Raw genomic sequence first — 71,562 nt, forward strand, 5'->3', positions numbered from 1 at the left:
TCACTCTATTTTATCATATAGTTTTATCATTTAGTGTCATGGAAGGATTAATAATGTACTGGGGGAAAAGCCGGTTACAAAGCACTACACTATCTTATTCCACGTTTATATTATATGTTATAAAATATATGCATTTAAAAAATGTGTGGAACTTAGATATAAACTAGGGCCTCTCTGTTTTTCAAGTCTAGTTATACTTGGTTCCATCCCTCCTGACCAATTCCATGGATTGTGCAAGTTCAAAGACTTTCTGGGGATCCCCATGATTTGCACGTGTGGGAATTGGAGAGAAGGACATGTTAATATGGCTGTAGTATGTTGACCGAGACATAAAACTCAGCCCTGTCTTTAAGTTATACAAATATATGATTCTATACAGACACACACACACACACACACAAGCACGAAGCATCTGGGTGGGTGGACAGGTGGAGAAAAGAAAGTTTATATTTCAACTTTGTAAACCACTTGAAATTGCACCTTACACTTGTTCCCTATGTGCCTTTGAATTTTGCCAACTTCTTCGGTTTATTCAACATGAAGTTCAGTTTGTTCAAATAAATAGACATGGAAATTCTAAAATGTAAAGGTCTTACAGTAGCACAGGAAAGCAAATGGGTGTCAGGAAAGTCATGGCTTGACACGTGTAAATTCAGCCTGTCAAAGTGCCCCAGGTAGCAGCATATGTGGCTACTGTTGTACAGACAGCTTCGTATTAATTATATTTACTGCTTTGCACATTTAGACCAAGAATTTTTAAAACTCCATTTAGCCCAGCTGACGAAGCTGTCACAGCCCATTTCCCACATAATGTCCCATCATTACAAATATAAAGATGGCCGGGTGTTGTAATCCCAGCACTTTGGGAGGCTGAGATGAGAGTATTGCTTAAGCCCAGAAGTTCAAGACTTGCCTGGGCAACACAGTGAGACCCTCCTCTCTGCAAAAATAATTTAAAAATTAACCAGGCATGGTGGTCAATGCCTATAGTCCCAGCTACTCGGGAGGCTGAGGTGGGAGGATCACCTGAGCCCAGGAGGTCAAGGCTGTAGTGAGCCATGATCATGCCATTGCACTCCAACTTGGCTGACAGAATGAGAACCTGTCTCCAAAAACAAACAAAGAATCAAAAAGAAAGAAAGATTACATTCAAAAATAGAAATAAAACTCTAATTCAAGCAAACTAATGAAGGAGATTTGCCACCAACACTTGCGATTGAAAGAGAATGGTAAGAGATTTGTTTTTTTTTTTGTTGTTTTGTTTTTGGTTGTTTTTTTTTTTTGAGACAGAGTCTCACTCTGCCGCCCAGGCTGGAGTGCTGCGGCACGATCTCAGCTCATTGCAAGCTCTGCCTCCTGGGTTCACGCCATTCTCCTGCCTCAGCCTCCCAAGTAGCTGGGACTACAGGCACCCGCCACCACACCTGGCTAATTTTTGTATTCTTAGTAGAGACGGGGTTTCACCCTGTTAGCCAGGATGGTCTCCATCTCCTGACCTCATGATCCACCTGCCTGAGCCTCCCAAAGTGCTGGGATTACAGGCGTGAGCCACCGCACCTGGCCGGTGGGAGTTTTTATTACACGTAAGACAGGTCTTCAAAATACCACATGTACTTTAAGAAAAAGAAAAATCAGAGGATCTGATGGGGGAATTGAAATCCTATTGCCTGTTCCCAACATACATTTCAGCATTTTCTCAACTAAATGGCAATTTCTCCGTGAACGGCGGGGCAGGGGGGCGGGGGCAGGGGGGAGCTGGAAAGGCACCCCCGGCAACCCCCAGCCCTTCCTCCCTGGGAGGTCCAGGATTGCAGTATCACATTCACATCTGCGGTCGCAGGGCCCTCACTCAGAGAAAGCATGTGTTGCCTTTTCTCTCTGAACAGAGGCTGTCTCTGCATTTAATGTACTTACTCTCTTATGTGGCCCATTAAATCATCCTTTACATTTCTTTCCTGTGTCATCCACAGCTGGTCAATATCACCAGTGAAACAGAATTCAAAGACGCCCCATCATCTTCAAAACAGCTTAGACACGAATCCAAACGGATAGAGTCCAATACAGCTTTGCTTGTTTAGGTCACCCCCATGTGTCTCTAGAGGGAACTACTATTGCAGGTCTTTGAAACATCACCATCACTTTGAATCCACACTGCATAAGCGATTTTTGTCTACTTACAAAGAAAACCTGATGCATCTGAAGCGCCGCGGTGGCAGACACAAAAGTGACTGGGGCATTGATCCTGCCCTCAAGAAACTTGTGGTTTAACAGGGAAGAAGAGACGTGCAGAAAGAAACTTAAAGACGGCAGAAAGCAACAAATGCCCTTCCTTGCCACAGCGAACATGTTAGGAACGGGGGAAGAAGGCAGAATTAATTCCAGCAGTGAGAGCATCTAAAGAGGCTCCCTGGATGTGGCATTTGATGTGGGCTGAAGACGGTGCCTGATTTAGGGCCATTCATTCACTCATGAAACAGTTTAAGCAGCAGTAAAATCATGTCATCAAGCCAGAAAAGTGCAGGACCTACAGATAAAATATAAGGAGGTTTGTATTTCTGAAGCATGGAATTGTGAAGGGTGATGATGTGAATTTGGATTTGAAAGAAAGGTCGGGGCCTTGTGTATCAAAGGAAACAAACTGTGCTTCTCCGGGTGACGTAGCAGGAGCCAGAGAGGGTGTTTGAGCACAGAAGTGAGCTCACAGATTCTTTTATGTATTCAACAGTGTCATTCAACACATAGGAGTGTGGCTATCTGTGCCAGGTGCAAGGCGTTGGGTACACAGTGGTGAGAAAAACACACACGGGTCCTGCTGCCACAGAACTTACAGCAGAGTCAGGAGAGAGATGATAAAGAAACATGCACACTTACAAAGCAATACCTGGCCGGGCGCGGTGGCTCACGCCTGTAATCTCAGCACTTTGGGAGGCCGAGATGGGTGGATCACCTGAGGTCAGGAGTTCGAGACCAGCCTAGCCAACATGGTGAAACCCCGTCTCTACTAAAAATACAAAAAATTAGCCTGGCATGGTGGCGGGTGTCTGTAGTTCCAGCTACTCGGGAAGCTGAGGCAGCAGAATGGCTTGAACCCGGGAGGCGGAGGTTGCAGTGAGCCGAGATTGAGCCACTGCACTCCAGCCTGGGCAACAAGAGTGAAACTCCATCTCAAAAAAAAGATAATAATACCTGATTTAAAATGATAATTAGGCAGAGGAAGAAAAAAAAGCAGAATCCTATTAGAGAATAATGAGGGGCTGGGAACTTAATTGAGATTGGGAGTTACAGAAGACCTCTCCAAGAAAATAACATTGGAACTGAGACCTGAAAGGTACATGAGTGATGTGGAGTAAAGTCTTGGGAGATGAACCTTCCATGCTTGTGTGAAGGCCCTGAAGAAGGAAGGAGTTTGCAGGGCTCAGGAGACTGGAAATTTTTGCCAGGAGGTAGGAACGAGGGGTTGGGAGACGTTGGTCAAAGGGTACAAAGTCCCAGTTATGCAGGATGAATAAGTTCTGAAGACCTAACATACAGCCCAGTGACCATAGTGACTAACACTGAATGAACAGTATACTCGAAATTTGCTAAGAGAAGAGATCTTAAGTGTTCTCATAACACACAAAACATAGCAACTGTACGAGGTGATGGGTATGTTAATTAGCCTGACTGTGGTTATACATTTATCAAAATGTCACACTGTGGCTGAGTGCAGAGGCTCATACCTATAATCCCAACATTTTGGGAAGCCGAGGCGGGTGGATTGCTTGAGGCCAGGAGTTTGAGACCAGCCTGGGCAACATAGCAAGACTCCATCTCTACAGAAAATACAAAAATTAGCTGGGTGTGGTGGCACATGCCTGTGGTCCCAGCTACTCTGGAGGCTGAGGTGGGAGGATTGTTTGAGCCCAGGAGGTAGAAGTTGCAGTGAGTTGAGATTGCAATCCCTGCACTCCAGCCTGGGTGACAGAGTGAGACCCTGCCTAAAACAACAACAACAACAACAACAAAAAACACTGTACTCCTTGAATCTGTGCCATTTTTGTTTGTCAGTTATATCTCAATAAAGCCAAAAAAAAAAAAAAAGGGACTAGAAGAAGGCTGGTGTGAGGGGAGGGTAGGAGCAAGGAAGAAGGTGGCAGGGGATGTTCAGAGACAAATGGGCCCCTGTCACGGTGCATGGCAAGGAGCCTGAGTGTTCAGTGTCGTAGGGGGCTATGAAGCAACTTGATCCCATCTGCAATTTAGAAACAACACTCTGGGCACAGCATGGAGGATGCCCTGGAGGGGACATGGACAGCTCTGGGACATCCGTTAGGAGGCTTCTGCAGCTGCCAGGTGGGACTGTGGTGGCTGCAGCAAGGCAGGCATCAATGGGGTGGAGAGAAATGCTCCCAGAAGGTGAATGTGGTCACGGCAGGGCTTAGAGGAGAGAGCCTGGAGGCAGAGAGGCCAAATTAGGAGGCCACGGCAATTGTCTTAGTGGGATACAGGAGCGAGACACGAGAGGGAAGGAGGGCCAGCATATTGTTTGGAAAACACCCCAGCCAACTCCTGGGGTGGTGAGGCCCCTGTTGAGGGGGAAGGCACAAGTCAGAAAGGCACTCAAGGGGACACAAAAGCTTTGAGCCTGCACGGTTTTAGCTGGCCACAGGATCAAAGTGTGACCAGGTGAGGGCAGAGGGTGGGTTTGCACTGGGACCTCTCAACATTGGGGAGTAAAGACATGACTCAGATGGAGAGATCCAGGAGCAAGATCTCAGTCCAGACGCAGGAGTTCATTAGACTGCGATTCTCCAACTCTTGACCAAGCTGCATTTCACTTGGGGAATGGAAATGTCCTCTCGTGTCCCTGCTGGGGTAGGGCTGCAGAGGAAGGACCGAGGGTATCACTGGGGGTGGGGAGGAGATTGAGGAGGGGAAATGCAACATAAAGTCACCCAGAGCCCAAGGAAGCTCCAACTAAGACACACAGAAATGCACATGGAGATTAACTTCCACCTATTTTGACATTGTATTAAATTATGTTATATAATCATCATAATAACAGCTAAACATTTGCTCAGTTTCTTCGATGTGCCAGCTCATATTATATATCCATGTATGTGCTAGGCTGTTCTTGCACCGCAATAAAGAAATACCCGAGGTAGGGTAATTTATAAAGAAAAGAGGTTTAATTGGCTCACAGTTCTGCAGGCTGTACAGGAAGCACAGTGCTGGCATCTGCTCAGCTTCTAGGGAGGCCTCAGGAAGCTTCCAGTCATGGCAGAAGCTAAAGGGAGAGTAGGCATGTCACCTTGTGAAGCAGAAGCAAGAGAGAGAGACTCGGGGAGGAGATGCCACACACTTTTAAACAACCCGATCTTGTGTGAACTCAGAGTGAGCGCTCACGCATCGCCAAGGGGATGGCCCAAGCCATTCATGAGGGACCCACACCCATGGTCCCACCTCCCACATTGGGTATTACATTTCAACATGAGATTTGGGTGGGGACAAATATCCAAACTATGTCAATGTACATGCATACATTATGTAACATTTAATATAACAATAGCATAACGGTGAAACAGCAAAAGAGCTAACATAACTAACTCCATTTGTTTAAGGGGACTTCACCCCTTCCTGCACATAGTCTAGGATGATTTTGAAGCACTGAGATAATACGTAAAAACAGCAATCATGTTGTTTTCGAAACTAACTCTGAAATTAAAGGGAAAGGTAACAACTAACTACGTTTTATTAAAAATTTATAGGAGCATTGTGACCTGACCAAGGACAAGGAAGTTCCCAACCTCCTGGGACCCTTGCTTGTACCCAGATGTCTGTGGTGGTCAGTCACACCTTGGTACCAACCCATTGCTCTTCCCTCTGCCCTTAACATAAAAAAAGCCTAAAATTTGTGCTGACTTAAGATGGTACTTTAGGATGCTAGTCCACTATCTTCTTGATTTTGCTGGCTCTCTGAATAAACCTGCCTTTCCCTCCACCAACCCTTGTCTCTCGAGTCTGGCTTTTGAGCAGTAAGCAGACCAACCTGGGTTAGGTTACAATAGCAAACATTTCTATCAAGCTCGCCCTGGCACAGTTCTAAGTTACTTACATTTATCAACGCACTCATGAGGTAGGTGGTGTTACTATCACCATCTTACAGGCAAAGGAACTGAGACAGAGAGGTTAGGTAAAATGCTCAAGGTCACACAGCAAGTAAGTGTTGAGGCCAGGATCTGAGCTTGGCTCATCAACACGATTCTATCTCACTGTACACATCATATAATAATCTTAACTCTTGGTGTAAAAATGATGGCAGCAGTGGCCCACCTGGAGCAGCTGCTGCTAAGATGCCAGCTACAGCAGGGGAGTTGCAGCTGGGGATGCATGCTCCACAGAGCCAGTGGGAGCTGGGAACAGGCAGGAGCCATGCCCCCTTCCAAGCTGCCTCCTGGGCACAGCTGCATCTGCCCAGCCACAGCTGTGGACCCAGGCATCCCTGTGCTTTCAGGAGCCTGGGAAGCCCCCCTGCCCCCACAGGCTCAAAAGTGTCTGCTGCTGCCACCTGGCTTTTCCCTGCTCCTGGTGCCCACTTCAATTCTGGAGCAAAGTTGAGACCGAGCCCAGGCAGTGTCATGACCTGGCCGGGTGTGTGCATGCTCAGGGCAGTGCTGACATGCCAGCCTCCTGCCACCTCAGCCTCCTCCAGACTTTGAGCACTGACAGGGTATGGGAGGGAGGCTAAGGAGAGCTGAAGGCAGCTCAGTGTGGGCTGGCAGGTGCCCCTTGGCACAAGCAGTCTGGGTGCTGTGGATGCCATGGATGGCAGGTTGATGGCAGCAGGAGACAGGTAGGTTCCTAGGTGGAAAGGAGTGGGTCCCTGGTGAAACCCCACTTTCAAGCCAGGGACGGCCTGAAGCCTGGGGCCTAGGCTATCAATTCTGTGGATAGGAGCAAGAACTTATGGTGCTTTTCCTGGGCCCACCCATGGCTGCCCATGCACCACTCAGCACACACTTCCTCCCCTCTGAAGTCCATAAAAACCCCAAACTCAGCCAGGCCCCAGCAGATGACAGGACAATCTGCCTGCAGTTAGGAGCTACACACTCCAGGTCTCCTCTCTGCTGAGGGCTTCACAGCCAACGGGTCAACCTGTCTGTGGAAAGGACCTACCCACTATGAGTCTCCTGAGAGCTATATTGATGCTCAATAAAGCACCTCTCTGCCTTGTTCACCCTCTAGTTGTCCATGTACCTCATTCTTCCTGGATGTGGGACAAGAACCCAGGACCCATCAAATGGTAGGACTGAAAGAGCTGTAACACAAACAAGGCTGAAACACACACCCCTGCTGCCTCCCTTACCCCGCTCACCACATTGCAGGCAACAAGAAGGAGAGAAGAAAGAACGAGAGACCATCTGCAGCCCTTCAGGGAGCTCAGACCTAGGAGCTCCCCAGGCCAGGGCTGTGATATCCTCTTTGGGGCTCTGCAGTTCCTGGTATCTCCAAGCTTCCAGATGCCACCATGTTTCCTGGTGCTCACAGTGGAAGCGACCTGTGGTACGCCTGGTCCAGCCACAGCCTCACAGGGAGCTGGCACTTGTGCTTGTTCCTGGAGCTGCCCACCGCACTGCAGTAGCCAGCATGCTTGGCTGTGCACAATGGCTGGACCCTGTGCTTGCTCGTTCATGCACCCCTTGCTGCTTCACACCTGGATTGCCCTTGGCAGGTGCGGGATCCAGGCCAGTAGCATGAGCTGAGCGCAGCCTGCCAGGCTGAGTGGGCAGAAAGAGCCCAGCAGGCCTAAGAAAAACTCAGGCAAAGGTGCCACTGGTCACAGAGGTTTCTGGATGGCAAAGCAACACCCCAAGGATCCTGTGGCAAAAATAAGTAGCTCAGGCCAAAATACTTAGAGTCCATCCTTGACTCCTCTCCTTCCACTCTAGACCCAATCCATCTACAAATCCTGTCCACTCCACCTTCAAAGTATATCTAGAATCAACTGCTCACTTGCACTCCACCAATGCCACTCTGTCCAAGACCATCCACTGTCATGTGGATGAGTGCCACTTCCGTGCAGCTCGTCTCTTGGTTTCAGCTCTTTGCCACCTACAGTTTATTTTTAACATGGCATTCAGGAGAATAATTTGAACACATAAGTTGGGTCATGTCCCACCCGTGCTAAAACTTCCTGTGGTTCTCTCTCTCTCTCAGAGTGAACAGGCCAAGCACCCATCCTCACTCCCTCTGCTCACCCACCCTGACCTCTCGCTGTTCCCTGACCTCACTGGGTCCTCCTGCTTCTCAGCATCTGTGCTCGTTCCCGCTGCTTGGGCGGCTGTGGCCCTAGATACTTGTGTGACTCACTCCCTCGCTTCCTCTGGTCTCTGCTCAGACATCAATTTGTCAATATTTCCCCAACTCCCCCACCTTGCAATAGGGTTGCATCCCTCTCCCTCTGCCCCGACCTCCTCCAAGGTTCTTCAGAGCATCCCTCACCATCTGACACATCATCTACTCTGTTTATTTTCTGCTTCCCTACACTAGAACTCAAGCCTTCTGAGAGCAAAGACTTGCTTTTGTTCCCTGTGATAACCCCAGTGCCTAGATCTGTACCTGGCACATAATGGGCTCAACAAATATTCTTTGAAATGAATGATAGTATTATTCTTCTCATTTGACAGACAAGGAAACAGGCTCAGAAGTAACATGCTAAGGTCATCAACATAGTAATATAGCAATTACCAGGAGCTGAGCCTGTCCCATCCCCTTCTCTCACTGACCTAAGTGTGAAGTCATTCCCCTCCTTCCAGTGAGGAAAAATGCCCTCCCATCTCCCCACCCCACCACCACTACAGGAACTCTTCTGCAGAGGCTGTCTGGAATGTTCAAGCAAGTATCACTCTTTATGGTAGAATGTTTCATTTGACTGAAGGTTAACCTGATCAGTGTCAGAATGGCAACTACTTTTCCTTTCTCCTTGAATTATTATTTTTTTTTAGAGACAGGGTCTTGCTCTGTCACCCAGGCTGGAGTGCAGTGGCACAACCACAGCTCACTATAACCTCAAACTCCTGGGCTCAAGCAATCCTCCTCACACAGCCTCCCGAGTAGCTGGTATTACAGGCACAGGCCACCATGCCCAGCTCATTTTTTTTTTTTTTTTGTATTTTGTAGAGTTGGGGTCTTGCTGGGTTGCCCAGGCTGGTCTCAAACTCCTGGCCTCAAGTGAGCCTCCCGCCTGACACTCCTGAAGCACTGGGATTACAGATGTGAGCCATCATGCGTGGCCTCTTCTTGAATTATTGAAATGTAACTGAACCTTCTCTTTGTGTTGCAGGATTAAAATTATTGTGAGATGCAGGTCATGTAGCTAAGATGCTGTATTAGTCCATTTTCATGCTCTTAATGAAGACAAACCCAAGAATGGGTAATTTATAAATAAAAAGAGGTTTAATGAACTCACAATTCCACGTGGCTGGGGAGGCCTTGCAATCATGGCAGAAGGCGAAAGGCACATCTTACATGGTGGCAGACAAGACAGAATGAGAACCAAGCAAAAGGGGTTTCCCCTTATAAAACCATCAGATCTTGTAAGACTTATTCATTACCATGAGAACAGTATGAGGGAACCACCCCCATGATTCAATTGTCTCCCACCAGATCCCTCCCACAACACATGGGAATTATGGGAGCTACAATTCAAGATGAGATTTGAATGGAGACATAGAGCCGAACCATATCAGATGCAGATGCAGGAGGTGTAGAAGATAGGGGTGAGTGGGTACCAGCCCCTGCTGTGGCTTTGGGACTTGGCTTGATCCTTGGTCTCCTGCTCCGTCCTCATTGAGGGACAATGAATGGTGATTAGCAGCCTGGGTTCTGCAGCTGCCCCACAGCTGTCCTTCTTTAACAGCAGTTAATGAATCCAACATTAAACATTCCTCTCCCAAGCGACTTCTTGCCCCCCTAGATGGTGTCTATCACTGTCACTATCACGATCCTTTAACTTTTCAAGCTCATTTGAAGTGTTATCTGTAACCAGGATGCCGTGAAACACATACCTCTTCATCAGTTTACACAGCTCTTCCAGACCTTACCTGAAGTTACTGAGTCTGTTTTGATTTTTTTTTTTTTTTTTTTTGAGACAGGGTCTTGCACTGTCACCTAGGCTGGAGTGCAGTGGCGCAATCTCTGCTCACTGCACCCTCTGCCTCCCAGGTTCAAGTAATTCTCCTGCCTCAGCCTTCCAAGTAGCTGAGATTACAGGCACGTGCCCCCATGCCCGGCTAATTTTTGTATTTTTATTACAAAATTAACACAGGGTTTCACCATGTTGGCCAGGCTGGTCTTGAACTCCTGACCTCAGGTGATCCACCCACCTCAGCCTCCCAAAGCACTGGGATTACAGGTGTGAGCCACCACGCCCAGCCGAGTCCGTTTTGTTTAAGGCATGTGAGCAACCTCAAAAATCCATGCCAAGTGGGGAGCAAAGGAAGCTCATTTCACCCCCACACCTCCATTTATCTTCTAAACTAATTTTCACCCAACTCAAGGTCTGGGTCCTTGTGAAGACACTTAAGTTTGCAAGAGGCACGTGGGTAATGACTGGTGGATTATTAATAAAATACAGAATAATAAAACCAGGACATGGCCAAGCATCTGCAGCTGTGTGGACCAATGAAAATCTGAAATCTTTCTGGTTTATGGGCGCTTGATCCTCCTTTGGCTTTGTGGGGCTGGGGGGGGGACAGATGTGGAGTGGAGGATGAGGGTGGGAAACTGGAATCTGATCATGTTACATGCCCAAGGGCTCTCACTGAAAGTAGGCCTCACCATCTTCCCCATTGCACCTCTGAACCATGTCATTACATGTCTACCTTAGAAAGGCCTGAAATTAAAAAATAATAATAAATAAAAAAATAAATAATAAATAAATTCAAAAACCACTCCATAAGAAGCTGAAAATCTGTACTTCACATTTCTTTCCCTGAGCCCTGAGGTGGTCTAAGTCTTCCTTCATTCATTCCCACGGCCTCCCAGGAACGTGTTTTCATCCTGCGTTATTTCTGCAGTGTTCCATCAGGCATCTGCAGGTCTTTAAAGGAAATGTGAAAAGGTAGCAAAGACACATCTGTGCAGCAGAGACATGTGGCACAGGAAAGAAGTGCAGAAATCAAAGCCAGGGAGAAGCCTGCTAGCCACCTAGAAATCAAATTGTGTCAGGGAGAAGGCCTGCGTGGAAAATAGATTAGAAAGGCACTGAACAAGAGAGAAGAAAGAAAGGCAGCCCCTGCAAAAGTTAATGAGAAGCAGAGGAGGCCAGAAGAAGCAGCCTGAATTTGAAAAGAGTCCTGCACTGCTTGAGGAAGGACTCAAGATTCAGTAAGTTCTATCGACTTCTGCCTGGGTAATGCGGTGGCCATCCACCTGCATGTCCCTCTTTGCTCACCACGCTCAAACTGGGGGCTGCAGGCTCTGAAAGAAAACCAGGGAGGAGGCAGACATGAAAGGAATGGGAACGCAGGCCTAGGACTTCAGATGAGAGGGGACCCTCCATCCACAGCGCCATCCTTCATCTGACCTCCAGCCCCGTCCTGACTCTGTAACTACTGGGCCTGGTGCCAACAGGGCTGGTGAAATTGGTGGGAACTGCGATAATGATACCTGCCTGGACGACCCCGAACGTTGAAAGAGACGGCATAGGTACAGGAACTGGCAGAGTGGGGCTCCACAAAGAGCGACCTGCTATTATTAAATCAAATGTAGAAGCAGGTGGAAGTGGCCTCTGAGCCTTTCCATTTTCTTCTGAGACAGAGTCTCACTCTGTCGCCCAGGCTGGAGTGCAGTGGCACAATCTCGGTTCACTGCAACCTCCACCTCCCGGGTTCAAGCGATTCTCGTGTCTCAGCCTCTCGAGTAGCTCGGTCTATAGGCGCGCGCCACCACGCCCAGCTAATTTTTTATATTTTTAGTAGAGACGGGGTTTCACCATGTTGGTCAGGCTGTTCTCGAACTCCTGACCTCAGGTGATCCACCTGCCTCGACCTCCCAAAGTGTTTGGATTACAGGCATGAGCCACCGCGCCCGGCCGCTTTTCCATTTTCATCTGCGCAGTCCAGGCTCGGAGTGCTCTCGTAGCTCCTTCGTCTTCCCGAAACGCCGTGTATCAGTTCCCTCTTGCACCAGCTCCCCTGTGGAGTGGGGCCTCCTCATCTCCTCCCAGCCAGCGAAAGTCATCTTAGTAAGAGACCAGCAGTGACCCTAAGCCCTGGGGGCGGTCACTTTTATCAGGCTCTGCGACCCCCGTGCTCCCCCGTGCTCCCCCGTGCTCGGCCTCGTCGGTGGCACTTGGCATGACTGCGAGGTCAAGCTCAGGTGTTCTAGAAATTTAACTTTATTTTGTTTATGAACTCACTTTCCATTTCCAGATACCTGGAGGCAGAAACTTAAAGTGTGGACCCCCAGCGTCTGGATGAGAGGACACAAAGCATTAAAAAGTCAACGTCCGCGCAGCCAGGCCCTCCACGTGCTCGCCCTCCAGGCTCGGGGCGTTTCCCAGGCAGGTAGGGGAGCGGTTGCTAACAGTGCAGCGCCAATCACCCGTGACGCTCGTTTTCCTAATGCAGGCAAACGCCACATTCCCAGTGTTCGTGCAAAAAGAAATCATTCTACTCCTCCCCTCGCTTAAACTTTCCCACAGGCCTTGTCAAACAACCCCTGGAGCCGGCCTGCAGGTTTTCAATGCGCGCCTTTCACCTTGCAGGGCGCGGCGGGGAGCGGCGAGCGGGGGGAGGGTCTCGTGGGGGCGGGGCGGGGCGGGGGCGTGCCGGGGCGGGGCGGGGCGTGCCGGGGCGGGGCGGGGCGCGCCGGGGCGGGGCGTAGTACGGACTGGGCCTGGCCTGGGGCCTGGGGCCGCGAAGCCTGGGCCTGTCAGGCGGTTCCGTCCGGGTCTCGGCCACCGTCGAGTTCCGTCCCGGCCCTGCTCACAGCAGCGCCCTCGGAGCGCCCAGCACCTGCGGCCGGCCAGGCAGCGCGATCCTGCGGCGTCTGGCCATCCCGAATGCTATGGCCGCCGTCGCCGTCTTGCGGGCCTTCGGGGCAAGGGGGCCCATGTGTCTCCGGGGCGGCCCCTGGGCCCAGCTCCCCGCCCGCTTCTGCAGCCGGGACCCGGCCGGGGCGGGGCGGCGGGAGTCGGAGCCGCGGCCCACCAGCGCGCGGCAGCTGGACGGCATAAGGTCAGCCCCGGGCCGCGCGGGCTCCTCGCGTTGGGGCCGAGTCGGGGTCAGGGCGCCGCCATTGACCCGGGGAGGACCCGGGGAACCGGAGCCCCGTTTACGCCCCTGGGGAGGGAACTCCCCGTGTCCCGGACCCGGGCCTGGCAGCGAGACGCGCAGGTGGGATTGTAGGGCCGTCGGTGGGACTGCCCGGGGCTCCAAAGCCCTCAGGGCAGCCTGCGGGGTCACTGGGCCTCCAGTCGCTGGGCCTGCGGAGAGGCCTGGAGAGGAGGGCTCTGGGCCCCAGACCCTGCTCTAGGGGAAGTGTGGGCTTGGTCGAGCTGCTCCTTGGCCCTCACACAGAGGCGCGGGGCTGGGGGCCAGAACAGTAAATAGGACAAAGCACACAGCTTCCTGAGCGCTGCCCTTGTGGCTACGGGCCCAAAACTCTTAAAAATGTGCTTGTACGCCAACTGGAATCTGGGCGATGGAGTCATGAAGGTGGAGGGCCCTACCCCCTCCAGGCCTGAGCCGGGTGCTTGCCTGGCCGGGGCAAGGGTGCAAAGGGAGGCCTGCGTACCGTGTTTCAGCATGTTTCAGTTCTAAATCAAGCTATTAAATAAAACGTCTTCTCCTACCCTGAGATGTTTACCTTCCGAAGAAGACCTAGAAGGCCGCGTGTGAACTGATAATCCTCAGATGACCAGGTGGTTCCCCGCAGGGTTAGAGAGCCAGCCCCTGGCTTCAGCGTTTTCCTTTTCTCCTCACCCTCCTCTCATCCTTTCCTACCTTTGCACCCGTCCTTTCTGCTGCTCTGCAAGAGGCTGGGTGCACAGATCTGCAGACACCGTTCCAGCCCTCATGCCCTACAGACAGCTGCTCTTGGCCACCTTTGGGCTTGGGGTGCCCACAGCAGGGGCAGGGAATTCCAGGGTCTCAGTAATGGCCCCAGGGTTTGGAAAGGGGATGGTTCCCTTCCCTGTGGACTCCTTGCTCATCAACTACAGGAGCACAGGCCAGAGCAGGGCCCAGGCCAGGGCCTTTCTTGCCCATTGCTAAGTTTCTGCTTCTGTAAATCTGGTCACATCTGGTTGGAAGCCTGACTTCTGGGCATGGCGGCCAGATGACAAAAAGGAGGCCAGTCGAGTTCTCCAGAATTAAATATGAATCAGCAAAGGTGGTGACTGAAACACTCTCACATGAATGCTAGGGTTTGTTTAGTAGGAAAGGAAACTTCTTAACCAAGCATTAAAGCAGCATTATGTTGGGCACTAAGCAGGTGAACTTGAGCAAGAACTTGAGCGACCCACCACTCTTCAAGTGTCCCTTTTCCATGCTCCTCCTCCCAGCAGCACTGCTGTCATGGACCTAGGGCCAGCTCTGTGCTGGGCTCCCTGCATCCATGATCCCTAATTCTTAACAGTGGCCTGCAAAATGGATAATTTTATGCCCACTTTACTGTGAGGAAGCAAGTTCAGAGAGGTGACAGCCTGTTCAGGGCCACACGGCCAGTAGGTCTCACCAGGGTTCAGAGAGGTCCCTCTGCCTCAAAGTGGTTTCTACTCTGTTTGTACTCACCACTTGGTTTGAAAAGAGATGGCAAAAAAACGGGATGTGATGTCATTCCACTGCATTTGGTGGAATTGGCTGTATGCTATTTTTTGTCATTAGGTCAACAGATATTGAGTGTCTTCTCTGTGTGAGAACATGACAGTCCCTCACTTCAGGGACCTTCTCGTGGTTTACAGTAATGATCTTCAGACAGCTCATGGGGGCATTTATAGGGACCATCTCTTACCTTGACACTTATCACATGCTCTGGTGGTGACCTCATTCTTAAAGAGGTTTTCTCTTCGGATAGGTGATATTGGTGGAGCTCTCGGTGCAAGGCATTGCATGTTTTGAACCAAGATGGCCACTGGGAGGGTTCAGTGAAGAGATTTTTTTAGGAGGTATTATTAACAGGCTTTGATGCCAGTTGAATCAGGAAGGGCTAGAAAACTAGAATGACTTTTTCTCTCATTCAGGCAACTGAGTGGCACTGCTCAGATAAGAAAGAGAGGAGAGGGGCAGGTTTGAGAATGGGGGAATGCCCAAGGACACCTAGATGGAGAAGGCCAGTAGACATCGGGATGAACGCGTGCACCTGGAGGTGCAGAGGCAGCTGTTGACATCAAAGTCATCGGTGAAGTTGCCTGGGAAGAGTGTGGAGGACAGAATTCAGGATGGCTGGCATTCGGGGGTTAACAGAGGGCTAGTAGCCCGCGAAAGAAGTCAAGAAGGACCAACCAGAGAAGTACAAAACAACCAGGAGAGAAGAAATCTGTCTCCAGAAGGAGGGAGTGATCGAGATGGCCAGTGGATTTGGATCTGGAAATTAGGAGATGGTTGGTGAGAAGAGCTTGGGTGGGGCAGGAGGAGCTGAGCCTGGTTCCTCTGGGTTGGAGAGTGGACTCTGCAGTTTAGAACACTCACAGTGTGGGAGCCAAACAGCTAACAGGACGCATGAACAGATTCCGCAGCGCACGATGGCCTCGGGGGCTGGAATCTTTTTATACAATTTTGCCTGAGACCTTAGCATTAAGATTAAGCATATGTCACTGATGGGATGGCAGCTTTTTATATTTGCTACAAGAAGCACCCTCAATATTTGATGGAGAGGTTTATAAGCAGTTCTCCCACCACCCCCACCAAATATTAAGTTTTGAAGTCTATCAGCAAATCAGTGCAAGTAATTTTTGTACTTAGGAGAGAACAATGTTTATAAGAAAGAACAAGATGAATAGCACAGCCACCTGAAGACTGCAGCAACCTTGAAATGGTATTCCAAAGAAAGTGGTTATTCTTATTGAAATCAATTCAGTCATCAAACTTGTTTTCCGGAAAACCATGACACAGAATACTATTTTTGGAGGATCCAGGTTGGCTGTACCGCGGAAGGAATATCAGATTCAAAAAAGATTGAGGAAGGTAGGAAACCTGTAGGTGAAAACTGATAGGAAACATATAAAATATATTAATAACAATCTGGTGTTTGGCTCTTTGCCCATTTCTTGTAACAGCCAAAAATAAGACATTTCTGTGTATAAGCAGCAAGATGACAATACAGGTTATTTTATTCAGCATGTGGGATGCCTCAAAAGAGCGAACAGGCCCTTTGGACGCCAGCTTTTTGTGAGAGGATATGTCCAGAAGAGCCCTCTTGCTGTGTGGCTTGTATTTTTTCCTTCACGTATCAGCCCACTTGCAGACAGCATGAATTGTTTTGTAAACTTACAGGATGCCACTGTAAGAAAAGACGGGCCTAGGTGCAGTAGCTCACGTCTGTAATCCCAGCACTTTGGGAGGCTGAGGCGGGTGTATCACCTGTGGTCAAGAATTTGAGACCAGCCTGGCCAACATGGTGAAACCTCAGCTCTACTAAAAATACAAAAATTAGCTGGGTGTGGTGGCACACACCTGCAATCCCAGCTACTTGGGAGCCTGAGGCAAGAGAATCACTTGAACCCGGGAGGCAGAGGTTGCAGTGAGCTGAGATCATGCCAATGCACTCCAGCCTGGGCAACAAGAGTGAAACTCCATCTCAAAAAAAAAAAAAAAAAAAAAAAAAGATGGAGTGGGTACAGAAAAATAGAATGAATGAATAAGGCCGAGAATTCTATAGCACAACAGGGTGACTATAGTCAATAATAATTTAATTGTATGTTTGAAACTAACTAAAAGAGTATCATTGGATTGTTGATTTATCCTTTGTCATCCACAAAGGATAAATGCTTGAAGGGATGGATACCCCATCTTCCATCATGTGATTATTGCGCATTGGTTGCCTGTGTCAAAACATCCCATATACCCCATAAATATATATACACCTACTATATGTACCCACAAAAATTAAATATAAAAAATTGGGTCGGGCATGGTGGCTCATGCCTATAATCCCAACACTTTGGGAGGCTGAGGCAAGCGGATCACCTGAGATCAGGAGTTCAAGACCAACCTAGCCAACATGGTGAAACCCCGTCTCTACTAAAAATATGAAATTAGCCAAGTGTGGTGGCGGGCGCCTGTAGTCCCAGCTACTCGGGAGGCTGAAGCAGGAGAATCGCTTGAACCCGGGAGGTGGAGGTTGCAGTGAGCCGAGATCTGGGGAGTTATTTTCATTCTGGGCTCGTTTTCTAACTTTTTTCTAAGGAACAATGGAAAGAAAGCAGTGGAAGGTAGCCACTGTTTGTCAGATTTCTCCAGCGCCTGCTGTCATGCTAAGCTTGCAGCCTCTCTGGGTGGTGTTGATTTTGGAACCGCTGTGCGTTGCCCTCTTCGTGGAGGTGGCAGTCATGTTTCTGACAGCAAACATGGAGAAAAAGAGAAACAAATCAAGGGAAGAGGGAGGAAACCCAGCCTGCATTTCAGGTCTCCTTTTTCTTGTTTTGACTTGGCTGTAACTCCAGAGAGTTGACAGACCCTCTAAATTGGCACTAAGCCCCAGCAGTTCTCCTTTCTTGTCTTTTAAAAATAGCTCCTAAATTAGACAGGAATCGCAGGGGTCCTCACTTGTTTTGACTGGTGTGTGACCCTGTGATTGTAAAATGTTCTTCACAGGAACATCGTCTTGAGCAATCCCAAGAAGAGGAACGCGTTGTCACTTGCAATGCTGAAGTCTCTCCAAAGTGACATTCTTCATGACGCTGACAGCAACGATCTGAAAGTCATTATCATCTCGGGTATGCATCTGATATCTGTCCTTCGTGTTCTGCAGTGCCCAGAAGAGCTTTCTGAGTCTTTAGTTAACTGGGGCATCCCTTTATTTAACTGGAGAATTGTTTTGAAGCTCCTTTACAAGAACATTAATTATGGAAAACACCTGTGTAGTTGGTGGTTTGGTCCTCACACTATTAACTGCAGAATTTATAACAAAGGTAACTGTTCAGTGAAACTATGTCTTTTCCTTTTTGTTAGATACTAAAACATTTCTGTACTTGGCTATACTGGTCTTTGCCTCAAAATCAGAGAACTGATTTCTTCATGGACCTTATAAAATGGGTTTAACCACTAATCCTTTGGGGCATTTGATTGGTCTGACTTTTCTTTTCTTACCAAGCTTTCGAACTGATATCTGCAGTGCCTTTAATGGTGCTGGAAAAGATGCCATATTCTGCTAATTTGTTTGCTTGCTCCAAAAGGAATTTTTACAGAATTATTTTTTCTTGTGATGATGGGACTGGTATAAATAATAGTAATATTAGCATTTTAAAGCATGCACAAAAAAATGTGATGATGATGCTTTGTGATGCTATGTTTGTTTGGCAAATCAAGCATCAGTGTTTCTGGAGGCAGAAACTCAGAATGTTACCATCTTATCCATGGTTAATCAAAAGTGTTCAACTGTTTTATATGGTGAAGAGAAAAAGAAATTAGAACTAGTACAGTCCAGCAGCCATGTGGGATGTTACCTGGATACAGCAAAGGCAGTTAACGTCTTCTTTTTTTTTTTTTTTTTTTTTGATACATAGTCTGGCCCTGTTGCCCAGGCTGGAATGCAGTGGCATGATTATAGCTCATTGCAGCCTCAAACTTCTGGGCTCAAGTGATCTCCCGCCTCAGTCTCCTGAGTAGCTGGGACTATAGGTGTGTGCCACTACACTCAGATAATTTTTTATTTTTTGTGGAGATGGTGTCTTGCTATGTTGCCCAGGCTGGTCTCGAACTCCTAGCCTCAAGCAACATTGCCACCACTGTGCCTGGCTAATTTTTAAGGTTTTATTTTGCAGAGACAGGGTCTCACTATAGCTTCTTAACTACATAATTACCTCACTTACAAAAAGACAATAATATTGCCTATCAATCAAGATAACTACAACAGCCAGGCATGGTTGCTCATGTCTGTAATCCCAGTACTTTGGGAGGCCAAGGTGGGCAGATCACTTGAGGCCAAGAGTTCGAGACCAGCCTGGCCAATGTGGCAAAACCCCATCTCTACTAAAAATACAAAAATTAGCTCGGCATGGGGGCAGACACCTGTAATCCCAGCTACTTAGGAGGCTAAGGCACAAGAATTGCTTGAACCCGGGAGGTAGAGGTTGCAGTGAGCCGAGATCATGCCACTGCACTCCAGCCTGGGCAACAGAGCAAGACTCTGTCTCAAACAACAACAACAGCAACAAAAGGGAAGTATGAGAAAATGTTATCAGCTCATCAGTAGGATGACACTTTCTTGTTGATGACAGCAGTGATAGCAGCCACATCTTATGATCCCTCTTCTGTAAAATGAAGACCAGAAGGCTTCCGAGGTCTCTTCCTACCCTCACCTTCCCAGTTCAGCCATGACAGCTGGCCACTACTTGTAGATGAAATGACATGGACACTGCCTTCGGCATGGGGGATTTTGATGAGCTTGTGTGACTCAATACACTCAGGCCAGAGCGAGTCCCCAAATAAAGGCTCTGTATAAAATACCTTCGCCTTGGTAACTGAATCTTCTCCTTATGTAATTGTGTATTTCTATCATTTTCCATGAAGAAATTTTAGGACACGGAGGCACCTAAAAAATGCCTCGCCTTGCATTTTTCATCACAAAATTCTGGCTGGAACTTTTCAAGCAAACTGGAATTATTCTTCTCAAAATTAGGCCATTAACTTGCTCTAAGTGGAAGTTTGCTGAAGTTATTCAGTAGACAAGGAAGGGAACTAACTGCCCAACTCTGGGTGTTTACATCTTTTTGTTTTCTTTTCTCAATTGGAAACATTTGCAGCTGAGGGGCCTGTGTTTTCTTCCGGGCATGACTTAAAGGAGCTGACAGAGGAGCAAGGCCGTGATTACCATGCCGAAGTATTTCAGACCTGTTCCAAGGTAAGCCAGGACGACAGTCAACAGTGCAAACCTGCAAATGATCATTACATTAAATGTTGAGTTCGCCTTCGACCTTACAGATAAGATTTTATCCATGAGACCCAAACACCCAGAGCAACTGGAAACTGTTTGGTCATCAGATCCTTTATCTAAGCAATTATTTGGTTTAGACCTTTTTTTTTTTTTTTTTTTTTTGAGACAGAGTCTCCCTCTGTCGCCCAGGCTGGAGTGCAATGGTGCAATCTTGGCTCGCTGCAACCTCTGCCTCCCAGGTTCAAGCGATTCTCCTGCCTCAGCCTCTTGAGTAGCTGGGATTACAGGCATGCACCACCACATCTGGCTAATTTTTGTATTTTTAGTAGAGACGGGGTTTCACCATGTTGGCCAGGCTGGTCTCAAACTCCTGACCTCAGGTGATCTTCCTGCCTCGACCTTCCAAAGTGCTGGGATTACAGGCATGAGCCACCATGCACAGCCTAGTTTAGACTTTTAAGAAGTGACCATAATTTGCTATTGATTTTGTTTTATACCAAAGAAAGTAGAATATAGGATGGTACTCATAGTTGCCATGTCTAGCATTGTGGGAGTATGTCTTGGTATAGAAGTTTGGAGTAAGAAGGAAAAGGTGAAAATGTGTGTCTTTAGGGAAGAAGAATCTAAGATTATAATAATTTAAAAAAATTTTAAACTAAAACAACTCTATTAAATGGGAAAGAACATTAATAAATGGAATAACAATAATGGTTTTTAAAATTATTTTTGAATGCTTCTTTCAACCAGCCTTTATAATCACCACCTCCAAGTAGGAAAATTAACCTCTTTGTTGTTGCTTCTTTTCTGCCTCTTTCACCATATTAAGGAGGAAAAATACCGACAGCCACAGAGGAAGAAGAGGCACAAAAGTTTTGGATGATTTATAAAGGCATGAAATCAACCCCTTGGGTAATGAAAAATTGAGTAGAGAATCCAGCTTTAAGTAATACATTGTTCATCTAATGACCATTTATTGAGCACCTATTATAATACCTGCGAGGCATTGAGGGAAACATAAGAAAAAATTGTTTTCTGCCAAACTGAAACTGAAAATCTATTTGGGAAACAACACATATAAAATGGTTTCATAACCTGCCTCTAAGATAGTTTAACCCAATTTTTTATTCATTCATCAGCTTATTCATTTATGTATTTGGTCATTAATGATTTCACAGATGTTTAATGATACAAGACAGAAGTGAGCAACAGGGATGTGAATGGGAAGATGATTAAGACATCCCCATTTGTTTTCCTTTCCCTTCCAGAAACCCATAAAGAGATCAGGTTATATTTTTCTCACTCTATGGAAGGATAAACAGGAAAAGCAATTTACTCAAAGCTTCATGGGGAAGTGGGAGCAAGTTAGAGCCGAGACCTGGGTCTTTCGTTTCCTACATTAATGATGTTTATGTAACATTCCACTCTTGGGTTTGCCAAACCTTGGTGCTTTAAAAGTTTTTTTCTACCAACACCCAGTATGTTTGGCTAAAGTTGAAAAGCATCAAAGAGAACCAGTAAAGCCCTTTTATCCACCCTAAGGGTCTGCTTTTATCACTCTGCTCTGGTAACTTCGTGAACTGGGATCTAAACAGCATAGCTATGGGCCACAGGGGAGCAGGCCTTCTTCAGAGGATAAAGCCCAGATTTCTTAGAAGCCCCTAACCATTGGAGGCCTCTGACTCCCTGAAAAAGACTCAGTGCATAAACAGGGCCTACCCCAAAGTAGTAAAATAGGACTGAAAGTGTATTGATACCTTTAAACCATTTCTAAGAAAATAACATTGTCTTGGATAAATATGAGTGCCATGAACTTGTGCAAGATTTCCATTTCCAAGTGAAATCAACAGCAGGTTGGAACAGAATGAGCTAGATATTTCATTGTTCAGTTCATGCATGAGAAAATTTGATTTTAGAAAGGAGGATAGAGGTATCTGAATTAGCTAAGCATCTAAAAACTATACCAATTGGTTACAGACGACAAGTACTGCATGATAGTTAATTATATACAAACCAGGAGTAGGGCAAATTAAGAATGAGTAGAATGAGAATGAGAAGAACTTGACTCTGGAAGAGTGAAAATGACCTGCCATGGCGCTCAGGTTAGAGACTTCTTCCTTGTCTCTCTACTTATATCCTGTTGAAGTTTGGAGACGGAAACTCTAGTTCAGGAGAAGATTCTGCACTTAGCTCTCATACCCCGTCAATCAAATGACAATGGGACAAGATTTCTTGCTTTGGGGAAATAACATGAAACCCTTAGCGATGCTGTTAAAGGAGGTTAGGGTAGAGTTCTATTTATGTCACATTTTGGAGTCAGCAGACCCAAAACAGTACCTAATTCAGGAAGGTCAAATAGGTATAATCAGTTCTTGACTATCAAGTGTTTGATTATTCTAGCTTGTTGATTATTTAAATTCCCTTTGTCTTTTTTGAACTTCTCTCTAACTTTATATTTTAAATAGTCTTTTTCTTTTTCTTGAGACAGGGTCTCGCTCTGTCGCCCAGGCTGGATTACAGTGGCATGATCTCGGCTCACTGCAACCTCTGCCTCCCGGGTTCAAGCAATTCTCCTGCCTCAGCCTCCTGAGTAGCTGGGACTACAGGTGTGCACCACCACGCCCGGTTAATTTTTTTTTTTTTTTTTTTTTTTTTTTTTTTTTAGTAGAAATGGGGTTGCACCATGTTGGCCAGGCTGGTCTCAAACTCCTGACCTCAAATGATCCGCCCACCTTGACCTCCCAAAGTGCTGGGATTACAGGTGTGAGCCACAGCACCCGGCCTAAAATAGTCTTAATCATGAAAGTAATGAGTACTTGTAAACAGTTTTGAAAGTCTAGAACAGTAAAAGATTACCGATGTCATACCATAATCATACCACCCAGAGAGAACCGTGATTAATATTTTGCTGTATTTCCTTTTAGATCATTTTTCCATGTGAACCTGTTTTTCTAAATAATCATATATAGATGAGATTACAGTATAGAATTACATAATATGATTATAGCATTGATTGCTTACTGTATGCCAGATAATATTTTAAGTACTTTAGATATGTTAATTTATATAACTGTCATGTTCTATAAGGTTGTGTGCTATTATCATGTCCATTTTACAGATGTGAAAATTGAGGGGTTAAATGACTTGTCCAGGATTAGGCAGAGTAAGTGACAGACTGGGCGTCAAACCCTGGCAGCCTGGTTTCAGACCACTGCATAAGCTCCAGACTGCCATGCTGGTGTTTCTCTTGGAAATTTTCATTTCAGTGAGAATACAGCATCCTAGTCGATGTAGTTTAGTTTCCATTGCCATTTATTTATTTTGTATATTTATATTATTTATAGTTTGTTACTATTATAAAATAATGATTTGGTGAGCATCTTTGGCATAGAGCGTTTTACCTATTTCACATTATTTCTTAGAAGTAGAATTCCTAGATCAAAGGTGAATGTATGCATTTTTAGGCCGGTCACAGTGGCTCACATCTGTAATCCCAGCGCTTTGGGAGGCCGAGGTGAGTGGATCACTTGAGGTCAGGAGTTTGAGACCAACCTGGCCAACATGGTGAAACTCTGTCTCTACTAAAAATACAAAAAAGTTAGCCGGGTATGGTGGTGCACACTTGTAATCCCAGGTACTCGGGAGGCTGAGGCAGGAGAGTCACTTGAACCCGGGAGGCGGAGGTTGCAGTGAGCCAAGATTGTGCCACCGCACTCCAGCTTGGGTGACAGAGCAAGTCTGTTTCAAAAAAAAATTAATAATTATATGCTTTTTTAATGTTGAATATATACATATTACCTATTTTTCTGCCAAGTTTTATGAAATCCTAGCCATTCACAGATGATGGACAGGACAGGTAGACTGTTCAACTCTAATCCCAGTCAACTGGCTTTTCATTAGTAACTTCAGTTCCTTGGGTGGTGCAACAACACTCAGAACGAAAACAAAATCTTTTCTTTCTTTGCAGCAAGACTTTAGAAGTTCTTGGGATTTCTTCCCCTTGTTATTCATTCCAGTTCACTGGTAATGAGCGCTCTCACTAGCCCATCCCCATTCTCGCCTTACAGTGCATGAACCCCCTAAATCCGTGAACAGTGTTGTGTACAGGTGTTTACTTATCTGTGCATTCTTCTTCTTTTTATTTTTATTTTTATTTGAGACAGAGTCTGACTGTGTCACCCAGGCTAGAGTGCAATGGCGCGATCTCAGCTCACCGCAACCTCCACTTCCCAAGTTCAAGCAATTCTCCTGCCTCAGCCTCCCAAGTAGGCTGGGATTACAGGCACGCGCCACCACACCCAGCTAATTTTTGTACTTTTTTTTTAGTAGAGACAGGGTTTCATGATTTTGACCAGGCTGGTCTCAAACTCTTGACCTCAGATGATCCACCCACCTGTGTTCTTCTGAGGAGGATGTATTTCCTCATTTATCCTAGGGAAGAGAAATGTCATTAGCGTTTATCAGGTTCTCAAAAGGAGACCTCCCCCCAAAAAAGTCAAAAAGCACTACTATAGGATATGATACCATAGCCTTAAATATATAATTGGTTATTTTAGAAGAAAGCTAACGAATGTCAAATGTTTATGGATATAAAAGATAAGCTTCTTAGACAAAATCTTCAAATCAATGAAGGTCATTTGTCTTTGAATACCTGCCTTGGGGAAAGTAACCCAAATTTCATTCCCATCCTCTCTCCCTGCCAAGGTTCAAAGAGCAGCGCTTTAGAAATTGAAGTTACCATAGCAACACACTCTGTGGCATGAAAACATAAGCTGCAAAAATAAGTTAAAGTTCTGGAAATGTATTGGTTGGAGGGGTCACATTAGCATATTTTTGTCTCTCCTCTCTGTGCCAATGGCTTTATTTTAGGAATTTTGTTTACTTTGATGACAGCAGAGCCCCCCCACCCCCATTTTAATAGAATTGGGAGCATCTTCATGGTGGTAATTGGAGAAGTAATTATTAAGAAAACTGCCTTCAAGGCCCTTTTCCACCTCAATTTTTCAAGGAAGCACCAAATACCAGCTTCAGACCTTTAACCCAAGAGCTTCACACAAGCACAGTGAGGACAGAACTGTCTGTGAAGGGTTTGATTTGTTCCCCAGACAGAAAAATCCACACTCTTCTTCAGCACATTTGCCAGGAAGGCAGGCGGGGGTCTGTCACTACTCAAGAGCTGAGCTTGGGGCCACCCCCTGCGGCAGCCCCCACCAAGCTTAGTGTCCTTGTTGTACAATAGGGCTCTGTCCCCATGGGGCTCTCAGAAAGACCAAATTACACTGCCTGGTTCAGAGTAGATATTTAATAGGAGTTAGTGCTTTCTGTGCCTTTTTTCACCATTCTTCCATAGAATCGGATAAACTCACGCTTATGAAAAGTGCTCTGGAAACAGGAAAGTCATATAAAATGATAGACGTTGGCTGGGCGTGGTGGCTCATGCCTGTAATCTGAGCACTTTGGGAGGCCAAGGTGGGTGGATCATTTGAGGTCAGGAATTCCAGGCCAGCCTGGCCAACATGGTAAAACCCCATCTTTACTAAAAATACCAAAAAAAATTGTAGCTGGGCGTGGTAGCCCGTGCCTGTAGTCCCAGCTACTCAGGAGGCTGAGGCAGGAGGATCGCTTGAACCCGGGAGGAAGAGGTTGCAGTGAGCCAGGATCTTGCCACTGCACTCCATCCTGGGCAACAGAGTGAGACTCTGTCAAAAAAAAAAAAAAAAAAAGCAATAGGCGTTAATGTCGTGCCTCCCTCTGGGTGGAAATGAAGTAGGTGTGTTTGTCCCGCAGGTCATGATGCACATCCGGAACCACCCCGTCCCCGTCATTGCCATGGTCAATGGCCTGGCCACGGCTGCCGGCTGTCAACTGGTTGCCAGCTGCGACATTGCCGTGGCGAGCGACAAGTCCTCTTTTGCCACTCCTGGGGTGAACATCGGGCTCTTCTGTTCTACCCCTGGGGTTGCCTTGGCAAGAGCGGTGCCTAGAAAGGTAATTTAACTCCCCCCACCCACCTCTGCCTCCCAGCCTTCTCCGGAGTTCCTCCTCCAGTGCATGCGATGATTCAAGATCCGCTTGTTAAAAGTGCTTTTCATATCAGGACGTTCTGCCCAGAGTGCCTCTGGCTAGATGGGCCAGGATGTTCCCTCTAATGGCAGGGAGGGAAGAGCCGACCGCCTGCCTGTTCCTCTGTAGCTTCTGACGCCAGGCGTCAATTTGTGAAATCACTGCATTTCCATCATGCGTACCCTCAGTACCACTGGGTAGGTTTGCCGATTAGTTTTGTTTGTCTTCCTAATGGCCCATATTTTGTAATCTTATTTGAAATGCAATTGAGACTCAGTTTTGTTGCACTGAATGGTTGCCCATGAGATAGAATAGCGTGCTGACATAATGCCAGTATCAAGAGCCTAGGATAGTAGTGTCGCTGGCTCACTCTTCATCAACAGTCTGTCTTGTTCCAGAACGGATTTAGAATAGGTGATTTCTGGAGTGTGTTGGGTTTACAACGGTTGCATTTCAGGAACATGAATCTCCTGTGCGTGGTATGTTGAATCTGCCCAAGAAGGAGCCGTGTTGCAAAGTGGTTTTGTTAACTACAGTGAAGTCTGTTTCCGCCACAAAGCTTTCTTCCTTCCTATAACATCGTAAAATAATATTTCCTAAACTTCCCTCAAGTGTAAACCAACAGTGTTCTTGTTGCGGAAAAAGTGCATCCTTGTTCTTAATTGGAAATCTATAAAAAAGGGGGCAGAATCTTAGACCACACCAAGTAAAGAAGCTAAATTGCTTTCTAATGTATATGATCTGCTTTAGCATCAGCTGTGAAAATCAGCAATTGCTCACATGCCTAAGACGCAAAAGAAATAAGATCCAAGGGAAATCCAGTAGTAGGACCAAGAAGTTTAGGGAAGTATTCCTTTCTTTTGCAGTGCTCCTTTGTTAGTTTTTGCAGAAATGTGTGTTTGTGGGGAAATTCTGAAGACAGATACCTGCGAACACACACACTTAGGACAGTGGGCTGGAAGTGGGCTTCACACTACAGTAGGTGACGGCTGGCTAAAGTGTCTTCAGACTAAGAGGATGTTTTCGATTCTGTCAAGATAGACACTTACCTTAAACTCATTCAGTAATTTTTTTTTTTTTTTGAAACAGAGTCTCGCTGTGTCACCCAGGCTGGAGTACAGTGGCGCTATCTCAGCTCACTGCAATGTTCAAGGGATTCTCCTGCCTCAGCCTCCATAGTAACTGGGATTACAGGCATGTGCCACCATACCCGGCTAATTTTGTATTTTTCGTAGAGATGGGGTTTCACCCTGTTGGCCAGGCTGGCCTCAAACTCCTGACCTCAAGTAGTCCGTCCCCCTCGGCCTCCCAAAATGCTGGGATTACAGGCGTGAGCTGCCGCACCTGGCCCATTCAGTAAATATTTCTTAAGACTCTACTTTGTGTATAACAAATTGATTGTCAGAGCTTATTCATAAACTATCTTATAATGGTGCAAATCAACTCACAAGGCCTTTGTCTAATAAAAGACAGCTGTGCTGACAGCTGCTTGTCCTCTTCAACACCTGATGTGCTGGAAGGTTCCACAGTAAAGCACTTGAAACCTTGAAGTCAGCCCTGCTGTCTGGATAAGAACCCATTCTCTCTTAAACTTTTGAAATCAAGGCTTATTAAATTTGATTCCTAGAAACTTAACGCTAGACCATATTTATCAAGTTTTAAATTGATAAAATTTAAAGTTTTTGAGAAGAAAAAGGGGAAAATATGACAAAAACAGGCCTTAAGTTCCAAGGAAGCCCAGTCTTCAGAAACCCCATTTCATAATCATCCAGTTGGATGAACCAAAGTAGCTTTTACCTCCTAAGGACAGAGCTTCTCAGAAAATGGGGCAAAAAATCTCCGGACAGCCCTACTCAGGTTCCTGATCTCTGTTCTCATGTTCTGACCCCCAGAAGGCCTCTAAATCACTCGACTGGAGACTCGCCAGTTTTTTCTAATCAGCTGCCTGAAAGCGGTTCAGAGTTCTGTCAACAAGTCCTTGCACGCTGGGCTTATTAATGCTGGGCCACTCAGAGCCATGACTCAGGAACATGGCTTGGGGTCAACACTGAAAAGCAGAAATCACAGTACTGATAAAGGGAATTTTGTAGAAAGAAACAGGCTTTTGGAACTTAAGGCCTTTGTTAGGTTTCTGGATTTGCAGATCTAATTGTGTGGGCCTGCTTTAGGAGGAAAAGCTGGGATTCATAACAATCTAATAAACCTGACCCAAACCACCTGCCCGTTGTCTTTGCTGATTGTGCGTATGTGAACCCATCCACGGACATCCATGCACAGGCCCACCGAGTATTTTGGGGAGTGGGTGCGTGTCCCTCATACACCCACAGGGAAGCTAGCAGGTACTTTGCAAACTGGCCTGGGCAGGAAGTTGGGCCTGTCTCACACTGGATAAGACAACATGTATGGGTCACTAGTGCCCTCTCCTGGCCGCCGCAGGGACCTGCTTGGCTGTGCTGGAGACTGGGGCAGAAACCATGCAATCAAGCCTGTCTGTTCAAATCAGACCAAGCCTGGACATGAATAATATTCCCCATTTGTAAAGAGCTTCTCTCCTTGGGCATGATCTAAATAATGCATCTTTCTGGCACCCTATAAAACACCCTGCCTGGCGCAGCTGCTCCATTCCCAGGCAGAGCTGGCCTTGCTCAGACCCTGAGCCAGTGCCTCAAGCAGCCGGCCTCACTGGAGAGCACGTGGGAAATGAGAAGCCCTTCCTCCCAGAACAGTCATTTTCCTGAGGCAGGCAGACTCTGATTTCCTAATCAGCTAATGAGAACAGAGTGGGGTTTCCAAGCTGGAAAGATGGTTAAAGCCCGCTGCACAAACTGGTGCAGATGTTAGAGAGCCTGGGAGAAAGGCTGGGTCTCCAGCCTGCCCCAGACAGGCTGCGTTTTAGCAGTGATTTGTGTGGCCAGAGGTTGGGAGTGCAGTTTTAGAGGACGCACAGTTCCACACCCAGTTTGCAAGAGGGTCTGGGAGTTTCAGGGCCTCGTGTCCTGTGTCCGGCCAGTGAGATGGGACCCATGACCCTCACTCCAGTGTGCTTCCCTCAGAGCCTGGCCATGTGGCAGCCCCAGGGACAGACCCTGCTGGTGCCACGGTGCCAGTGCGAATGCATGTGTGTGTGTGCACAAGTATCCCATGGGTTCTGTTCAGGCCTGACTCTTTCCGTAGTGCTCCTTCTGCAGCTCCTCACCCTGCTGCTGCTGGTCCCTGGGAGACAGATGCTATGTGCTGTGGTCTCAATGCTGTGTCCTCCCCAAATTCCTGTGTTGAATCCTCACTCCCAAGGTGATGGTGTTGGAAGGTGGGGTCTTTGGGGGTGATGAGATCATGAGTATGGAGCCCTTGTGAATGAGATCAGTGACTTTATGAAAACAGCCCCAGGCTGGGCGTGGTGTCTCATGCCTGTAATCCCAGCACCGTGGGAGGCCGAGGCGGGTGGATCACCTGAGATCAGGAGTTCGAGACCAACCTGGCCAACATGGCGAAACCTCGTCTCTACTAAAAATACAAAAATTAGCTGAGTATGGTGGCGCATGCCTGTAATCCCAGCTACTCGGGAGGCTGAGGCAGGAGAATCACTTGAACCCTGGAGGCGGAGGTTGCAGTGAGCCGAGGTCGTGCCATTGCTCTCCAGCCTGGGCAACAACAGCAAAACTCCATCTCTTAAAAAAAAAAAAAAAAAAAAAAAACACACACGCAGTCCCAGAGAGCTGCCTTACCCCCTTTTTCTCCATGTGAGGACACAGCTAGAAGGCCCCGTTTACGAACCAGGAAGCAGGTCCTCACCAGTCGCTGAGTACCGGCACCCTCACCTTGAACTCTCCAGCCTCCGGAACTGTGAGATATAAATGTCTGTTGTTTGTAAGCCACCAGGCTGTGGTGCTGTGTTCCAGCAGGCTGAATGGACTAAGACACCACACCCATGCAAAGGGGCATGACGTGGGGAGAGTCCCTTGTGGGCTGTGGCACACGGTTCTTGCCACTTGGGTGGCCTATGAGATCCAGAAGACCCCTCTGCTTTAAATAATCACCCCCGTTCCAAGGCTGGGGTAACCATTTAAAAGCCAGCATTAGAGATCATGGACCATCTGCAGTTGGCCTAGTTGTGTTAAAAAATAGGTGTTGCATTCACTGGGTGCCTACTGAGTGCCCAGGACTGTTATTATACGAGCCTTGCACCTGCTATCTCTAATCCTTGCAATACTGCAGGAGGCGCTCATTTTTGTTTTCCAGATGAAACAAACTCCAAGGTGTTAGTTGAAGGTCTTGTGGTTAGTAAGTGGCAGAGCTGGGGTTGGAACTCAGGTACATCTGGCTCAGCCAGGTCCCTTGAGCTCAAACCAGGTCCCTGAGCTTTTCTTCTGCAAGCAAAATCTTCATAGTGACCTCCCTGATTTATGTCTGGCTCAGATGGACAATTTTTCCCCCAGCCTTTCCATTGTACTTGATGTGACAGTGTGCCCTGCTGTCATTAGTTAGTGGCTTCTTCACTGTGTCCCTTGGTGATGGTCATTTGTACTCGAGCATGCTGGCTGCGGAAGTGAGAGGTGAGAAATGGCTTGCTCAGAGGTCCCAGGAGGACCAGTGCCCAGCAGGCTTGGGACCAGGCCCCGCCTGTGAAGCTTGGACTCCAAAGGACTCAACCCCAAAACATCTGGGGCATTTGGAATTCCGTGCAGTTCTGCAGCTACACACTGCCGGCCCAGGCTGCAAGCCCCCAACCTGGGATGAATACTTGCCCATCTGCTGAGCCGGCCAGGAAGGAACACTTACTACTTTGGATTTACTCTTTCCTCCTTCCAGCTCTGACTCCATTCTTAACGACTCTGAGAGTCATCTAGGACTTGATCATCGCAAGTGACAAAGGGATCGATAAGGTTGACTTGGGTGGCTTTCGTTATTTTTTCTTGTTGCATCAGTTTTTCAGGCTTGGCCACTTCCTGACATTTGGTCCCTCTGAGTTCCCCAAGAGCCGCCTGTGTCAGTGGAGGGTAAGTGGCTGGGAGGAGCTGTGACACGGTCTCCACCTTGGCTTCTGATCCCAGCTGACACGCAGTTCAGGGCAGAGATGGAGCAGAGCACTGTCCTGGCCCCGTGCTGTGACCTGCTAGGTGTCTTCAGCAGGGTCCTATTTCACAGCTGTTCACAACAGGATCCGCTTTTTAGCTCCTGGTTCAACCAGGGCTTCAGACACGCTTTGGCATGAAGTGCTCTTCCTGGTCAACTAAAAATGGTCTGCCCTGGAACCCCCATAGCTGTCACGTTCCTGCTCCCTCCAACGTAAAATCGGTACAGTTCCAAAACAGAGGTGGTGATTTAGTCCATGCCTTTAACTTTACAGAGGAGAAAAGGAGGCCCTGCATCACCCGTCCTTGGCTGCCAGCCCAGTTCATGTGGGCTCCATCTCCACCCACGGTGGCAGGAGGGGCCTTGGGCCAGGCTTCTGGTCTCTCTATCCAAGTTCAATTCTGGGGGATCCAATCTACTCCTGTGGCTTAAAAACCTTCTAGATCCGTGGTTCTAAACTGGGAGCAGTATTGGCCCAGGGATATGTGGCGATACCTGGAGACATTCTTGATTGTCACAGCTTGGTGGGGGGGTAGGTACTACTGATAACTAGAGAGTGGAGGTCAAGGATGCTGCAGAACGTCCTGCAATGCACAGGACAGCCCCCACCCTCCCTGCAAAAGTTATCCAAACGTCAGTATCACCAGGGTTGAAAAACCCCACTCTACATGCTGATGCCTCCCCTGTGTGTGTCTCCGGCTAGTCCAGCTATCACCAGGCAACAGGCCACCCACAGTATAGTAGCTCAAGACAACAGAATTTGCAATTTGGACAGGGCTTAGCGAGGAAGGCTTCTCTCTGCTCCAGAAGGTTGGCAGCCTCAGCTGGGGATTCATCTGAAGGCTGCTTGCTCACGTGTCTGGCTGTGAATGCTACCTCTCAGCTGGGCCCCCACAAGGGTGGTTGGCGGCACACTGCACCCGGCCTCTCCGTGTGGCTTGGGCTTCCTCACAGCATGGAGGCCAGGTCCCAAGAGCAAGAGCCGGAGCCAGCTGCAAGCTGTATCACCTCCTTGCCCTTGTCTCAAAGGAACCAACCTGCCACTTGTGCTGTACTCTATTTTCCTGCCTGCCTGCCTGTCTTCCTCCCTCTCTCCTTCCTTCCCTCATAAATATTTGATAGGTTGCTTGCTATGTGCAGGACAGTCTTCCAGTGCTGGAGATACAGAAATCAACAGAAGACTTAAAAAAATGGCCAGGCATGGTGGCTCACGCCTGTAATCCTAGCACTTTAAGAGGCCAAGGCTGTGGGGTCACTTGTGCCCAGGAGTTCAAGACCAGCCTGCGTAATATAGTGAGACCCCATCTTGGAAAAAAAAAAAAATCCTGTCCTACTGGAGTTTACGTGCTACAAAGGACATACACTATAAACAAACGTGAAATATATAGGGTGTTAAATGGAGAGAAGTGCAAAAGATTTAAAATGTAGCCAGACAGGGGTCGCATCAGGGTTTGTTTTACACTTGGAGCAGGGCGGCCATGGAAGACCTCAGTGATAGGGGATGCAGGACCAGAGGCCTGCAATGAGGGCGTGTGCCAGGACGACACCCAGGGAAAAGTCACCCCAGGCAGAGGGACCAGCGAGTCCGAGGACCCTGAGGTGACGGTGCATGGGCGTATTTGAGGAACATCAGGGATGCCACCAGGATTGTGAGAGCCTGAGTGAGGGGTGGGGAAGGGAAGGGCCCCTGCCTGTGTGTCCTTGTGCACCTGGGGACCCCTCTTTTCCATTTTAAGTTTGACTTTAGAGGAGCCAGGCTTGGTAGCGTGCGACAGAATTGGTTGGTGCAGCACGCAGTGGTTGTGAAGCAGAGGACACAGTGGGGAGGGAGGGAGCTGGGCTCCTTCGCTCTTCACCAGCCCTGGAACCTCAGGGGAGGGTAGTAGGAGGGGAGAGGGCATCCTTTCCTTGCCACATCTTACCGATTGGTGAGTTAAAACCATGCTGGGCTCTACGTCTGGTCCCCGAAGACATTGTCTGTAAATCCTTGCCTCTCCGGGAGGCTGGGTCTGCTCTTTCCAGTCAGGCCAAGGTGACAGCCCCGTGACTGCTTATTGTGGGAGGTGGCCCCAGTGGGTTCTGAGAGGTACTGGAACCCCCACTCCCCGCCACCCCACCCCCATACTGCAGTGTCTGTGGGGCATCCCATCTGATGTGGCTGCCGTCCTGTGCTTGGCCCTCAAAAGAGGTAGACGAAATCCCCAGCCGTGGCAGGGCTCAGTGACCAGATCTTTGCAGGAGCAAGAGAACACGGGACAGCCACTGCTCCCCTGAGCCTGGTGTGGTTTCTTTGCTCTTGGAAACATCCGCTCTCCTCCCGGGCAGGAGTTAGGGCACTGAAGACGTCAGGGCTGGGGGATGACGTGGTATTTGAGGAAGCAGGTCATTGAGCAGAGGCGGGACTCAGGTGGCGGGGGCGGGTCACAGGAGAGCACCTCAGTGACCTCCCGTGTCTCCCCGTAGGTGGCCTTGGAGATGCTCTTTACTGGCGAGCCCATTTCTGCCCAGGAGGCCCTGCTCCACGGGCTGCTTAGCAAGGTGGTGCCAGAGGCAGAGCTGCAGGAGGAGACCATGCGGATCGCTAGGAAGATCGCGTCACTGAGCCGTCCGGTGGTGTCCCTGGGCAAAGCCACCTTCTACAAGCAGCTGCCTCAGGACCTGGGGACGGCTTACTACCTCACCTCCCAGGCCATGGTGGACAACCTGGCCCTGCGGGACGGGCAGGAGGGCATCACGGCCTTCCTCCAGAAGAGAAAACCTGTCTGGTCACACGAGCCAGCGTGAGTGGAGGCAGAGGAGTGAGGCCCATGGGCAGCGCCCAGGAGCCCACCTTCCCCTCTGGCCCAGCCACCACTGCCTCTCAGCTTCAACAGGTGACAGGCTGCTTTCATGACTTGATATTGGTGTCACAGCATTTGGCCTACATTAAAAGCCACAATTTCATGGGGAAAGGACAAAATGGAGAGTGACTGAGGTGCTGACCTCAGTGCAAGGCTGGTGAACCCTGCAGCGGGCCAGCTATGGTGGGAAGCCTGGCATTTGGGGTGCTCCTTGCAACGTCTTAAGCAAGCGACCCCCCTGACATAGCAAAAGGTGGCAACCCATGGAGGCAGAAAGAAGGACGCCAGCCTGACCCTTATCCGAAACGTCCTAAGCAGAGTTAATCCTGGCTGCTCAGGAGAGGCGACACATTTCAAATCTCCACGAGATATTCTCCACACAGAAAATCTTCTTGATTCTATAGAGACTTAATCATGCCTATGGCTTTGAATAATCTTATGTGATTTAAATAAATTAAATCTTTATAGAGACTGGTATGTTTTATCTCCCCAGCTACACTGCAAGCTGTCTAAGAAAAGAAAAAAAAATCAATTAACTGTTTTTGTATGCTCACGCTGATGGCATAGAGTAGGTGCCTCCTATTTCTATAACAAATGCCCTTGTTATCCACGTTTTTGTGAAACCCGGATTCCAGGCTTAACCTGAGGATGAAAACACTGGGGAGAGGAGGTGGGGTGCACACATCCTACGCATTAAGAGCACCTCCTCCCGGCTGGGCGCTGGCTCCCGCCTATAATCCCAGCACTCTGGGAGGCCGAGGCAGGTGGATTACCTGAGGTCAGGAGTTCAAGACCAGCCTGACCAACATGGTGAAACCCGTCCCTACTAAAAATACAAAAATTAGCCAGATGCAGTGGCGTGTGCCTGTAATCCCAGCTACTTGGGAGGCTGAGGCAGGAGAATCGCTTGAACTCAGAGGCGGAGGTTGCAGTGAGCCGAGATGGTGCCACTGCACTCTAGCTCTGGGGCGATAGAGCAAGACTCCGCCTCAATTAAAAAAAAAAAAAAAAAAAAAAGGAACACCTCCTCCAGACACACTTCCAAATGATGCTCGGCTTCCAGGAGAGATCGCAGACCAGAACCAGGTGCAGTGCATGAGTTTCCCACCTGAGCAAGGGTTTGACTGGGGACCTAAGTCTATGACCTGCTGGCTTCAGGTCAAACGTGGCCCAAGAAATGTCCCAAATCTCTTGTCCTCAAGATTGCCGTAAGGCTGATTGTTTAAAACCAGTTTATTTCACCTGTGAGTAGAACGTGGCCTTTCATGGGATGAGTACCACACTGGGGATGAAGAGCTGTAAGGCTCTAGCCTGTGGTTATTCAAATGGCCGGGGCAAGGGTCTCATGGTATGGGTGTCCCTGAGTTGTTTTCACAGGTTTCTGTTGAGAAAGACAATTTGTTTCTTTCCTTGATTTTAGAAAACATAGAGTGTGCTCTTGAAAAACAGGAGTTTGTTACAACTCCTTACGCACAGAAAATTATGAGAGCTGCCACTTCCTGGACAAACACTGTGTGCTGAGCACCCTCTGTACATTCTAATTTCATCCTCATGCCAGCCCAGTGGTGTAGGTACCGCAGCGACCTCCAGCTCATGCGTGAGTAGGTGAGGCCAGCTTTGTCCAAGGTCAAACAGCTGAGATTGTAGAGTGAGGATTGCAGACACCATCTGCCTGATAAAGCCACAGATAATTGTCCCCCTGGCCACACTGCCCCGAAGGGGGCCACTGGGCTGCTGTGAGGTTAACCTGGGGTCAGCAAGCCTGAAGAAATGGCCGTCCTACCCTGTGACAGTTTCCCAAGACAAAGGAATGGCCCCAGCATTGAACCCCTTGCTACCGAACACTGCCAGTGTGCAAGGGAAGGGACACCAGCTTTGCTTATCCACAGAGCACCAGTGGAGTTTTTACTGCCAAGCTCATAAACACCGGGCTGAAGTTTCTAGATGAGGGCGTGATGCACTGGCTGTCGTGGGCAGCTCAAGAATCCTGCAGGTCCGTGGGACCACCTGCTGTCTCTTCCCCTTCAGGGAACCTGCTGTGGAAGTCACCACCTTGTGGTTGCCAGCCCACACCATGTAGGGGAGAGTGTGATGTCAACTCTCAGGGCCTTGGAGAAAGTAACAGACCCTTCTCAAACACTTGACAAAAGAAAATCAAAAGTTGACTTTCCCATTTCCTTATGAGCGCTATGCCCTCAAACCATGGCCTTCCAGTCTGGCCCCAAGCTGATGCACACTCAGGGGCTAGCTCTACATTTTAATGGCCGCCTGTGCAGAAAGTAATCCAGAAAGAAAATCTGCTCCCCACCCTGCAATGTCATGTAATTTATCCCCAGGCAGATATCAATTCTGGGTTTATTTGTATCTCTGCTTCCTTCCCCCGGGATAGTGAATACAAATTTTCTGATAACCACACATGATAATTGCTTTCGGAAAGCCTGGAAGGTTTATCTTTCCCTCTGCGCTGTTTACTTCTTGGGGTAGCTGAGCTGAGCTCTGCCCAGTAGGTCATACTCCATCAGGTTCAGGGGCCATGCAGTAACATGGCTATCCGTTTCTGTCCGCCCTGGCTGAGAGATCCTTGGAGAGCTGGCTTGACCCTGGAAAACAAAAACAAATGAAGTGAATGAGAGAACACCAGCTCCCTGACTGATTCTACACCAGTGACTTTAGGTCTGTTACAATGCAAAAGCACATGGTGATTTAGGCTGAAACTGTGCCAGGCAGCCCTAGGAAGTATGTCGTCGTTGTCTTTTTTTTTTTTTTTTTTTTTTTTTTGTGAGATAGGTTCTTGCTCTGTCACCCAATTTGGAGTGCAATGTCATGATCATAGCTCACTGTAACCCCCACCTCCTAGGCTCAAGTGATCCTCCCACTTCAACCTCCCAAGTAGCTGGGACTACAGGTGCATGCCACCATGCCTGGCTAATGTTTTATCTTTAATAAAGACGAGGCCTCACTATGTTGCCCAGGCTGGTCTCAAACTCCTGAACTCAAGCGATCCTCCTGCCTCAGCCTCCCGCGGTGCTGGGATTACAGGTGTGAGCCACTGTACCCACCCTAGAATCAGTTTGTTGATATCCACACAGTAACTTGCTGGGATTTTGATTGGGATTGCGTTGAATCTATAGACCAAGATACCAGCCCAAGGAGGTGAGTCTGTGTCCACATTTTTATGATCAAAAATGTTAGAAAGGTTGAAAAAAAAATAGTACAACTGTCAACCATAGCCACCATCTAGAGTCAATTAACATTTAATATGTTTCCATATTTGCTTTAATCTGCGTGTGTGTGTGTAAATAGTTTTTGGCTAAACTATTCAAACATAAGTTGTTGAGATCTTGATATCTTAGTCCTAGATACTTCAGTATACATCTTCTAAAATATAAGGATGTTCTGTCACACAGCTGTCATACTTCTGTCTCAACTAAGAAAATTTAAAACAGTTCCTTAATATTAATTATCTAGTCCATGTTCAAATTTCTCCAATTGTTCCTGAAAGAGACTTTATGCTAGATTTTTGAACCAAGATTCAATCAAGGTCCACACATTGCATTTGGTTGTTAGGTACCTTTTAAAAAATGTTTTAGTGTTAAAAAATTCAGAACAGTCCAATTCACTTTTTTAATGACATTGGCTATTTAAAGTGACCAGGCCGGCTGTCTCGTAAATGTACAAGTTTTTGGATTTGCCTATGTGTCACAATAACACTTCACTATTTTCCGTATGTATTTATTTTTAGAAGTAAACCTTGATTAGTTTGTGCCAAATTCGGTAATTCTATTCCCTTTCCCAGTGGCTAGATTAAGAATGACCCATGATATAATTCCAAAAAGATGACTGAGAGGCTTCTTGAAAAAAAGTACTCCCAGCTTGGGCAACACAGCAAAACCTCATCTCTACAAAAACACACACACAAAATTAGCTGGGCATGGTAGTGCACACCTGTGGTCCCTGCTACCCGGGAGGCTGAGGCAGGAGGATCACTTGAGATGAAGGCTGCAGTGAGCAAAGATTGCACCACTGCACTCCAGCCTGGGCAACAGAGCAACACCCCATCTCGAAAAAAAGCACTCAAGGAAGTTCAATTCATTATTACTGTGTAACCATATTACCACAAACTTAACAGCTTAAAATAACCCGTTTTTTGGCTTTTGGTTTGTTTTTTGAGACGGAGTCTCGCTCTGTCACCCAGGCTGAAGTGCAATGGCACAATCTTGGCTCACTGCAACCTCCGCCTCCCGGGTTCAAGCGATTCTCCTGCCTCAGCCTCCTGAGTAGCTGGGACTACAGGCGAGTGCCACCAAGCCTGGCTAATTTTTTGTATTTTTAGTAGAGACAGGGTTTCACCGTGTTAGCCAGGATGGTCTTGATCTCCTGACCTCATTATCTGCCGGCCTCGGCCTCTCAAAGTGCTGGGATTACAGGCATGAGCCACCGCGCCCGGCCCCACCAGTTTTTTAATCTTACAATTTCTGGGGGTCAGGAGTCCAGGGACAGCTTAGCTGGATCCTCTGCTTCAGGGTCTCAGAAAGATGGAATCCCAGGGTCAGCCAATGCCGCAGTCTCATCCAAGGCTTGACTGGAGAAGGGTTCACTTCCAGTCTCACATGGCAGTTCCTTGCAGGCTGCCAGACTGAGGGCCTCAGTGTCACACTGGCTGCTGAGCAGAAGCCACACTCAGTTCTCTAACATGTGGCTCTCTCCATGTGGCAGCTCACAACATGGAAGCTGCTTCACCAAAGCCAGCAAGGGAGAGAGAGGGTCTCCTAGTGATGTGGCTGTTACAATTGTATGTAACATGAGCACATGTGTGTAATCACAGAGAGCCCATCACCTTTGCCATATTCCATTGGTGAGAAGCAAGTCACAGGTTCCATATCAAAACAAGGGATGATGCCAACAGCTGGGGCTCATGAAGGCCACCCTAGATGCTGTCCTCTGTAGAAGTAATGGCTTCTCTCTGGAGTTGTGGCTGCAGACACCTGTACTCAAAAGAAGACAAGGCAGAGGGCAAAAGCCTTCCCAATGAAGGTGGCAGGTGGAAAGATGGAAAAAAGCCAAGACTTTGATAATGTGACTGAACCACTGTATCTTTGGACTCCTAATTACGTGAAATAATCCTTATGGCGTAAGCCATTTTGAAGGGCGTTTTCTGTATTTTCAAACCTAAAGCATTCTCTATCGTAGACGCTTGTGGTGGAGGTAATAAAATCATAAATAACTAATGAACCCAAGGTAGAATGTCCTCAGATGCAAAGAAGTACACGGTGCTGTCTGAGTCCAGACGAGGAGTTTCCTTCCAGCTGGAGAGCCAGAAGAAACTTCGTGAAGGGCATTTTGAAGAATAGGTAAGTCTGGGCCAGGTGCGATGGCTCATGCCTGTAATCCCAGCACTTTGGGAGGCCGAGGTGGGTGGATCACCTGAGGTCAGGAGTTCAAGACCAGCCTGGCCAACATGGTGAAACCCCGTCTCTACTTAAAATACAAAAAAGTAGCCGGGCATGGTGGTAGCTGGACTACAGTCCCAGCTACTTGGGAGGCTGAGGCAGAAGAATCGCTTAAACCCAGGAGACGGAGGTTGCAGTGAGCCGAGATTGTGCCACTGTACTCCAGCCTAGGCAACAGAGCGAGACTCCATATCAAATATATATATATATATATATATATATCTTAAATATATATACATATATCTTAAATATATATATACATATATACATATATCTTAAATATATATACTATATATATACATATATCTTAAATATATATATATACATATATATATATTTGATAATCTGAATGAAACAGATGCTTTCCTGGGAGAATAAATTCTAATTTTGGTTGGTACAAGAATTAGAAAATATAAATAGACCAATATCACAGAAGAAAAGTGTGTCACAGTGATGCAAAACACATGAGGCCTCGCTTGTCTTAACAGTAAATTCTAGAAAACCTTTATGGAAACAAACAGGCAAGAGCACATGATGAACTAGAATCTCATGTGAAGACAGATGCAAGGTTTGCCTTATGAATGAAAGGATTGTTTATAAAATCAGATCATGTAATTTACTGCAATGTGTTGGTATTATTTCTGGGTAAGAGAGTGGGGATATGAGTGGAGAAAAGGGTTTTCACTATTATCATTTGGGTGTTAGGATTACTCTGGGTGAAGGAATTACTGGTGCTTTTTTTTCCCCCCCAAAATAATAGCTTTATTGAGATATAATTCAAATACCATACAATGTACCCACTTAAAGTATACAATTCAGTGGTTTTTAGTTTATTTGCGGAGCTATGTGATTTACCACAATCAATTTTAGAACATTACGGCTGGGCGCAGTGACTCATGCCTATAATCCTAGCACTTCGGGAGGCCGAGGCAGGCAGAACAACTGAGGTCAGGAGTTCAAGACCAGCCTGGCCAACATAGTGAAACCCCATCTCTACTAAAAATACAAAAATTAGCCAGGCATGGTGACGTGTGCCTGTAATCCCAGCTACTTGGGAGGCTGAGGCGAGAGAATTACTTGCACCCGGGAGGCAGAGGTTGCAGTGAGCTGAAATTGCGCCACTGCACTCCAGCCTGGGCGATGGAGGGAGACTCTGTCTCAAAAAAAAAAAAAAAAAAAAAAAAATAGAACATTTCATCACCCCCAAATGAAACTCTGTACCCATGAGCAGTTGCTCCCCATTTCCTCCCAAGCCGCCCAACCCCAGGCAACTACTCATCTACTCTTCGTCTCTATAAATTTACCTCTTCTGGACATTTCACATAAACAGGATCATGCCGTACATGTCCTTGAGTGTCTGGCTTCTTTCACTTGGCATAATGTTCAAGATTCACCCATGTTGGAGCATGTATCCACACTTCATTCCTTTTTATTGCCAAATCCTATTTGATTATATGGCTATTCCAGATTTCATCAGTAATTGGTTGATGGACATTTGGGTTGTTTCCATGTTTTGGCTCCTATGAGTAAAATGCTGCTGTGAACTCTCGTGCATGGGTTTCCATGTGGATGTCAGTTCCGCTTTCTCTTGGGTAAACGCCTAGGAGAGGATTCACTATCATGGGTGACTCCACGTTTAACATTTTGAAGAAATGCCAGACTATTTTCCAAAGTGACTGCACTGGTGCTTTTAATTTTCTTTATATGCTCAAATGTTTACATTTTTCTCAAATTAAATAGTTACCATTTCTACACCCAGGCTGGTTTTTTTTGTTTTTGTTTTTGTTTTTGTTGAGACGGAGTCTGGCTCTGTCGCCCAGGCTGGAGTGCAGTGGCGCGATCTCGGCTCACTGCAAGCTCCGCCTCCCGGGTTCCCGCCATTCTCCTGCTTCAGCCTCCGGAATAGCTGGGACTACAGGCACCTCCCACCACGCCCGGCTAATTTTTTGTATTTTTAGTAGAGGTGGGATTTCACCGTGTTAGCCAGGATGGTCTCGATCTCCTGACCTCATGATCTGCCTGCCTCGGCCTCCCAAAGTGCTGGGATTACAGGTGTGAGCTACTGCACCTGGCCACCCAGACTGTTTTTTACAGTATTTTTTGGTGGTATAAAAGCTCCAGAATGCTCAGGGAAGGTAAAGACCAAGAGGAATCGTGGACAAATTGAATAGTTAACAACCAAAAGCCAACAATTTGCAGATTGAAGCTGAAAAATGGGTAGCATCGGATAATATACCCACATCTCTCAGGCCAGTGTTTCCCAGCCTGGGGTCCCAATTCTGAGGCACACAACAACCTTAGGTGGCACAGAGGAGAATCTGTTTATAAAATATTTTCTAATTATTCTAACACAATCAGAAAAATCAACTAACATGTCAAACTCATGATTATACAGCTCTAATTTCTTGCAAATGAGGCTTTTGTAAGTGGGTCAATTTAAGGAAAAAATATTATAAATAAAAATATAAGCATTACACAGATATGATCAAAATATCATGAAGGTGGCATGCAAAGACCTGAAGTTTGAGAAACACTGTCCCTGGGATAGTATTTTAATAAAGGATTCTTGAATCCCAAGTAGCTGGGACTACAGGCATGCACCATCACACCCTGCTGATTTTTTTAATTTTTAGTAGAGATGGGGTTTTGCCTTGTTGCCCTCAAACTCCTGACCTCAAGTGATCCACCTGCCTTGGCCTCCCAAAGTGCTGAGGTTCCAGGTGTGAGCCACTGTGCCCAGCCAGCTCACCAAGTCTTTAAGGCCCAAGGGATGGACAGTTGCCTGGGTCTTTGTGCCCCCCACCCCAGCCCTCACCCCACAGGGACCCTCACTCCCCTCCTCCTGCTGACACCAGTGGGGACCTGTCCTTCACGGGCTATTATGTTCCCATGAAAGCAAATTTAACTTCCTTTACGTTCGTTACATGGATTTTTTTTTCTGGTCTGTTTCCAAAAGAAACAGTCCTGAGATGATTTTTCAAATGTAAAATCACATATTTATTGAGTGTCTACTACATTGCAAAGCCATGTGCTGGGCACTATGGGATGGTTTTTTTGTTTTGCTTTGTTTTTTAAGTATAAGGCAATTCCAACCCTCCAGAACATAGTTGAGTAGGCGAGATAAATCATGCCCACTTTCAAATTCAAAACAGTTGTCCTGAGATGAGAGACAGGATTGCCCTCGAAGCCTGTGCTGAGGACTAGCTGTGTGATGCGGGGTGAGTCGTCTCAGCCTCTTCACAGTTGCACTCTGGATGATGATAATGCCTCCCTCCTAAGCGGGTGTGAGGGCTAAATGAGACAAGATGGAGTGATGTGTGTAGCAGATGTTGGTGACCTGCTGAGAGCCCCTTGGCCACGTCCAGGTTCACCTGCAGCTTCCACAGGTGGCAGCTCTTCCTCCTCTGAGCTTCTGTCTTTCTGCCTCTGGAAGGTGTTTGGTGTTCCTGGCAGGGCTTGCTCAGACCAGGCCCACCCAGAGGAGGGAGGAGGTGAGGCCTCCAGGTGCATCCTCGGGCAGCAGAAGACAGAGTCCATGGGTGGCGCCCCGCCTCCAGTGTGCTGAGGGAGCAACGCTGAGGTGTTGCTTGTGTTTTCTCAGAAGATCCCCAGCAGGACCGAGCCTCATCGCCCACAGCCATGACCTGCTGGTGTATGCTGGCTTGATTGGCTTTCCTCCTTCCCTTCCTTTCCCCGTCCCACTTTCCAAATTAACCACCTTCCCACCAGTCCTCCATCCAATGTCTGCTGTTCAGGGAACCCAAACTAAGTGGAGACGCTGGTTCACATTTGGCACTCAGTAGACATCCCCTCCCTCAGCAAAGAAGTGAAACAACTTTAGCTGCAGAAGATGCTCCCATGAAGTGATGGGATTGGTTGCTAAATGAAGAGCACAGGCCGTAAGTATTGCAGAAATCAAGAGGGAAAAAATCCATTTTGGCTCATTAGCAAGCGAATGGCACCATCCATAGAAAGCTTTGACTTTTCAAGCCGTTGGGGATCTCAGCTCTCAGTTAACTTACAAATTGAGACACTGCACAGTGGAAAATGACTAGAAAGACCTAGACTCAGCCAGTCCTGGTACCAAGCACAGGCTGCCCTGACCAAAGGCTGGAGTGGCCTCTGTTGACATCCCCCGACAACTACCTGTGTGAGCTGCCCCGTATGTGTTCTAGGATTTCTGGAATTGCATTTAGCAGCATTCAGGGAACAGGCAGAGCAGGTGCATTTTCCAAAAACTCCCCTCCAGAGGCGCCTGGAGAAGGGATTTATGAGCCGCTGCATCTCGGGTTCCTTCTTTGGCATTTATTAGCTTTTTGATGAATGTTAGAGCAATTTTTCTGTCAACAGCTTCTCATTAGGGGCCTGGTGATGTTCTTTCTGAGCATTATTTTACTCAATATCATGCCTGGTCACCATGAGGAGAAGAGGTTCCACTTAGAAACCATCCATCTTCACAACAGCAAAGGCCCGGATAATCCCACTCCAATACTCCTGCTCCGACAGCTGCCCCGGGGCACACACTGAGCGTTCAGACAGATGCGGGGCCCTAATGAAGGGCTTGTCGGCAGGCAGCGTGCCCCGCCATTCCTTTAAAGACCTATTTCAAGTTTGATTCTATTTCTTTTTAAAACAAGTTATAGGGAACTTGTTGGTGAAGTTATCACTAGGACTTTTTAGAGATGACAGATGCTTAAGACAAATGACAAGCCTGCCTTGGAAGAGTCCGGAGCTAGCAGGTGCTGGAAGGAGGTGTCCAGTGCCTTAATGAGCTGTTTACTTCCGCTCTCAGATGCACCGTCTTAAAACAGCTATGGTACAGAAAGCGTATAGAGGGGGTTCCTGAAGTCTCTGCCATTCTTTAGCATCAATGTCAACTCTTCAATATCATCAATTCTTTCTTTTTGTTTTGGAGACAGGGTATTGCTTTGTCACCCAGGCTGAACTGCAGTGGCATAATCACTGTAGCCTTGACCTCCCAAGCTCAAGTGATCCTCCCACCTCAGCCTCCTGAGTAGCTGAGACGGCAGGTGCACACTACCATGCCCCACTCATATTCTTATTTTTTGTAGAGACGGAGTTTCACCATGTTGCCCAAGCTGGTCTCAAACTTCTGGGCTCAGGCGATCCACCTGCCTCAGCCTCCCAAAGTGTGGGCATTACAGGTATCATCAATTCTTTTTTTTTTTTTGAGACAGAATTTTGCTCTTGTTGCCCAGGCTGGAGTGCAATGACGTGATCTCAGCTCACCATAACCTCCGCCTCCGGGGTTCAAGTGATTCTTCTGCCTCAGCCCCCCAAGTAGCTGGGATTACAGGCATGCACCACCACGCCCAGCTAATTTTGTATTTTTAGTAGAGACGAGGTTTCTCCATGTTGGTCAGGCTGGTCTCAAACTCCCGACCTCAGGTGATCTGCCTGCCTCAGCCTTCCAAAATGTTGGGATTACAGGTATCAGCCCCCGTGCCCGGCCAATTCTTTAGCATCATATCAATTAATATGCCCTCCTCCACCTTGCCATCAGCAGACAAAGGAATATAACCTAGAATGACACTTTTTTTTTTTTGAGACAGAGTGTCACTCTGTCACCCAGACTGCAGTGCAGTGGCACAATCTCAGCTCACTGCAATCTCTGCCTCCTGGGTTCAAGCGATTCTCCTGCCTCAGCTTCCCAAGTAGCTGGGACTACAGGCATGTGCCAGCATGCCCAGCTAATTTTTGTATTTTTAGTAGAGATGGGGTTTCGCCATGTTGGCCAGGATGGTTTCAAACTCCTGGCCTCAAGTGATCCACCCACCTTGGCCTCCTAAAGTGTTGGGATTACAGGCGTGAGCCACCGCACTCAGCCCAGAATGGCACATTTTCAAAGACGTTTTTATTGTAAACAATTTTAAATGTATGGGAAATTCAAAAGCGTAATAAATCACCACTTACACATTACCCAGCTTGAACAATTATCAATTTATGGCCAATCTTGGTTCATCTGCCCCACCCATCTGCGCCTCCTCACTCTAGACTATTTTGAGGTGAATCCCAGACCACATTTTAATGTTATTTTTATAAGAGATTACTAACTCTTGACCACTCTTCAAGTATAGCTTAACGATAAGTCTCTACCAGAAACAGTTTCTGAAAGGGCTGCCTGTTGAGGCCTTGAGACGTTCAAATTATGTCATTGTTTGGAGAGTAATTTTGGCTAAGGACCTGGAGGACTCCTTCGGCCAGGGACCCAGATAAGTTATGTTTTATAGGTCAGCAAGTGAAAGATGCAGGACCCTAAAAACGTAGGTCAAAGAGTTTTCAGCAAACACAGTTTATTTTCCACTCAAGCACCTTTTAAGTAATAATCCTATTATCTGCCCTGGTTTCTCAGCCCTATGAGGATGAGGTCTATGAACAGACCCAGTCTAATCATGGCTTCTCTCCCAAGTGATGTTGTCTCCTTTTATACCTAAGAAGATTCACATCAATAACATCCAATTAGAACTTTGCCTGTGCCACTCAGAGCCCTGAGAGGTAGGCTTCCTTTTTATCTACCAGATCTGATAACCAGAGTTCTTGCTGGGGGAATACCAATGCTAGGGGCCATTTTGAAACTTTGTGGGAGCATTATTTATGGTGAAAAAGAATTGGAAACACTGCAGGCATTTAGCAGTCAAGGGCCAGGAATGTCAGATGTCTTATAAACCATGAGACAGTTCTGCAAACACAAGTATCTCACATTCCACAGGACTGCGTACTCAGGTAGGTGAAAACCTGCTTATAATGATGTAAGCCTAGAAAGTCACTCCATTTTGCAAATAAACACAATGTGTATTTGCACAGCTGTGCTGTACAAAGACTGTTTCAGGAATTTAACTCTGTAAGTTGAAACAAAATGATTCTTCTTGTTGTTCAGAACTTTACCAAGAATTGTTCACCATTTGGAAAACTGTGTCCCCAAAAGCATTTCCTCACTGAGTCAAACGCATTTTTTTTCCTCTTCTTTTTTTTTTTTTGGTGAGTGGGGTTGGGGGGGGTGCAGGCAGAGTCTCACTCTGTCACCCAAGCTGGAGTGCAGTGGTGCGATCACGGCTCACTGCAGCCTCTGCCTTCCAGGCTCAAGCGATCCTCCCACCTTAGCCTCCCAAGTAGCTACAAGCGTGCACCACCACACCTGGCTAATTTTTGTATTTTTGGTAGAGATGGGGTTTTACCATATTGCCCAGGCTGGTCTTGAACCCCTGAGCTCAAGCAATCCACCTGCCTCCATCCCCACAAAGCGCTGGGATTACAGGTGTGAGCCACCTCACCAGGCCCCCTCTTGATTCTTGTAATACTTATTGCCTAGGCTTTTTGTTTAGCAACCAATACTATTGCTTCATTGAAACATGCCTTTCCTGCTAAAGTGTGTTTCACCTAAAACATCCGACCCATCTGTGTTTGTAGTTATGGATTCACGGGGATACTCCATGTAGGTACAGCATCTGACTACATCATTTCTCCTCTAGTCACGTGCAATCAGTTATGTATTGAAACACGCATCACTGTACATTATATTATACATTATACAGTATTATATGATCCTTTCCTTTATTTCTCAAGGACTCAGAGGGTCCCAGTCAACCAAGAATTGCCAGACATTTGAGGAAAGTCTCTAACATGGAAGGTAGGTATCAAAACAAAGTGATCTGGAAGAAACAGAAACTACACAAGGAGAAAAGAACCTTTTCTTTTTAGAGACAGGGCCTCATGCAGTGGCACAATCATAGCTCACTGCACCCTTGAACTTCTAGGCTCAAACAATCCTCCCACCTCAGCCTCACAAGTAGCTGAGACTACAGGTGCGCACCACCACGCCCCGCTAATTTTTTATTTTTTGTAGAGACAGGGTTTCATTATGTTGCCCAGGTTGGTCTTGAACTCCTGAGCTCAAGCGATCTTCCTGCATTGCCTCTCAAAGCACTGGAATTACAGGCATGAGCCACTACACCCAGTCTAAAACAACTATCATTGGCACCTGTAGTCCCAGCTACTTGGGAGGCTGAGGCAGGAGAATTGCTTGAACCCAGGAGGTGGAGGTTGCAGTGAGCTGAGATCGCGCCACTGCACTCCAGCCTGGTGACAGAGCGAGACTCCGTCTCAAAAAAAAAAACAAAAAAACAACTATCATTGGAATAGTCTCAAAGATATAAGAAATGGCATTCATGAAACACGAACAGGTTGACCTACACATATGTGTGACCACGAGTATACATATGTATGTATATATAATCGTATATGTTATGTATAATACATTTCATATATTATCTGTTATATACAATATATGTATAAAAACATACAAACAAAAAAAAGAGCGTTTAGGGCATAAACTCAATAAAGGAATTTGTATTAAAATTGAGGAAAATCTCCTAGAAAATAAAGCAGAAACAGACACCATGGAAGAGAAGTATTCTAAAGAACCAGATCAAGAGAACCAATAACTAAATAACAGGAATTCCCAGAAGAAATAACAGAGAAAAGGGAAGGGAAGAAAGCATTAGTGAAATAATTCAAGGAAATGTCTCAGAACAGAAAGACAGGTGTTTCCAGATGAAAGGGGCTCATGGGCCAGACGTGGTGGCTCACGCCTGTAATCCCAGCACTTTGGGGGGCCGAGGTGGGTGGATCCCCTGAGGTCAGGAGTTCGAGACCAGCCTAGCCAGCATGGTGAAGCCCCGTTTCTAATAAAAATACAAAAATTAGCCGGGTGTGGTGGCACATGCCTGTAATCCCAGCTACTCGGGAGGCTGAAGCAGGAGAATTGCTTGAACCTGGGAGGCAGAGGTTGCAGTGAGCTGAGACCCTGCCATTGCACTCCAGCCTGGGCAACAAGAGTGAAACTCTGCCAAAAAAAAAAAAAAAACTGACTCACAGCAAGGCCACATCATTGTGAAATTTCAGGACACTGTCCAGCAGGCAGTTGGGTGGCTTAAGGAGTTGCCATCACTGTACCCTCTGTCACCATCCCCTCTTTTGAACCAGATGAAACTGCCTGAAAACAGCTCTGCCAGAACAAATGCACAAGCCACGAGGAAGAGAACCCGCATCCATCACAGACAACCTCTCTTCCCAGGCCACCTTCTACTCTCCCCACCACTCTGTCCAGGCACAACCTCACAGTGCCAAGTGCGGGCGTCTGTGAAACCCCACACGTACATGCTCATCACAGAAGTGCAAGGGATGTACGGCCCCTCGAGGCCAGCCTTGGCCATCAGGGAACAGGAGCAGGTGGATACAAGCTCCCCACATGGTCTCTCAGGCATGGAATTCAGGGGACCCTTCTACTAAGCTCCTTGGAAAGCCCCATCAGGATGGAGCCCCAGCTGCCCACTGCCGTGACCCACTCAATAGCCCACACTTGTGTTACATTTCCCTTCTTCTGTCTCCTGGGATCACCTTCTAGAATAAACTACGAGCATGTAGGCCTGGGTCTCAGGCTCTGCTTTCTAGGGGAAACCCAGACTAAGATACCATATTAGTCTGTTATCACGCTGCTAATAAAGACGTACCTGAGACTGAGTAATGTATAAAGAAAAGAGGTTTAATGAACTCACAGTTCCACATGGCCGGGGAGGCCTCACAATCATGGCAGAAGGTAAAGGAGAAGCAAAGGCATGTCTTACATGGTGGCAGGCAAGAGAGCTTGTGCAAGGGAACTCCCATTTATAAAACCATCAGATCTCATGAGACTTATTTACTACCACGAGAACAGTATGCTGGAAACAGCCCCCATGATTCAATTATCTCCACCTGTCACCACCCTTGACACATGAGGATTATTTACAATTCAAGGTGAGACTTGGATGGGGACACAGCCAAACCATATCAGATACCAACCTGGGAGAAGGGCAAGGGTGGCCCTGGGGCAGGAGGCTTGGAGAGTGACCAGCCCTGGTAGGAGGAGGAGGGAGGCCAGGAGATGTCTCCAGGAAATAGACACTTGCAGATTTGACATCGGAAATAACTGAGCTTGTGGAGGTTTGTCCTGAGAGGCAGGGGGAAGGGGACTGGAATAGCATAGGACCTATTTAGGCTGAACCAAAGGTCATCCTGCCGACAAGGCGACCCAGGGATATGCTCCTGGTGTGAAGGCACAGCTGTGTAGGAGAGGGATTTGGTAACATAAATCAATAGACTTAAAAGTGGTTATCCTCCGTACTCTTAGGACAGAATCTGAAATTGAGAGAGAACTTCACGAAAAAACTGTGAATCAGGTAATATTTGTAATATCATTAAAAAAAAAAGCAGGTCAGGTGCAGTGGCTCACGCTTGTAATCCCAGCACTTTGGGAGCCCGAGGTGGGTGGATCATAAGGTCAGGAGTTTGAGACCAGCCTGGCCAATATGGTGAAACCCCGTCTCTACTAAAAAATACAAAAATTAGCTGGGCGTGGTGGCACGCACCTGTAGTCCCAGCTTCTCGGGAGGCTGAGGCAGAAGAATCGCTTGAACCCACGAGGCGGAGGTTGCAGTGAGCTGAGATCGCACCACTGCACTCCATGCTGGGTGACAGAGTGAGACTCTGTCTTAAAAAAAAAAAAAAAAAAAAAAAAGACAGTAATTCAGCCTGAGCAACATAATGAGACCCCCATCTCTATAAAATAAACATTAAAAATTAGCCAGTTGTGGTGGCATGCACCTCTCGTCCCTGCTCCTCGGGAGGCTGAGATGGGACAATCACTTGAATCCAGGAGTTCAAGGGTATAGCAAGCTGTGATTGCACCACTGTCCCCCAGCCTGGGCAACACAGTGAGACATTGTCTCTTAAAATTTTTCTTTTATCAATTTTAAAAGCAGTACTGTTTTCACCTGTAATCCCAGCACTTTAGGAGGCCAAGACGGGCAGATCACCTGAGGTCAGGAGCTCGAGGCCAGCCTGGCCAACACGGTGAAACCCTGTCTCTACTGAAAATACAAAAATTAGCTGGGCATGGTGGCAGGTACCTGTAATCCCAGCTATTCGGGAGGCAGAGGCACAAGAATCACTTGAACCTGGGAGGTGAAGGTTGCAGTGAGCCAAGATTGTGCCAGTGCATTCCAGCCTGAGCAATAGAGCGAGACTCTGTCTCAAAAGAAAAAGAAAAAAACAGTACTGCTTTGAGTCCAACACAAGTGTAGTAGTGATTCCAGGACATCTACTGGAAGGGGTATCACCACGCAGCCACTATAAGTGATGTGTGAGGCTGGGCGTGGTGGCTCACACCTATCATCCCAGCACTATGGGAGGCCAAAGCGGGTGGATGGCTTGAGCCCAGCAGTCTAAGACCAGCCTGGGCAACATAGCAAGACCTCACCTCTCTAACAAATACCCAAAAAAATGGGATTATGGGGGCAGAGAAATCCCGCAATCTGCCGTCCGCAAACTAGAGACCCAGAAAAGCCAGTGGTGTCATTTACAGGCCTGAGAGCCTACGGTGTAGACTCCAGTCCAGGTCTGAGGGTCTGGGAACCAGAAGCACTGAGGCAGGAGAAGATCCATGTCCTAGCTTCAGCAGCCAGGCAGAGAGCAAGTTCCTCCTTCCTCTGCCTTTTTGTTCCTTTCAGGCCCTCAGTGGATTGCATGACACCCAGCGGCACCAGGGAGGGCCATCTGCTTTAGGAGCCCACCGATTCAAATGCCAAGCGCTTCCAGAAACACCCTCCCAGACACACCTAGAAATCGTGTCTAACCAGCAACAAGCTGGGCATCCTGTGGCCCAGGCAAGTTGTCACATAAAATGAACTGTCACAGTATCTATGCTGGTAGAGGCACAGCCCAGCCCTGGAAAGAGACACAGAAGATAGTGGCGATCACCTCTGGGGAGCAAAACCCCTGAGTTCTGGAGCTGAAATGGCCATTGGAATGCCTCCATATTGGGCTGGAATGATCAGGCCTCCATCTCCAGCCTCCATCAGTCATGGCACAGCTGGCACCCTGGAATGGAGACAATCCCTGAGGGGTGGCAGCGGAGGCAGCAGCTGGGCTCACAAGTCCTCCCCTGGAAAAGGCATCGGTGCACCCCTCAGAGTAACAAAAGAATGCCCATGATAACATGGAGAGATGTTTAGAGAGAAAAAAACGGAACACGTATTTTTTTGGCGGTAGTGGAGGGGACAGAGTCTCCCCCTGTCGCCCAGGCTCGAGTGCAATGGTGTGATCTCCGCTCACTGCAACCTCTGCCTCCTGGGTTCAAGTGATTCTCCTGCCTCAGCCTCTGAAGTAGCTGGGACTACAGGCGCCTGCCACCATACCTGGCGAATTTTTATATTTTTAGTAGAGATGGGGGTTTCACCATGTTGCCCAGGCTGGTCTCAAACTCCTGACCTCAGATGATCCACCCACCTCAGCCTCCCAAAGTGCTGGGATTACAGGCGTGAGCCACGGAGCCTGGCCAGCAGAACACATTTTTATCTATAGTACAATAATGATTATGTGAAACAAATTTTTTAAAATCACAGAAAAAATATTCCATAATTTTATTTATTTATTTATTTATTTTTATTTTAGAGACAGGGTCTCGCTCTGCCACCCGGTCTAGAGTGCAGTGATGCGATCATAGCTCACTGCAGCCTCAAACTCCTGGGCTCAAGCATTCCTCCTGACTCAGCCTCCAGAGTAGCTGGGACTACAGGAGTGAGCCACCACTCCCAGCTAATTTTTTAAAAAATTTTTGTAGAGACAGGGGTCTCACTTTGTATCCTGGGGTGGCCTCAAACAATCCTCCCACCTCAGCCTCCCAAGGGTGCTGGATTACAGGCATGAGCCACTGTCCACTGTGCCTGGTCTATAATTTTCTTTTTTAAGACAGAGTTTTGCTCTGTCACCCAGGCTGGAGTGCAGTGGTGCAATCTCAGCTCACTGAAACCTCTGCCTCCCAGGTTCAAGCGATTCTCCTGCCTCAGCCTCCCGAGTAGCTGGGATTACAGGCTCCCGCCACCACGCCCGGCTAATTTTTGTATTTTTAGTAGAGACGGGGTTTCACCATGTTGGCCAGGCTGGGCTCGAACTCCTGACCACAGGTGATCCGCCTGCCTCGGCCTCCCAAAGTGCTAGGATTACACGCGTGAGCCACCACACCCACCGTGGCCCATAATTCCTAAGTAATCAAAAATCTAAAAAGCACCCCCTAGGATCTGCTTCTGTTGTTTCTCTCATTTAAGCTTTGCTCTTGTTTCATGACTTCTGTGCTTGCAGAGAAGGAACAGGAATAACTAATCATTATCAAATAACCTCTGAATGTATAGGGTACCACAACAGAAGGAAATTGGTCATATAAGCCAATATACTCCCCACCCTTGTAATCAGTCACATGTTCAAAGGAAAAAGTCAGTGGTCCCAGACACTCTGTTAAGTTAGAATGACCTGAAACAATTATTTCTCAACACTTAATGCAGCAGTTATAAAATTCTCCAGCAGAGGGCAATGGGTATTTATCTCTAGACAAAAAAGTTAGCTGTGTAACCTGCTGCTGGTTCCTTTGACTGGAAAATGATACTGACTTTTCAGCCCTGAAACTAAAAGTAACTCGTTTAGCAACTTACATAGCAAAGTTAGCTAGATGTCAGTTCAGCTGAGGCAGTGGAGAGAAAGAAGTTCATATGTAACTGTTTGCATTTTATTTTTTGAAATAGACCCGGCTGACCTCATAGCCTGCTATGAAATCGCTGATGGTTCTGTCCTGGGCTCCAGGGTAGGGTTTCTCAACCTTGGCCCCGTGGACCTTTTAGGCCAGATGGTTTTTTGTTGTGGGGGCTGTCCCAGGCCTGGTAGGATGCTGAGCAGCGCCCCTGACCTCTCCCCTCACCAGCCGAGACAGCCACAACTGTCACCGGACATTGACAAAAGTCCCGTAGAGAGAAAGGCTCCCCCGCAGGTGAGACCACTGTCCTAGACGATTATCCGGGCAGGTGAGTTTACTGTTACACATTGCATAGACCGTGCAGGTGATGCCGGAGTCCTGCTTTATTCCCGCCTTGGGCTGTTTTGGGGAATTCTCAAGCCCTGAGCTAAGAGCTGCTTACAAAATTCAGACGCAATCAATCACTTGTGTTCTAGACCCAAGGCCACCTCAGGGCAGAATCAGCACCTGGAAGCTTCCCTGACGAAACTCCACTCCCAGGAAACTCGAGGGAGCAATGGGTGTATGACTCAGGATGTCCTGGAACAGGAGAGAGGCCTCTTAGTAAGATTCTCCCTCGGACATTTCTGTTCTCAACGCCCCCAATTCCGCCCAGCCTCTGGCAGGGCGGGGCGGAGGAATTCTAGCACCTTCCTTCAGATCCAGCCCACCCTGCCCCGCCCACAAGGCACCTTCATGTTCCTCCGGCACATCCCATCTTCAGAAGCTTAGTAAAGTCTCCCCCCATTCAAAGAAGTTTCTGGCTAACAAGGAGGCTTTCTCTCGAGTTCGTTTTGCTGCATTTCTGTCGTTTTTATAGCTAAGGATACTAAGTGGTTGTCCGCACATCTCACAGGCAACGCATGATGCCGGATCCTGCTATGATTTCAGGCAGGACTCAGGCCCCAGAAGCAGGGAGCGGACGGACCTCTGCCTGGGCCGACCTCCCCTCAGGCGCTGAGGCGCAGTGCCCAGGGCTCCTGAAACTTTCATGGGCTCGTGAAGACGTTTTCATGTTTCTTTCTTTTCCAATCAGAAGAATGCAGTCGTCAAAAGATCATTTTTAATTTTTTTAATGGAGGAAGGAGCCCTTGAAGGCAAAGGTTCCCAGGGCCCACTGAAGTCACCCTTCAGCCCTCATCTTTGTGCTGCACCGCCTTTTGGGTGAGGCTTCATACAGGCCCGGTCTTGGTTGGTTAAATATAGAGTTAACCTCAACACCAGGGGAAAACCGGCAGAGTACAGGTCTTCTCTGTTACAGGGTCCATTGCATCATTTCCATATATTCGTTTATTCACTCATCAAACATTCAAATGGCCAGGTATAAATGAAAAAAGAAAAAAGAAAAAATTTAAATATATGGCTAAACTTTAGGTTTAAATAATGCATTAATTCCAAATTATGAAAAACGGAGAATTGTTTTTAATTCTATGTTAAATCCTTAAGCCACCACAGCTACTTTTCCAACACCGGATTTGGAGGAGAGGGAAGAAATCAAGCTCCTTTCTTTCCTCATTTTACTGCAGCCTCTCTGTGACAACTAAGGTGAGGTGACATCTTAGTCAGCTTGGGCTGTCAAAACAAAATACCATAGACTGGGTGACTAGAACAACAGACATTTATTTTCTCACAGTTCTAGAGGCTGGAAGTCCAAGATCAAGGTGCCAACATGGTTGGCTTCTGGTGAGGACTCTCACGTAGGCTTGCGGACGGCCACCTTCTCCTTGTGTCCTCACATGGTAGAGAGTTCATTGATGCTCCTCCTCTTCTTATAGGGATACCAGTTTTATGGGATCAACGTTCCACTCTTTTGACCTCATTTAACCGTAACCATCTCCTGAAAGGCCCCCTTTCCAACACAGCCACATGAGGGGTCACGGCTTCAACTTATGAATTTGGGGCAGGACACAATTCAGTCCATAGAAGGTGAGTTGGCCAAACAGTGGCGTATTTTTAGCCTTTAATTGCAAGGCTGGTCTAAAAAAACAATCAAGGAGGAAGGGTGGAGTCCTTTGAGTCTTCTTTCCTAAACCTCACCTCCTCACTGATCTTTTGCTCCAGTGACTGCAGAATATAATGACGTGATAGCCTGATGGCCATTGCTCCTCTAATCGCTGGAACTGGTGAGTAACAGTGGTTATTTGTTTGAGGTTGGGTGGATATTTGGAGTTTGGTTCAGTTTCTTGGTTTGAGTTTGATGCGTTTGGTTTTTTTCTTCTTCTTTCTTACCCTGAGAATAGGAAGAGGAATTATTCCTGCCTGGAAAAGATGGCAAGGTTTTTTTGTTTTGTTTTTTGAGACAGAGTCTTGCTCTGTTGCCCAGGCTGAAGTGCAGTGGTGTGATCTTGGCTCACTGCATCCTCTCCCTCCAGGGTTCAAGTGATTCTCCTGCCTCAGCATCCTGAGTAGCTGGGATTACAGGTGCACACCACCAAGCCTCGATAACTTTTTATATTTTCAGTAGAGACGGTGTTTCACCATGTTGGCCAGGCTGGTCTTGAACTCCTGACCTCTGGTGATCTTCCCACCTTGGCCTCCCAAAGTGCTGAGATTACAGGCGTGAGCCACCACGCCCAGACTCGATGGCAAATTAATTGCCTAGGAAAGAAATGTCATCTGCACTGACTCTTCCATTCGGTAGCTTAACATCCCTCAGTCACGTGTGTCACTGCTAAGCTGTATCTCTCCACAGTTGACTCTGACTTTGAATAGTCCATTGAGTGAAGATATGAATAATAAGGTTTCTTAAAAATGTATTTGGTAGGGCACAAAATTATAGTGCTAATTACATTATGTTTGGTGGGATCTTGAATTTCTATTCCCTGAGCACTTCTTCCCTCTTGCCTGAAAACCCTCTGCCTTCTGATGTTCGCATTCATGATTTCTTGACATTCAGAGCTCAGATATTTAATCTGGGACAGCCCTTGCCTAGTGGCCCAGTGTAAAATCATTTGGTCACCCCATCACATTTTTCTTTTTTTCTTCTTTTTCTTTTCTTTTTTTTTTTTTTTTTTAGATGGAGTCTCACTCTGTTGCCTAGGCTGGAGTGCAATGGCTCAATCTCCGATCTCGGCTCACTGCAATCTCTGTCTCCCGGGTTCAAGGGAAAGTGATTCTCCTGCCTCAGCTTCTTGAGTAGCTGGGACTACAGGCGTGTGCCTCCACGCCCAGCTAATTTTTGTATTTTTAGTAGAGATGGGGTTTCGCCATGCTGGCCAGGCTGGTCTTGAACTCCTGACCTCAGGTGATCCGCCCACCTTGGCCTCCCAAAGTGCTGGGATTACAGGTGTGAGCCACTGCGCCCGGCCCACTCCTATCACAGTTTTCACTCAGTAGGTCCGGGACAGCCAGAATCACAGAACCATGGGACCAGAGTAGGATGGTGGTAGTTTGAATTTCTCAGGTGGAATAGAAGGTGTAGGAGATGGTGGGATCCTGGGTGTGACTGGAAGGTGGTGTGGACATGAAGGTCATTGGGGATAAGGAGTTCAGGGTTATGAACTGGACTGTCTTTACAGATGGGCTCCTAGGACTATGGCAGGAGCAGAAGTGGAAAGAATGAATGGGGTCCCCATGAAAGAGGACGGCTGATAGGCCAGGTGCGGTGGCTCACATCTGTAATCCCAGCAATTTTGGAGGCCGAGGTGGGTGGATCATGAAGTCAGGAGTTCGAGACCAGCCTGACCAACATGGTGAAACCCCATCTCTACTAAAAACACAAAAATTAGCTGGGTGTGGTGGTGCATGCCTGTAATTCCAGTTACTCAGGAGGCTGAGGCAGGAGAATCGCTTGAACCTGGGAGGAGGAGGTTGCAGTGAGCCGAGATTGCGCCACTGCACTCCAGCCTGGGCGACAGAGCAAGACTCTGTCTCAAAAAGAAAAAAAAAAAAAGAACAGCTGAGCAGGTGGAAGAATCTTGCGGGGAAGCAGGAAGCATCATGCAGTTAGAAGGCGGAGGAGGAAGACAGAGACATCCTGCATCTCATCATGTGCCGAAGCTACATGTTACAAAGAAAGATGTTCAATTTTTTTTTTTTTAATAGAAGGAATGACAAGACTCCAGGATGGCACCACTGCTCTCCAGCCTGGGTGAGAGTGAGACTCCATCTCAAAACAATAAAAAATAACAAAAAATAAAAGGAATGCTTTGGAAGTGATCATGAAGAAGACGGGATGAACCCCAGTTCCCTTTTCCTGGACCCCAAGGTGGGGAAGAAAACACCTTCTCCTTGCTGAAGGGCTGCACAGGGAGCCCATCCTCAGGGAAGAAGGGAGTTTCTATCTTACCAGGAAGGTGGATCAAGCCCAGAATTAGCATGGGAACTGCCAGAAGGTAAACTGAGGCCCATGAAAATATTAAACAGATTATTTGAGCAAACAGTGATTCATAAATCGGGCAGCCCCAGATGGCAAGTGGTTTGAGGTCTGAGGAAGGAGCGCGCAGGGCAGGCTCCCAGAGGTGAACGCAGAAGCAGAGTACATTGATCAATCACAGCAGAGCAGAGCCTTATACAAGCGTCCCAGCGCCCGGTCCCTAGTTACGGGGCAGCAGGCAGCTTCTGATGGGCCTAAAGTATAGCCCCGAAAGCTGAGTTGGGTTTGGGTTTGCTGACATAGGAACCCAGGGCCCTGCTGCAGCCTCAGTCTCAGCCCCCCGATTAGTTATTCCAACAGAATGTAAGAAAGACTGCGGAGAAAGAGGCTGGGTGCATGGACAGCACTGGGAGGCAGCAAGGCTGGGGCAGTGTGACGTTTGCCCTGCCCAGGTGCACCTGGCTCTCAGAGACAGAGACAGAGGGATACAGAGACACAGAGACAGGTCCCACCTGCCACTCCAGCCGAGCTCGCGCCCTGGCACAGAGCTGTACCTGCTCAGAGGAGGGAATGCCGTGAGCCCAGGGCCTTTGCCCAGAGAGTCAGCTCTGCAACACCAGCCGCTCCCCTCCATGTAGCCCAGCAACATGGAGTCCCCCACAGACCCGGGGGCTGACAGCGAGAGGAACCGGAGAAGGCGCAGAGCAAACAGAGCTTCCAGGCTGGAGAGGGTGAGCAATGGGGACACGGGGTGTAAGCGTGGAGAGACCAAGGCTTAGTACCAGGACGTAAGCCACTTGCTGCAAACTCAGAATGTGTCCCATGCAGCCTGGTGCACCCGTGGCCAAGTCCTGGCAGCCCTGCATAGGGTGGTCTGAGGGAAGGAGCCATGGGAAGGAGCCATGGGAAGAGAGGCTCTGGAATAGTCGAAGGACAAGCGAAGAAATCCGACTGTTCTCTCAACCTCACCTACGTTGGCATCAGGGAAATATGTGAACCTGTGACTCCTCAAGCAATTTTTATTTTTATTCATTCATTTGTTTTGGAGATAGTCTGGCTCTGTTGCCCAGGCTGGAGTACAGTGGCATGATCACAGCTCTCTGCAGCCTCAACCTCCAAGACCCAAATGATCCCCCCACCTCAGTCTCCTGAGTAGCTAGGACTACAAACACATGCCACCACACCTGGCTAATTTTTTTTTTTTTTTTTTTTTACTTTTTGTAGAGACAGGATTTTAGTATATTGCCCACGGTGGTCTCAAACTTTTGAATGTAAGCAACCCTCCCACCTCGGCCTCCCAAAGTGTTGGGATTACAGGCATTAGCCATCATGCCCAGCCCTCCTCAAGGAATTGGATATGGGCAGAGAAAACAGAGGGCTTGTTAATTTCAGAAGTAAATGATTTAATTGGATTACAATATGTTGAGAGCTAACGCCACATAACACTACACATTAACAATAATTACTTTTGTTGTGATGAGAGAATGATTATGTATTCACCTCATAAAACTTTGTGGAGGGAAGGCATTGCAGAAAATAAAAAGAAGCATTAAGTCCCTGGAATACTCCTGTCTTCACTTTGGCAGCTCAAATACAAGCCTCGGTGCCTGTCAAAATTTCTCTCTGGAACCATTCATATTAGAACCACCTGGAATGTCTCAGGCCCGCTTTGCTGCAGTAGAATCTCTGGGTTTGGAGAAATACAGGAATTTGCATTTTTAACAAGCCCCTCCTTGATGCTTAGTATATCAGCACTAAGGAGAAAAATATATATATATATATACACACACACACACACACACACACGCATATACATATGCTTTCATTTTGCTCTCTGCAATCCTTCATGAAGTGAGCAAGGAAAAAAAAACCTTCCTGTACAGCACAAATTCACATTTAATAATCCTCCTCCAGTTCTGAGTTTGTTTTGTCTAGTCCTAAAGTTGTTTTTAATAAGGGAGTAGCGATCCTAGCCCATTGAGCTTGTTTTTTTAAATGATGCTTTGATTTCTCAGGCAGGCTGGGTTGATGTTACCCTTGGCATCCTCCCAGATAATTTTAGTGTCAATAAAAAAATCTGGGCATCTGCCGCCCTCCTTATTTTACCCTTGGATGATGTGAGCAGGATGTCTTAGGATGTCCCCAGCTTCAGACATCTGAACTCAGAGCTGTGTAGAGATCCGTGAGTTTGCGCCCTGGCTAGACTTCAAGAGCAACAGGAGAAAATCAAAATGAAAAGTCCATGCAAAGAGGACCTTCACCAAGGACACTTTGAGGTCTCAAGGAGGCTATGAAAGTCAATTTCAATAACATCTGGATCTTGCCAGATGTTAAAACCAGCTTGCGGTATTCATGGCTGTTCACTAGAGTCAGGAACACTAACTTCCTGCTTAAGCTCCCAGAGGCGAAGAGACATGAAATGAAGATCCTGGCAGCAACAGAAATGTCTTGAAGATGAGGTCCATTCCTAGGAGTTGTACAGAACACCCCAAATAAAATGCACCAATAAAGCCTCATTCCTAAGAACAGCAGATTAAATTCTACTCAGTTCCAGTGAACTCTTTTTGGGTCAGAAGGTGCCAACCAATCAAATACGCCGTGCCCGCCTTCCCTCTCAAAAGCGGGCACTTCCCTCTCAAAAAGAAAGTTGGTACCACTAGCCTGGGAACCCAGCCCCGCCTCCGCCAGTGCCGCCCCTGCCTGCTCTGCTGGGCAGCGGATCCCCAGCTTCACCAACGAGCGTCCCCTTTGCTGTTTCACGTTGGACTTCCACAAGTGATTTCAACTGATGAAAGCATCCTGCTGCTTTAAATTTTTTTAAATATTTGAAAGCCAACCAAGTCCAGTGGCTCACTCCTGTAATCCCAGCACTCTGGGAGGCCGAGGTGGGAGGATCACTTGAGCCCAGGACTTCAAGACCAGCCTGGGCAACATAATGAGACCTTGTCTCTACAAAAAATCAAAAAGTGAGGCAAGAGGATGGCTTGAGCCCGGGAATTAGAGGCTGCGGTGAGCTATGATTGTGCTACTGCACTCCAGCCTGGGCAATGGGGATGAGACCCTGTTTCAAAAGAAGGAAAAATGTGAAAGCCACTGTGTGTGGCACTTTCCAGAATAAAGAGGAGTATCTTAGGCCAAGAAGAATGGCCTGCCCAGGGGTCACATAGCTCATCCATGTCAGAGGCAAGACCCATTAGCTTCCCAGGGTTCTTGCAACAAATTACCACACATGCAGTGGCTTCCGACAACTCAGATGCGGCACCTTACAGCTTTGGAGGTCAGAAGCCCAAAATGGGGCCAGGCTCAGTGGCTCATGCCTGCAGTCCCAGCACTTTGGGAGGCCAAGCTGGGCAGATCCCTTGAGGTCGGGAGTTCGAGACCAGCATGACCAACATAGACTCCAGCTTTATAAAAAATTAGGCAGGTATGGTGGTGCACGCCTATGGTCCCAGCTACTTGGGAGGCTGAGATGGGGAGATCCCTTGAGCCCAGGAGGTCAAGGATGCAGTGAGCTGTGATTGTACCACTGCACTCTAGCCTGGGCAACAGAACGAGACCTCATCTCAAAAAAAAAGAAATCCAAAATGGGTCTCCAAATGGGCTAAAATCAAGGTGTTGGCGGGGCTGCATTCCTTCTGGAAGCTCGAGGGGAGAACCTATTTCCTCACCTCTTCCAGCTTCCTGCCGCTTCCCAGGTGGTTTTGACCTGTGGTCCCAGCCAGCACTCTGATCACTCACAGCCTCTTGTTCTCTGGCTCTTCGCCTCCCTCTTGCAAAGGTGCTGGTGATTCCATTGAACTCACCTGGCAAATCCAGGCAGTTCCCCCAGCTAATGAGCCTTCACTTAATCACATGTGCAGAGATCCTTTGCCCACGTGAGTCAACCTACCCACAGGTTTTGAGAATTAGGATACCGGCATCTTCAGGGTACCATTACTCTGCTTACCACGTGGAACCAGAATCCAGGTCTGTTAACCCCCAACCCAGGTATCCCTATGGCTCTCAGGTCCTCACTACCCCATTTGTCGTCTTGGGCTCCTCGAAGTTCAAGGTCACCTCTGTGGCTCAGAGACAGCGCAGAGAATTGCCCCTTGAAGTGGTGGTTTGGTATTGTGTGTACCGCATATACCCCTAGAGACTCCATAGCACCCACCCCCCGCCATATTACCTAACTCCTCAGAAGGAAGGGGGTTTGCCCCTTGGGGTCAGGGTGCATCTTGGTGATCCACTGAGAAGGGTTAGGGGGAGGACCCTTCATCCAGGAATAAAGCAAGTGCTGCTCACCTGCTGGTGACTTCTTGGGAACCTGGGGAAGGGGAACGAGCCACCCCAGTGTCCACGAGTCCCTGAGTGCCGGCTGTAAATGAAAAAGTGTCTGAGACAGGTCTCAATCCGTTCGCATGTTTGTTTTACTGAGGTTATAGACGCGTGCTCAGGAAGCAGGTCTGTGCCTTTCCCCAAAGATGATTTTGAGGGTTTCAATATTTAAAGGGGGCCAGGCGAGGTGGCTCCCATGTGTAATCCCAGCACTTTGGGAGATCGAGGCAGCCGGATCACTTGAGGTCAGGAGTTCGAGACCAACCTGGCCAACATGGTGAAACCCCGCCTCTACTAAAAATTCAAAAATTAGCTGTGCGTGGTGGCAGGCACCTGTAATCCCAGCTACTTGGGAGGTTAGGGCGGGAGAATAGCTTGAACCCAGAAGGCAGTGAACCGAGATCATGCTACTGCACTCCAGCCTGGGTGACAGACCAAGACTGTCTCAAAATATATATATTTAAAGGAAAACGGGTGTATATTGGGGAAAGAGTAAGAACTTTTAAAAAGTGTTGGGTAGACAAGAGGTAAATGGTTGCATTTTTTTGGGTCTTTGGTCGGCCATTCACATGTGAGGAGGGATAGAGGAAAAGTGTTAGGCATTCATCTAGCTCAGTGAATCTGCATTTTTACATGAGATACAATCAAAGAAACAGGGCAGAGGAAGCAATCAGATATGCATTTGTCTCAGGTGAGCAGGGGGATGACTTTGAGTTCAGTCCTTTGTCCCACACCTGTGTACATAAGCTATCCATTTACATTAGCAGGGTGAAACGCAACAACTCTTTCAGGGTAAAGACCTAAGGGCCACAGGGAATTTCTAGTGGGCAAATTGTGAGAGAGGTATGTGTGGGCGGCAAGCCACCCAGGCGCCAAGGCAAGAGACCGAGGACACGAGCTGTTCCAGTATAATAAAATATAAAACAAGAATAGTTATACCAGATGTAGATCTTAGAGATATATGAATATCATTAATCATTAGTTTGTAGTAATTACTCTTTATCCCAATATTATAATAATCCTCACTCTACAATCATAACCTAGGAAAAACCAGGCCATACAGAGATAGGAGCTGAGGGGACACAGTGAGAAGTGACTAGAAAACAAGAGTGCGAACCTTCTGTTATGCCCGGACAGGGCCAGCAGAGGGCTCCTTGGTCTAGCGGTAACACCAGCATCTGGGAAGACGCCCGTTGCCAAGCGGACGGTGGTCTAGCGGTAGCGAAAAGTGTCAAGGAACAACACCCGCTACTTAGCAGATCGGGAAAGGGAGTCTCCCTTTCCCCGGGGGAGTTTAGAGAAGACTCTGCTCCTCCACCTCTTGTGGAGGGCCTGACATTAGTCAGGCTCGCCTGCAGTTATCCGGAGGCCTAACCGTCTCCCTGTGATGCTGTGCTTCAGTGGTCACGCTCCTAGTCCGCCTTCATGTTCCATCCTGTACACCTGGCTCTGCCTTCTAGATAGCAGTAGTCAATTGGTGAAAGTACTAAAAGTCTCTGATATGCAGAAATAATGGCGTAAGCTGTCTTTCTCTCTGTCTCCTCTCCCTCTCTGCCTCGGCTGCCAGGCAGAGAAGGGCCCCCTGTCCAGTGGACACGTGACCCACGTGACCTTACCTATCACTGGAGATGACTCACACTCTTTACCCTGCCCCTTTTGCTTTGTATCCAATAAATAACAGCGCAGCCAGACATTCGGGGCCACTACCGGGCTCCGCGCATTGGTAGTAGTGGTCCCCCGGGCCCAGCTGTCTTTTCTTTTATCTCTTTGTCTTGTGTCTTTATTTCTACACTCTCTCGTCGCTGCACACAGGGAGAGACCCACCAATGCTGTGGGGCTGGTCCCTACAGGTGTGTAGCTTTCTTTTCTTTTCTTTTCTTTTCTTTTGCAGCTACCTTCTTTAGGAATAAAATGAGAGGCAGGTCTGCCTGACTGTAGTTCCCAGCTTGACTTTGCCCTTTGGCTTAGTGATTGTGGGTCCAAGATTTATTTTCCTTTCACAACCCCAAGGCTTGGTACAAATCCCCACCACTTATGTTGATCAGAAACCAGCAAACATGGGAACCAGGATGAGAAGAGGAAGGCAGGCTGGGCCGATGGTGTCCATGGGTCTGCCTGATACCAGGATCAGGGAGGCTGCAGGGACAGGCCGGGGCTCCCAGGAGCAGTGAAGGGCTGGCACCCGGCACCACCCAGCTGAGTCACCTCCGTCCACACTTCAGAGCCCACTAGGCCAACAAGAATGAGCTCAAGAGGAAACGCAAGGGGCTTCTGACTAAAGATACATGCACCAGGAATTCCTGCATGCTTTGATGGGTGTGCCTGAGAGTCATTCTCCCTCCCGCTGCCGGAATGATAACATTCCAGAGGTGTCACTGACCACTGTCCTACAACCAGCAGGGGCCAAGAAAGCTGTGAGCCTCCGAGAGGAGCCAGGTGGGAGAAGCGGTGCCAGAGCGCATGAACTGTGACCCCTGAGCCAAGCCTCCCCGTCCCTCCCCAGCACTGGGCAAACTAACAAGAATAATGGCAGCAGCACTTTGGCAGGCTGAGGCGGGTGGAGTTCAAGACTCCTGGCCTGGCCAATATGGTGAAACCCTGTCTTTACTAAAAATACAAAAAAATTAGCTGGGCATAGTGGCGGGCGCCTGTAGTCCCAGCTACTCGGGAGGCTGAGGCAGGAGAATCTGCTTGAACCCCGGAGGCGGAGGTTGTAGTGAGCGGAGATCGCGCCACTGCACTCCAGCCTGGGCGACAAGAGCAAGACTCCAACTCAAAAATAAAAAAAAAAGAATAATGGCAGAGCCTGAAGTCAGAGCTTCCTGAGATCACCAAGGACGTCTCTGGCAAAGCCAGTTGAGAAAAGGCTTCATGATAACTAGAGGTTAATGAAGACTCGTTAGTCATCTAGGAGGGGGGTAATAATTAACCAAGAGAGGTCCTCTTCAGTCTTAGCCCTGCAGGGGCACTAGCAGGTTCTGAGGGCCTGTTTCAGGGGCTTGTGACCCATGCAGTCACAGGGCCTCAAGCTTGGTTTAATGGTCTGCTGTTGCCATCTTGAAGTAATCAATTATTTTGTTTGTTTTTAAAGACAGGGTCTTGCTTGATACCCAGGCTGGAGTGCAGTGGCGTGATCACAGCTCACTCCAGCCTCGACCTCCCAGGCTCAAACTATTCTCCTGTCCCAGCCTGTAGCTGGGAATACAGGCATGTACCACCATGCCTGGCTAGTTATTTGGTTTTTGTGGAGATGGGGTCTCAACATATTGCCCAGACTGGGCTCGAACTCCTGGCCTCAGGTGATCCTTCTGCCTTGGCCTCCCAAAGTGCTGGGACTACAGGCATGCGCCACACTGCACCCGGCCAGTAATTAATTTTGAACAAGAGGCTCAGCATTTTCATTTTGCACTGGGCCGCACAAATTATGTAGTCGGTTCTACAGGTCTGTCATCATTGTGTTTGTGTAGGACTGAGGGTTAGCAAGGCAGTAAAATGCTCAGTCTCTCAGCTTCCAAGGCAGATCACTCATCTAGTCATGAAATCAGATTAAACTTGGCAGAGAACTCCCTCCCACACACGCACCCCACACACGCACCCACACGTGCACCCACACACACGCACCCACACGCACCCACACACAGTGCACCCACACACCCACACGCACACCCACACGTGCTCTCACAGGTGCACCCACATGCTCACCCACACACGCACACCCACACACGCACACCCACACACGCACCCACACACACCCACACACGCACCCACACGTGCTCTCACAGGCGCACCCACATGCTCACCCACACACGCAACCCACACACGCACACTCATGCACACACATACACGCACAAATATGTGCACACATAGGCACCCACGTACGTGCCCACACACGCACACACACATATGTGCGCACACATGCACCCACATACGTGCACACACACGCACCCACATATGCACACACATACCCACATATGTACACACACAGGCACCCACATAAGCATACACAGATGCACACATATGTACTCAACAGATCACACCAAACTGAAGTTCAGTGATGAATGTAGGTGGGATCAGGCCGTGACTGAGAGTTGCTCGAGGGTATTTCAGGGAAATAATTTGGTACTCAGGTGATGGGCTCCTATCCATTTCTACCATGGCTCAGTGAACTGAAGGAAAGAGCTGAGGCCAGGCAAGGTGGCCCACACCTGTAATCTCAATCATTTGGGAGGCTGAGGGGGGAGGATCACTTGAGCCCAGGAGTTTGAGACCAGCCTGGGCAACATAGCAAGAGCCCATCTCTGCAAAAAAATTAGCCGGGTGTGGTGGCATGCCTCTGGTTCCACCTACTGGGGAGGCCGAGGCAGGAGGATTGCTTGAGCCCAGGAGTTGGAGGTTTCAGTGAGCTATGATCTTACCACTGCAATCCAGCCTGGGCAACAGAATGAGACACTGTATCCAAAAAAAAAAAAAGAGGCTGAACTTCAAAACTAGTTTGAAAGTTTGGAATTAAGTTCTTTAACAGTCCCAACCACCACCATTGTGACTGTACCAGCACACAGGGATGGGGGAGAGCCCACCTCGGTCCCCTGGAGGCTCCTTCATCCCAGGAGTTTGTGTTAAATGTATGGCTGGCCCACCACTGACCCCACCAAGAGCACATCCTCAGACTCCCAGAGCTGTGGGTTCCTCCCACTTGTTTCCTACTGAGTCCTCTATTTTACTGTCAACACTGTGCCCCAAATCAATGTGCCCCCTTCAGCAGCAAAGTTGATATTTTTTTCCGGTCAGCCCCTTGCTAATAAAACCATTGCCAGAACTGGGGAAGAGGGAGGGGCTAGGAACAGAGCAGAGCAAAGGCTGCAGACTCCTGCTGCCGCTGTCTGAAGCTCAAGCTCGTTTTCATGAGTAAATGCTTCTCAATTTCTTTTCTGCTTCTGGCCAGTCTCCAAAACTCTGAAATGGTTGTTTTTGACTTTTTTTTTTTTTTCCAATTTGGTCCTAGTCTTTTTGGGGAAGGGGGAAGGACTTGCTGACATTTTCATGCCTCCATAGCTGGATATTTGGCTGCTAAAGGAGTTTTTTTTTTTTAATTTTAGGGTGGAGAGGTCTGATGCTGTCACCCAGGCTGGAGTGCAGTGGCATGATCATAGCTCACTGCAGCCTCAACCTCCGGGGCTCAAGTGATCCTCCCACCTCAGCCTCCAGAGTAGCTGGGACTACAGACATGCACTACCATGCCCAGCTAATTTTTTTAAAAAAATTTGTAGACACGGGGTCTCACTATGTTGCCCAAGCTGGTCTGGAACTCCAGGGCTTAAGCGATCCTCCTTCCTTGGCCTCCAAAAGCACTGGGGTCACAGGCGTGAGCCACTGCACCTGGTGGGCTTTCTACATTTTTTAATGTGATGAGTCATGAACTTCCCAGTTTTCCACTGTTTCCACCACCCCTCTGGCCCTACCCTTGTCTTGTGTCTTTAATGTACGTTACTTGCCCGGCCCTGGAAGGCTTTTGAGCTTATGAACCGTGGCCCACAGGAGCGGCACCGGGACATTGTCTTAAAACTGTACTGCAATTTGTAATTATCGATAATCCTTCCACGAATATCCACCATTCTCCAAGGCCTTTGTGCTAGATCCCCGCAGAGAGAAAAGCATAGAAGATCCTTGTCTTCAAGGCCTCTGAAATCCTGGGGGAAATGCGGGGCGGGAACACATAGCCATAACTGAGTGCAATGCCTGCAGCATGTGATCGGCACAAATGTGTTCTCTGTGGGTGGGGAAGGATGAGATTCCTCCAGTGAATACATACAGACCCTGCAAATGGTTTGGAAGGTTCTTTTCCAACTACTAAACATGAGTTAGGTACTTAAACACTTGGAATGAAATCGCTTCCATTAGAGAAAATAAATAGGTGCATCCTACAAAAGAGAATTTGAGGTACGGAATGTTCTGGAGGGCTAGACGGCATCTTGTTGGTTGAAGGTAGAGAGGGAAAGGAATACTGGATGGAGAACCCAAAGACGTGGGGTTTGGTCCTAGCACTGCCACTATGATGCTATGTGACTTTGGGCAGACCATCTACCATCCTGGGAAATCAGTTTTTGCATCTGTACAATAAGGAAGAGGTGAGGCCAAGTGTAGTGGCTCATTCCTGTAATCCCAGCACTTTGGGAGGTCCAGGTGGGAGGACAACTTTGACCCCTATGATTTCATCTCCACCCCAGCCAATCAGCAGCAAGGCCTAGCCACTCCCACCCCTTCCCCCAAACTGCCTGTGCTCTCAAGAGCAAACACAGAAAAAGAGACCACAGGGAGCTTTGGATTGTAGGATTCGGCTCTGCTAGCAGGCTTCTCATTCTTTTTAGAACAGTCGGAGGGAGAAAAGTGAATGTTTGGATTAAAAACTAGACCTAGGGCTGAGCATGGTAGCTCACGCCTGTAATCCCAGCACTTTGGGAGGCCGAAGCAGGAGGATCACTTGACCCTAGGAGTTCAAGACTGGACTGAGCCACATATCAAGAACCTGCCTCTATAAAAAACACAAAATTTAAAAAGTAGTCGGGTGGTGCTGGTGCATGCCTATAGTCCCAGCTACTCGGGAGGGTGATGTAGGGGGATCACTTGAGCTCAGGAGTTCGAGACTGCAGTAAGCCAAGATTGCGCCACTGCACTCCAACCTGGGCAACAAAGCAAGACACTGTCTCAAACAAAACAAAACAAAACAAAAAAACTAGACCTACAAATGTGTTTTAGAAAACAGAAATGAGCTGGGCACAGTGGCTCACACCTGTAATCCCAGCATTTTGGGAGGCCAAGGCGGACGGATCACTTGAGAACAGGAGTTTGAGACCAGCCTAGCCAACATGGTGAAACCCATCTCTACTAAAAATACAAAAAATTAGCCGGGCGTGGTGGTGGGAGCCTGTAATCCCAGCTACTTGGGAGGCTGAGGCAGGAGAATCACTTGAATCTGGGAGACGGAGGTTACAGTGAGCTGAGATCACGCCACTGCACTCCAGCCCGGGTGGCAGAGCAAGACTCTGTCTCAAAAACTAAAAGAAAACAAAATGGTTCCACACTAAGAAAGGCTGACTAGAAAACAAGAAAATGTCACTCCTAACAGAATCCCAGGCCCAAAGAAGGAATGGCAGATTAAAGGCATTCATATTTATCATAGCCAAAGAAGGAAAAACTGCAGGAAATGATTAACAAGGCTGCAAGACCAATTATAACCAAAGACAGGAAGCTGAAGCAGGAGGCTTATCTCATTAGCTAATTTGAATGCAAAACTACAGGGGATGTTTCCTGTGCGCCTCCAGGGAACCCTTAATCCCTGCATAAGAAGGGCCCTCAGAGATCGTGGAGGAGTTATTGAAGCTCTCTTGGGCCCCGTCCTTATGCTCTCTCTCTTGGAAAGTGGAGAAGGAATTCACCCAGGATAAGCGAGCATTTTTATTTGAACTCCTAAAACATTTGTGTTTGGTGTTCATTTTGAAATTAAAGCGTTTTACCAAGAAGCAGCCCCAGGGGGCTAAGGTAGCAGGGCCCAGTGGCCAACGGGGCCTTTCAGCCTCGACCTCCTGGGTCAAGTGATCCTCCCACCTCAGCCTCCCTGTAGCTGGGACTACAGGCATGCGCCACCATGCCCGGCTAATTTTTGTATTTTTTGTAGAGACGGGGTTTCTCTGTGTTGCCCAGGCTGGTCGCCAACTCCTGGGCTCAAGCAATCGGCCCGCCCCCACCTCGGCCTCCCAAAGTGCTGGGATCACAGGCATGAGCCACCTCGCCTGGCTGGCCTCGTGCTTAATGTGCTTATGCTGCCTGGAGCAAGAGGATGGAAAGACCTAGGTTACCAGGGTTACCAAGCACCCAGGCTGGCAACTCTCACATTCCACAGTCACAGGCGCGAGACTCATCATTTCTCCCAATGCTACTGCTGTGTTTATGAGCTCCCAAGTCACTCAGCAGGGACAGTGGCATCAGATGCAGAGGGTGGAATCTATAGCACTGAAAGGACTTTGGAGAAGAAAAACAAAATCCAATGCAACCACCCTGTGTGCCCAGGTCTGTGCTTTTGGCTGTGCACAGGCTCGCCGAAGCCAGCAGCGTGGCAGGTCGGTTTGAGTCTCGCCACACCAGGAGTGCGTCTCAGAGTCTCTATCACATCCATTTTCTCTCCCCCAGTGGCACGGTTTCCTGATCAAATACCAAATGAGTCCACTTGAGGCAGCTGCCTTTGAAGTATTAGAGGCACTGCGTTTTGGGCATTGTAGGAAAGACCCCTGGTAATAAAAGTTTTCATCCGCTTTCCTTATTATTTTTCTTCTTTTCCACCAGTCACTGACAGGATAATCAGTGGTAAAGCTGACCAAAGCTACTCTACACACTGACGGGTGTTCCCTGAAATCTACATTGTACATCCGACTGCCTACAGGAACTTAGTCTTGCTTTTTTTTTTTTTTTTTTTTTGAGATGGAGACTTGCACTGTCGCCCGGGCTGGAGTGCAGTGGCGCGATTTCGGCTCACTGCAGCCTCCACCTCCCGGGTTCCAGCGATTCTCCTGCCTCAGCCTCCCAAGTAGCTGGGATTACAGTTGCCTGCTACCATGCCCGGCTAATTTTTTGTATTTTTAGTAGAGACAGGGTTTCGCTATGTTGGCCAGACTGGTATCAAACTCCTGACTTCGTGATCTGCCTGCCTCAACCTCCCAAAGTGCTGGGATTACAGATGTGAGCCACCGCGCCTGGCCTTTTCTATTTAGAGACAGGGTCTCACTCTGCCCAGGTTAAACTCGAACTCCTGGGCTCAAGTGATCCTCCCACCTCAGCCTCCTGAGTAGCTGGGACTATAGTCGTGCACACCATGCCCAGCTCTTAGTCTTGCCTATTTTTTGTTTGTTTGTTTTTAAAGACAGAGTCTCGCTCTGTTGCCCAGGCTAGACTGCAGTGGCGCGATCTTGGCTCACTGCAGGCTCTGCCTCCCGGGTTCACGCCATTCTCCTGCCTCAGCCTCCCGAGTAGCTGGGACTACAGGCACCCGCCACCACACCCAGCTAATTTTTTTTACATTTTTAGTAGAGACAGGGTTTCACCATGTTAGCCAGGATGGTCTCGATCTCCTGACCTCGTGATCTGCCCACCTCGGCCTCCCAAAGTGCTGAGATTACAGGCGTGAGCCACCGCACCCAGCCAGTCTTGCCTATTTTTGAACTTTCTATAACTGGAATGATATTGTGTTCATTTTTCTCTGACTTATATATACAATCAATTCTTATGTTTTCGAGAATTATGTTATGTTTCACCCATATTGAAGCATGCAGCTGTGGTTCATTTCCACTCCTGTAGTATTCTATTTATGAATATAAGTCAGTTTATTTATCTGTTCCTGTTTCTAGCTTTCCCCCTTATTATTGCAAATAATAGTGCTGTAAACATTGTTTGAATGTGTCCTAGTCCACAAGGCAAGACTTCTGTGGGAATGGAATTGCTAGGGCTCAGTTTTATAGCTAATGCCCAAAAGTCCAAAGTGACAGTACAAATGTATCCTCCTCTTGTGGATGGAATTAGTCTCCCCAAAAGTCGTATGTTGAAGCCCTCACCCCCTCGGACCTCAGGATGTGACCATATTTGGAGATGATAAGTATTTTTTTTTTTTTTTGAGAAGAGTTTCACTCTTGTCAACAGGCTGGCATGCAATGGCACGATCTTGGCTCACTATAACTTCTGCCTCCCAGGTTCAAGCCATTCTCCTGCCTCAGCCTCCCAAGTAGCTGGGTTTACAGGCATGTGCCACCACGCCCGGCTAATTTT

General features: G+C 47.9%; 1 protein-coding gene across 2 annotated transcripts; it reads left to right on the forward strand.

Moving 5' to 3' along the window:
* The first annotated feature begins 12,863 nt into the window (after positions 1 to 12,863).
* ECHDC3 (enoyl-CoA hydratase domain containing 3) lies at positions 12,864 to 34,523 on the forward strand. Of its 2 annotated transcripts, none has more exons than XM_034929939.3 (5): positions 12,864 to 13,220; positions 17,799 to 17,920; positions 19,949 to 20,046; positions 25,864 to 26,064; positions 33,676 to 34,523. In XM_034929939.3, exons 1-5 carry the CDS (start codon positions 13,051 to 13,053, stop codon positions 33,994 to 33,996), a joined length of 912 nt encoding a protein of 303 aa, XP_034785830.1. In that variant the 5' UTR covers positions 12,864 to 13,050; the 3' UTR covers positions 33,997 to 34,523. The 2 variants fall into 2 exon arrangements, with proteins under 2 accessions (XP_034785830.1, XP_063463320.1); XM_063607250.1 differs by lacking the exon at positions 33,676 to 34,523 and adding an exon at positions 27,229 to 28,356 and having other exon boundaries at positions 12,866 to 13,379.
* The last annotated feature ends 37,039 nt before the right edge of the window (positions 34,524 to 71,562 follow it).

Source organism: Pan paniscus, chromosome 8, assembly GCF_029289425.2.
Source record: "Pan paniscus chromosome 8, NHGRI_mPanPan1-v2.0_pri, whole genome shotgun sequence".
Lineage (NCBI taxonomy): Eukaryota > Metazoa > Chordata > Mammalia > Primates > Hominidae > Pan > Pan paniscus.

Excerpts from the sequence above, each read along its gene's own strand:
- ECHDC3 (XM_034929939.3), top strand. The coding sequence starts at position 13,051 with ATGGCCGCCGTCGCCGTCTTGCGGGCCTTCGGGGCAAGGGGGCCCATG. Across the intron at positions 13,221-17,798 it reads CGGCAGCTGGACGGCATAAG|GAACATCGTCTTGAGCAATC; the intron begins GTCAGCCCCGGG and ends TGTTCTTCACAG. Across the intron at positions 20,047-25,863 it reads TATTTCAGACCTGTTCCAAG|GTCATGATGCACATCCGGAA; the intron begins GTAAGCCAGGAC and ends TTTGTCCCGCAG.